Raw genomic sequence first — 72,089 nt, forward strand, 5'->3', positions numbered from 1 at the left:
ATCTGGGCTACCTTGGTGGGTGGTACAGCCAGCACCTGACACACCCAGCACCACTCACATTACAGCTCTCCAACAGCAAATGTGGTTTCAACACGTGAACATCAGCTGTTAGTATGTTTGGAAGTTCAAAAACGAATCATTGCTTCCTAACGGTCCTACCTCCTGAATGCTTCTACTCCACCTATTACCACATCATTTAAGCATCCTGGAATGGTAGTAGGAAACATCAATCTCTGGCCAAAAGAATTTGAAGTGCATTTTCTGGATGTAGCATTAAATTTCTTCCCAGCAATACTTAGTCTTGATGTCTGTCTTCCAGGTAAAGAAGAAAGAGATTGCCTTCTCCTGCCAAAAGGGGTAGAGCAATATTTGTCCTGATTTCAGATGGCAATTGTTGGCATGCTGTTTGGAGTGGCTGGTATGCTGATTATGCAAATTCTATTCAAGAAAGAAAACATGATACTGTGTGGAAAAATAATAATGTGAAAATTGATAGTGTTTCTGAAAGTCAAACAAGCATCTCTGACGTCACTGTGTCACCTGGCTAATGCTAAAAGCTAATGCTAAGCCTGATTTTCACAGGGTTAAACCCAAACCACAAGTAACCGCAAGTAACAGTGATAGCCACGGCTTGTTAGTAGGGACAAAAATTGGTTTGGGCTTCTCAAGAAGCAGCATGATTCTCCTACCCTGTGGTACTCAGCATGTACCCACAGGTGCTGTGAGCTGTGAGGTCTCAGTTGTGGGAATTCCTTCACCAGAGGAGCTCTCCTTGGCACAGGAAATTTTCCTTTTCTCCTCAGTTCCTGGTGTTTGAGGTCTTAATTTGTCAAGCCTTGCTTTTGAGCAGGAGAATAGCACAGTCCTTTGAGAGTGATGTGGGATGCCCATCCCTGTTGACAGGACTGGAGAGGGATCAGTAGGCCATTTCCCAATGCTTTTCAGATGCCCTCATTGAACAAGGGGGTGGTGGGGGGGACATCCTGGAGATTTCAGAAATGCCAACAGTAAAGGAAAGAAAGAATGAATGAAAGAGCACAGTTACATCTGCAGCTGATTTACCCATATAAATAAATAGTAGGTTTCTCTGGCATTGCCAGCACAAATAATTAAATGGTGTGTTTAGGTTCTAGGACACCAAAACACAGAGGGATATGAGAAAGAGTGACATGTATGTATTTCTCCCAAATCATATATTCATCTTTCTTTCCCCTCTATGCAATTAAAAGTTCATTAATAATCATATGTCTAAAATAAAAGCTGGGCAGCAGGGTTGGACTGGGCCATGCATCAGACAGCGTGCACAGGGAGCTGGGGGCTGCTGTGCCTGGACTGAGACCGGGGCTCTGGTTTTATTTAGGGCCACGCCTCAGCAGTTTTAAGACAACTCAATGCAATTACTCTGACCACAAAATGTTCTGCTAGAGCCTGATGGTCTCCAATGCCACCAGGAAGGGACGTACTGGGAGCAGGCCAGCCTTGCCAAAGCCTCTGCGATGGGGCTGTCAGCAGTCATCTCCCTTCTCAGACAGCCCCAAGAAGTTAAGGTCCACATATACCTGCCAGACCCAGGGATTAATTTCCTGTAGCTACCTGCTTTTTTCCTATGTGGGTGAACAGCTGAGGATGTGTGAGACAGATGCTGGCATCCAGGGCTTGAAAAATGTTCTTTCTTCCTCTTAAAAAATCTTTGCCAGTGCTGGGAATCTGCTGCCTTTGTTCAGGTGAAGTTCCCTTGGCATTTTTTCATAGAAGTAATGAAGACATCAAGCCTTATATGGATTTCATTATTATTTTGTTTTATTGCGTTGTCATTTTATGAGGGACTTGTAGCCCACAGAGAGCAGGAAGGCACTACCAACTAAACCAGGGTGGAGAGCAGAGGAGGCACGTCAAGGATGCCTGGTATCGGGGAATGATTTCATCCAGAGCCCTATTGTGGCAGGGAAACAATTCCCGTTTACCAACAAGCCCGCTATTGTGCTGCTGGTGCCAGAGGACATCTGTGGCTGAGCAGGGTTGCACAATTGCCAGTGTGGTCCCTGCCAGAGCCCTTGGCTCCATGGAGCTGGGACAGCAGGCAGGACTCAGCATGGCGTGTGGAACCGATAGACCTTGGTGAGGCAGCCTGAACCTGGCCATGCAGCCACAGGCTGTCAGAATTTTTCTGTGAGAGTCAGAGATCCACACTGATACACCCCCTCCTACTTGCTTCCCTGCCCTCTTACATCAGTTTGGGGGTCCTTGGGCCAATCAAATATGTGACCAAACAAGTAGTGTTGTAGCTACTGTGTGGGGTCCAAGCAAGAGAAGGGTGAGTCAGGTCACACAATCCTTTTATTATTTTTAAAGCTGGACTCCATGTAGGCAATGTTAACAGCAAACCAAAGTGGGATTTGTGAGTTAAGATGACAAGTGGTGTTGAAGTGTTTCAATCTCCTTATCTCTTTCCCAGACTTCTTCATCCAGAATTTAGATCATCTAAATGCAAACCCATGTGCCTCTGGCTTCCTCTTCTCCTTTCAGTTAATTTTCTTTTAAAATGGACATTGAATTTTTAGCCTGTCGAGTAGGTATGGAGCAGCTTTGAATGGAATGAAAGAGACACAGTGCTAATCTGATTTGCACATCCAAATTCCACTGCTAGCACCTCTGACCTGAACCTTCAAAACCCTCCAAGCCAGAAACACCGTATGTGTGGACAAGGAATCCACACTAAATCATTATCCATGAATGGGCACAAAGTCTCAGATAGTCAGAGAAGTTTGAAGGGTCAAAAGCTCCTTGGTGGCTTTCTAGACAGCACACAGCACAGCTACACATTGGCTGTGGGACTGTGGCAGCTCCTGAGAGGTCTAGACTGGGTTTTAAGGGATACGTAGGCATAGCTTTTAGGTTTACTGGTGTGTTCATGCTCACATGGGCACAGCTCATGTAGCTACATGAGCTAATTTTCATGAAGTGTTTTGGGGACTGCCAGAAATGCAGATTCTGCATAGAACAAGCTATGGCAGAGATCTAGGATTTATCTGCATCTCAGAAGGGTTTCATTGCATGCCCTGAGTTCCAACAGCTCTGCCTACCCAGGTTTGAAGCTACTGCAGGTCTGTCTCTGACTGTACAGCAGCAATATTCTCCAATTCCAGCGGCACACAGATCTGGTTGGTTGTTATGCTCCACCCTCTTCAACTAGCCTGTGTCCTCATGGGGGCACCCTTTGGGGTTATGATTATTGGTCCCACATCAAAAGTCAGTGCTGGAAGATAAGAAATTAGCAGATTTTTCACATCTCCTTTGAAAACTTGGAAACAGAGCTACACAAAAACTCAGCTGGGCTGCAGGAATGCTAACCAACCCCTTAGGAATGCTCTGCATGAAAAGAGACTGAGACAACACTGAGAGAATGAAAAAGTCAAAAGACGGTTTTAATTTACTTCCCTGTATGCCATGTGTTCACCAAGCAGGGACTGGGAGCAACCTTCAAGCCTAATTGTTGTTTCTCCATGAGGGCATTTATAGAAGCATCTGAGTGGAGGGACACATACTCCTGTGGTGTCATGTCAGAATTTCTACAAAACCATGTAATTTGTGCATGTGTGCAACCTTGTATTTTGTTTTTGGGTTGGATTTTTTTTTTATTTTCTGTCATAGGCTGCTGGCAGATAAAATACTACTCCCTCAGCCTGTTAGGAGTGTACACTGAGCAATTTCCAGCCAATTGGAGCTTTTCCACAAGATGGTACTTAGCCCAGTCTGTAATTGAAACAGGGCATGGATGCTCCTGGGGAGAACAAACATCAGCCAAAAAACCAGGCTGAGATAGTCAAAGATATTTAGTATACAAATAAGAAGATGTTTCATAAATATCTTATAAAAACTGTAATTTACTTCCCAATATTTCAGCAGATTATCTTAATGCAAACAGCAGATGTATTTTGGAATGAGACAAATGTTTAGCAAAATTGAAGTTATTCATGTGCAGTCACACAGGGGATATTTGCATGATATTTTACTAATTGCTCTAAAATCTGAATTGTAGCAAATAAACAAACAGGGGGAAAAAAAATAAACCAGCAGAAAGATTAGCCCCAGGCCTCTCTTTTTAAATTTTCTGAGTCTTACTTCAACAGCTCAACCTCTTTTCTCTGGTGTCCTGGGGTTCTTCCCCAGTCTCATCATTCTTCTCGGGCCTGTTACCTTTTTGCAGACTCTTGATTTTCCCTGATGGGATTTCTTCTGAGAGGGGCTTGATTTTCTTCTTCCCTCAGAGTCCAAGACCCTCCCCTAGTCTGCAGTTCTGCCTGCTCCTGTTTCTTATTGCTTGACTGGAGTCAACAAGGATAATTTCCAATGGTCAAATTTTCATTATCATTTTGGGGAAGTACTTTGCTGTTGTACTGAGCTCAGGGATTGCCCCAAATAGGATTAGCCATAGAGAAAAAACAACACAAAAGGAGTAGATGCTTTTATAGTGGCCAGGAATTTAGACTTTGGTTACTTTAACCTTCTCTTACAAGTTTCAAGTTACAGCAGCAAGGATCAAGTTGTAGTTTCTGATTGTTATGACATTATTTTTTGTCAGGTCTATTTATTTGCTCTCCCGGAAAAGAGAATGTATTTTGAGACGTCAAAATATTTTGTTCGCCTTCATTTGATTGTAAGAGGAGCTTTAAGCGAGGTAAGAAAAATGTATGTTTATCAAAATGTTGATGCACACTAGATGGTTACATGCTTGCATATGTTTAATCCACCCAAAGGAATGCTGAGGGTACAAAAACTCAAGCAGTAGGAATTTAGCAAAGGTCAGAATTGAAACTGCTATGTCTTACATAGAAATCACATTGACTGGAGCTGGAGCAAGTAGGCTGCAGTGTTGGAAACAGAAGTCCTTGGTTTCACACTACAGCTGTGTTTTACCCAAGGTGTTGCGGTTTCTTACAACAGTGTCTCTTATCACTCTTCTGTCCAGCCATGTAGGTGGGTAGGAAATGTACCTCTTACACATGACTTCTATGGCAAAGGGAATTTTTTTAGCATCTGAGTCTTTAAGATACAAAATCACTTTGTAAGTCATGTCCTTAGCACTGAAAATTCTCCCTGTTCCATTCTGGATTCTGGAGGTGAGTCTGGGAGCCTTGGAGGGAGTCCAGCCTGATGCAGGGTGGACACCTTCTCTTAGCTCACATAACAAGCATTTTCAGGACCCTGCTCTTCACACTGGCCAGTATTTTCATTTTAACCTTCATTTTCCTTACGGTTGTGAGGTGCAGGTGGATGGGGATGTTGAGCTAAATGTACTAGGTGCATTTTAGGTGCTAAAAAATAGTATAAATTGTACATCTCAGTTAGTTCTCTGAAGCTTTGTTAAAGTACTTCTGTAGGGTCAGTTGGTAATTCTCCTGTAAACTGAAAATTTATTTTTTTTAATTGGAAGAAGAAGATTAATACAAAAGTTGATGGGTATATTACCTGACTAAATAGGAAAAACAAAGGGGAGAACAGGGCATTACTGTCACTATTCTTTTTTCTTTAAGCGAGGAGGTTTCTATTCATGGAGTTTACACTTCGAACTCATTAAAGTCTTTCTTTAGCCTCTCTCATCCGCAGGTCATTGCAGGAATAAGTAAAAAGGAAGTGTTTTATTTTAACAGAGTCAAACAAAGTACATGAAACACACGTTTGCCACTGCATAACATTCCTGAAGTTAAATCACAGAACCAAGCAGAACTTTTTTTTCCTGCCTCTGTTTTTTACTTCATTGAAAAGAGCTCAAAATATAATATTCTTTCAGGAAGCCTAAATTGTATTACTGGAAGTAATAGCAATCTCCTAAGTAAAATCCAATGGGACTCAGGCCACTCTGCTTTCTGAAAAGCTGCATTCAACTACATGCAGTGTTGCCTCTTTCCTGAACACTACTCTTATGGTTATGTGCAGGGAGCTTAGTGTTCAGGAAGATTTAGATGATGCCAAAGCAGCTGGATATTTTTGCACTGGGGTCTTCCAGGTGTTTCAGGCTTTATGGCAGTCTGGGGTCTTGGGAGAAGCTGTGAGAGTCCTGCTCATCCATCCAACTTTGGTCCTGCTCCTCACTGTTTAATATGCATGTGTAACTTCCATGAATGTTATGTACATGCATAGAGAGGGAAATAGATGCATTTATCTTGGCTCAAGACAAGCAGCATCTCCCCAGGGATCTTCTTAGAGGTTACTGAGGAGACAACAGCAAAGTGGAGTGGGTTGCACCTTTCTACATATGTAGGTTGTAGAAATTATTGGTGTGTTGCTGATGCTTATGGTGAACAAATAGTTTATTTCTGGGCTAAGAAACATTCCAATGTAAATACTCAACTGGCAGCTAGCTGGAAGTTTGCCACTTGAAGTTAAAAGGCCCGTGACCAATGGTGTCAAATTAACATTTCCAAGTTGGACAATGTACAAATGGTGTTCTTGGATCGAAATAGAAATAGATGAAAGTGGTCTATTGCAGTGCAAATAACAAACTGGCAACCAGCTGGTCATTGGAAAGAGAATATACTATGGGAATATGTTTTCTGCAGAAATACTTTATTTTGGAGATAAGTATCAACAATAGGAAGATGAGGCTTGTTTAACAAGAACCATATGGTCTTATGCTGCTTTTATTTCACTGACTGGCAAAGCCCTGATTGTCTTTTGTAGGTGCAGAATAGGGATTATTTCTAATAAACAAGAAGTATAATAAGCTGTTGATCCATTGTTGCCCTTCAAGAGTTATAAACAGGTTATTTTTAATGCACACGCTGATATTTCAGGAGACTGAAAGGAAGCAGAATTGAAGGTGCTTGCTGAAAAACAAAATTTTCTTCTGAGAAAATAAGCCAAGACAAAGATCCATTCAAGACAAAGTTATCAAACAGTGTGAAACCAATACAGCAATATTTCCAAACTGATAAACGGAGAAGTAGTAGATGGGTTCATTCAAAAGAAAAAGCAGTTTGAATTTTTGAGGAGACAAAACAATAGCCTGTAAAAAGTAACTTATGAGCAAATGCAGAATAAGGCAGAGACTTTGCTGAGGTTTAAGTTAACTACACAATTTAGTCTGTTAGCAATGCAATTAAAGATAACAGAATTTAGCATTGCAGTTTTGGTATATTCAGGAAAGGAAAGGAAAGGAAAGGAAAGGAAAGGAAAGGAAAGGAAAGGAAAGGAAAGGAAAGGAAAGGAAAGGAAAGGAAAGGAAAGGAAAGGAAAGGAAAGGAAAGGAAAGGAAAGGAAAGGAAAGGAAAGGAAAGGAAAGGAAAGGAAAGGAAAGGAAAGGAAAGGAAAGGAAAGGAAAGGAAAGGAAAGGAAAGGAAAGGAAAGGAAAGGAAAGGAAAGGAAAGGAAAGGAAAGGAAAGGAAAGGAAAGGAAAGGAAAGGAAAAAGGAAAGGAAAACCCAAGGGAATTGCAGCCTCAGTGGAAAATCCTGTTTTGGGAACTTTTCAAGTATGTAAAACATTGTCTAGAATTGTTTACTTTTATGGGTAGGAAGTTAAAAAAAAGTCAAGAGTGGAAATGGCCTTCTTACCATAGCTAGAAGATCACAGTAAAATCAATAAAAGTCAACATTGCAAGCCCATTTTTTTAAACTGGCTGTGTTTTGTTACTGGTTTGTTTTTTTGGTTTGTTTGGGTTTTTTTGGTTTTTTTACAGTGGCCAAGGTTTTTTATTTTGGTCTCAAAATCATACCAAATAGGAAATTACTAATTATCAAGAAAATATCAAGATTTGCACATGAAAAATATGGATCATGCATGCTGAGATTCACATCTCTCTTTGGGCATAAGTACTCAATCCCATTGATTTACATGTGTCTGAATACAGATTATAACAATCAGGGATATCAAAATTTTGTTAGACTATATGTTGAAATACATCATATTACTAATTCTGCTGGTTTTGCTCACAAACTTCCTTTTTCTTCTCTTCTTTCTTTAAAGTATAGCAAATAGTGGAAGCATGAAGAAATAATACAGAACCTGAGGCATGTGAGGATTCAGTTGTTTGGTTTGACTGCCTTAGTTAATCTCCACTTTCAACTTTGACCACCCCTTCCCTAGGATCCCCTTGTCTTTACACTGATGTCAAAACAGCCATAAACCATTACTGTGGGTTTTTTGGGGCTCCTGATTCCCCTCTCAGCCCCTCCATCTGAGAAACATCAAATCCCCAGCACAAATTACTGGGGATTAGAAAGTACTTTCAAGGCACACCAATGATGAGGGTGATCCCACACTATCTGTTTGTGATGGAAGTACATGACAAGGGTGGTCCTCTTCCAAAGCTCTTGAAACGGTTGGGATGTTTCTCCTGCATGACTTGGCAAGTTGTTTACAGGTGGGCCCCGCTGGAACAGGACTTCAGATGCCAACACTTTCAGGATTCAGTTTTTCCAAGGTACCAGCAGCTCTCTAATAAATGGGAATGAAAGAGAATTTAGGTTCAGTGTCCATTTATAGGACCAGCAGTAACTTGGCAATGTTACCAACTAATAAACACCCATGCTTCCCTAAAGAGTGGGACTGTACCACCCCACTGTCCAACTCCCTAAAGCTGAGGAGGACCCTCTGATTTTATCTCTCCCTTGCTTTTCTTTTCCCCAGGCAGTGGGGATAGCTGAAGAAGCCTGTCATCATTTTATTGCTGTTTCTAATAAACACATATGGTGATGCCTATAACAAGAACAACAAGGAGCTGCTATTGTTCAGCACACAGCCATATGTGGGCTGTCCAGCGGCTCAGCAGCTGCATCGTGAGTGCTCAGGAATGTTGATAGCCCAGAGAGAAAGGAATGATTTTTAAGGGCTCTGAGCCTCACAAATAGTGTGTCTGCTTTACATACTGCTGTTGCTAAAACAACTTCTGACCATGGAGTGCCAAAAGCATAGATGTGGTGTTAGTCACTACGAAAGTTTATAAGGTGATTAAATTGTTAGTAATTGCAATGCAGACTGAGAAATTAGCTGGGAGCTAATTGAAGGGAGCTTTGCAAAACAAAAAGGCCCAAAGAAGCATTTATATAAATATTTTTGATGTATACACACACACACATTTTATATATATATATATGCATCCGTATGTGTGTATTTATACACTTAGCACCATTTTTTTATGTCAGAAACTCAGGCACTTGCATATCTAGTTCCTCACATAACAAAAACTTTGACCCCAGCACTAATCCATATTTCTTTTATCCCATTGGTTGAAAGGCATGCAATTTGCCAATAGTTTTTCTCCATTAACTACATTTCCTCTGGCCTCATCTGGCTTTGCTTAGGATGGATAATCAAAGCTTCTGTGATGCAGAGGCATCCCAAGCATGGTGGTTGGGATGTCTCATGTACAACTGTGTTTCTAACACTCTTATTTTCCTGATGCCATATCTAAACATCAACCTGATTGAAAATGAATAGCTCATCTGCACATCTTCATTTTTTCCATCAGTGTGCTTGAGGGGAGAGAGAGACTGCAACAAGAGAAAAGAGAAATAAGGCTCGATATCAGGCAACAATTTTTTCAAATTTGGACAAACACAATCAGGCAACCAGGGCTTAATTGAAGCCCTTGAATAATTTAACTGACTTTATGTGCATGTGTGTCTGTGTCTGTGAGAGGGAGAGAGAGAGAGAATGAGATGCCGAGTACCTACTGTAAATAAGAAGAGAGAGAGAAAATTGTAAAGTATCCAAAAATCAACTGCTTGCATATGTCTCCAACCAGGGATTTTAAAAGTCTGATTTAAATATCACAGTGCAAATTATTTTGGCCAGTATTTCTAACACATGGCAGGAAGTCTCAGTCTTGTACTTCTTTTGCATATGTACACACCATCTTTGTGGCACACAAATTTCCTCTATAATGGGACACGGTTTGAGTAACCCATAATGCTCCAGTAAGAACCACATCCAGGCATTCACAGAAACCATAGACCAACACAGACTGCCAAACTCCACAACCGTTTTTGCCCAGTAAATGAAACCACAAACATTTGCATGCTTAGATACCCCGACAAAAAGTAAATAATCTGGATGACGTACTTTTCAATATCATATACAGTGGCATGAAAAAAAAACAGAGGGTAAAAAATTAACTTCTGTTTGCTGTGTCTTAAAGAATTTTTTCCAATGGGTGAAGCTGAAATGCCCACACTGATTTCCCTTGAAATAACAAAGGGCCATATTTTCCCCCTGACAGGTGTATGTGGCTCTTGGCTCCTCCTGGGAGTAGTGGCAGAACTTAAAAACAAAACCCTGCACCAAGGCCAGATTTTCAGAGGTCCCCAGCATCCCTCAGTTCCTGTTGATTTGTAAGCAACATGCAGCTTGAGGTTTTGCTCATTCCTCAGCTGAAACTTTCAAAACTCGTGATTTCTCATGAGTCAGTGTTTTATGTAACCCCAGCTTGCATTTCTCCAAACCCCTCCCAAGCTGGGAGTGCTCCCACAGCCAACCTCAAATTCTTCATCTCTGCAGCTGACAACTTCAACCCTCTTTTGGCGGCACAACAGACCCCTCTGTGCTGCTCCTGGAGGGTTTTGAAGACTTAGTGGGGCTCTCCTGGTGCTGTGGGGACAGAGGCTGGGTTTGTTTAGCTGAATTTTTATTTTCAATTGCCTCAAACAGCATCAGTTTTATCTATGGCCTGGCCAGAAGAAAAGCCAAAAGAAAAAATTTCTCATGTAAAAGTGGTAGGAAGAGAAGGCACTGATTTGGTGAACCCCACTTGCTGTTTGCTTTCTGCAGGCACCTTGGATGGTGACTTCAGTTCACTCCCTGGTACACTGCTTCACCCTGAAAGCAGCATGGTGAAGTTAGGTGCCTAAACATGCTGGAGAGATGGCTTTTCACACCATAAGTTTTTTCAAATCATTATCTTTAGAGACACTAAAATATATAAAACCAAATGAAAAGAGTGGGAGACGGTGAAAAGCTAAATTACATTTTAATTCCTATTTTAGGTTGATTTTCCCTTGAGAGGTGGAAAATATCAACATGTGATTCTTCTCCTAGCAGATTCCCATTTTTGGGTGGAATTCATTGCTGGTGGGATAAACCTTTCCCAACCTCAGTGTCAGCACAGTTCTCCCATCTCTCAGGGCAGACAGGAACCCTCCTGCTACTCACAGGAAGAGGGATGCCTATTTTGGTTGGTCAGCCCACCCCTACCAAGCCAGACAGAAGTCTGTGAAAAGCTTTTATGTCCCTCATTCACAAATTCTTCCTCCTCAGTCTTGGAGGGGGAAAGCGCCAAATTCCATTTGGCCGACACCTACCTCCTCTCCCCCTAAACATAGCAGAAAGCACAAAATGGTGCTTTTTTCCTACAAAAACAAAGCCCCAGTTTACTGGAGTGGGGGCTTGTGGACACTGAGCTGGAGCCACTGCTTTATTGGAAATGTTTGAAGATGTGACAAAGTGTGAGGAAACCAGGCCACTCAATGCAGTACAGTGGGAAGCAGGTGGAAGGGCTGGAAAAGCTGTGGAGAGAGCTTGGGCTCCCCCCAGTATTTGAAGTGGAACCATTCATACCACAGTGTGTCCTTGCTTGCTGTTTGAAATGTACTCAGTGCATTCAAATGAATGAAACAAGGAACAGAGAAGCACATTTTGGTGTACCTGTCCAGGTACTGCTGGCTTCTTTTTTGTGCAAGTGATTGATTTGCATGTCATGTGGCAGGAGTACCTCAAATATAGGCCCTAGGAAAAAAAAATACATAAGAAAGAAAGAATATTTTCTAAAAATCAAAGCAGAACAAAATAAAGAGCAAAAAAAAAATCCTGAACAATTTCCTAAAATAAATGTTATTCTTTTGCCTTTCCATGTTTAATCCTATGACTGTGTGTACAAATATTCACAGGCAAAAATACTGCCTGGTGATAAAATAGTCCTACATAAGCAATTCTTTGCAATATTGAAAGAAACCATGGAGAAATGTGAAGATCAGGCGAGGGGGAACACGTGCCAGCTCGCTCCACTAACCTACTTAGATGCAGCTTGGTAACAGCAGAATAGCCAGCCATCTGATGCTTTGGATGCTGTGACTGTGTGCTGGCACTGAGCAGACCTCAGGTATTGAAACCCTCTCTAGAAAAAGGAGGGGATATTTCTTATCCTTGTTATTGCAGAAATTTTAAATACATGTCTCTAGGGTTGTGGCCAAGTTTTGCAGTTGCAGTGATTGTAGAGCATGAGGATCATGCACCACAATATTGGGATTTGTCTCTTATTCCTTGTCAACCCCACAACCCAGCACCTTTCCAAAGATGAGAGCATTTTCACCTACATTCCTCCAGGAAAGGGACACATTTTTATGCAAGTATGTTAGTTTGCCTTATAAAGGTTGTATTACCTCCATACATGTGTGTCTGGTCATACCAATGGGTTAACATTCCAGTGCTGGGGCCTACCTTGTGCTCAGGAAGGAGCTAATGGGATGACCATAGGTTTTCCTGGAAAACTTTGATTAAATCCTTTTGCAGCTTTCTATGCCTATAGCCTGCTTTTTTTTTTTTTTTTTTCATTGCAGACCTCAAAAGCAGTCCCCTTGGACATGGTTATATATATTTCACTGTAAGTGAATGAGAACAAAACAAATAAAAACACAATGAGGCTCTTTCTCCGTGCTGCTACTTTCTTCAAACTTTCTGCTGAGGATTTCCAACAGCATTTGTCATCACATGGTAAGGGCTCTGAATGAAATTATTGATGGTAGCTGGGGGAAAAAAAAAGGGAAAAAAATGAATGAAATCCCTTGAGACAAAAGGTATGTCATGAACTTCCCCAAGTTATTTGTAAATATTTCTGCCAGTATCAATAAATCCCTCAAATTTCAAGATAGGCTACATTAATTACAGGATGGCATTATGCATTTAAAGGTTGCTGAAAGTTATATCTGTGATCAGTCATGCTTGAATTGCACATTCACATGAAATATTTGTTTTTTAAATACATTGGCATGCAGGCTAGCAGCAATAGCCTCCACAATGTTTTAATAGGTTTTTATTAGTTTGTAGTTTCCTTGTTATCTTGTTTTACAGTATGTGCATTCAATGTGTTTGTGTCTGTGCTCTTCATGCACACATCGCAGGATGCCAGAACATCCTTCTGCTTCCTTGTTTCCAACCACTTAGTCAGGCACTTGAACGTCTTCCAAATCTTGTTAAAAACCAGCAATAGCACTATCACTTCTTCTTGTCAGAGTGCACAGAAAGGGAGTGATGGAGAAGGCAGTGGGAAGGTAAAGGAGGAGGCTGAAAGGTCAGGAACCCCCAGTGTGGGGGTCTTCATGGATATGAAGCCCAAGTAAAGCCTCGGTGCCGTGATGCCCAGACCTGATTTAGGGCTTTCCACTGCCTCACTGTGGGGTTTTGGTTTACTTGCCAGATGCAAAAGCACTGCAAAAATGCTCCTTACTTCTAAATTTAAAAGTTTACAAAGCAAAAATTCCCTGACTGAAAATAACTGAGTATTTTTCTGTGCTGATAAAGATTAATTATATTTCTATATTAAACTGTCTCCTTTTTTCCCCAGGAAAATTTAATGTAATATTCAAATAGAAGTGGGGTTTCTTCTGGGTAAAACAGATTTAAAAGTCAACTTTATTTTATTCACCAATTTTTCTGAAACTAAACTAACTAGACAAGTCCAAGCTAGATTAAATAAATGCTACAAATTTACACTTCTGGGGAGTTGAAAATTGCTCCTGAGAGTGTTCAAAATGTTTCAGTCAGGTGCAGCCTTGCTGGGTAACACTGGGATTATGCAATGCTGGTGGTCCTGGTATGACCATTAATGAACTTCATGCTCAGAAGTGGAGGGAGCAGGGAATGGTAGTTTCCCTTGGATTCCTTTTGCAGATGTGGATTCTCTGATGTCTAAAGATAGTTGAGTTCATCCCATTGCCACTGGTTGCCTTGGTTGCCTGTCTCCATGAGGGGGGAATATCTGACCAGTCTGACTGCAGTCACCCAATGAATTTAAGTGTGTGTTGATGAAGGTGCGTGCCCATGCACCCACACACTCAAGTGGATCGTGATGAGCGCCCAGCTCCAACAGCCTTTAGAAACCCAGATAAAAATAACATCACTTTAGGAAACCTTGCTGTGCGTGAGTGGGATAGCTGCAGGGCTCCCACTGCCTCCTGAGAGGGGCTGGGATTTCAGCTTCAACTAAGGAACTTGCCAAAATGTTGTGACATAGTCATTGCAGGCCGTCTACACTGCAGCCCACAGTTGTTCATGGTCAGCAAAAAAGCTGGTCAAATAACATTTATCACAGTGCCTAATATTTATCTCTTGGCCTATGCCCCACGTTCTGAAAAACTTATTTTACAGGTTCTTTTTTTTCCCCCAGACGACAGGCTAAATGCAGGGCTTACTGATATAATTCTCAAAAGCAGTCCTTTGTCACGTCTTGGGAGAAAGTCTGAAGTCAAGTACCAGGTTTCTCAGCAAAGTGTCTGTGGTCCCAACCAGGCATGTACTGCAGGAACACACAACCATGTGCCAAAACATCTGTTCACACTATCTCCTTGCAGACATGGGCTCCATCATGTCAGGTAAGAGATATCCAAAGGCCTGAGGTCATGTGTTGGATCTTCTTGCTCCTCCAAAAGGAAAGGACATGGGTGAGCCTCTCCTGTTAATCTACATGTGCTTGGTGCAGCAAGGATGGAGAATTATTAATGTGGGCTAACATAAAAATGCATTTTTCAAATGAGTAGTTGCTTCTTCAGAAGAATGGCCACCCTGGTGACCTCAAGGCTGATACACTCTTGGAAACTGAAATATTTATGGTAATAGTGATGGCAGAGAGAAGGAAATATCTTTTGTAAGAAAACACGGTGCATAAACACACAACATAGGTCAGGCCACATATTCATTTCACCCATAAGAAATTTGTGCAAGTGCAGACAAGTCCAGGTTTTTCTCCTGCCCCCCAAAGAAACATAATCCAGAGTTTATATCGGATAGTTTATGGGAGTTTATTGGAATATCCAACAGGGTTCATGTAATGTGTCATAAGGTAGAGCCTGTTCTTTGGTGATTTACAAGCAGTGTGTGCCGGTGTTACTGTAATTTATGGACCACAGATGGTCAGGGGTGCCCCTGCTGACTTGTAGCCAAATAAGAAGCTGAGCCCTGCATGTCATCTGCTGCAGGTACCTCTGGCTCACTTCTCCAGATTAGTGCTGGTCAAGATCTGCCTTCAAACCCAGAGGGTCCCAAGGCCTTTGCCTTGCAAGCTGAGGCTATTTCAGGAGGGGAGAGGATACAAATAATTAAGGCTGGGGGAAAAAGCCCTAAGCCTGTCAGAATGACACCAAAGCAAAATTGCTTTTACAATAATAACTTCCCTTTTCAAGCCTGTTAGTTCACTTGATGGCATATTGCCACCTGTTAAATGGAAAATGAAGAATGTCAGTCACCCCTTTCATGTACCAGTCTAAGAAAAACATCTCCTCTGCAAAATTTTCTATATATTCGTAAATCTCCCTTGTAATGAACCTTAGGATAGATCACATCTTCGTTCTCATCATTTTATCCTTTTAGGTAATTACTTTTCAACTATGTTTTACTATGACTTTCTTTCAAGCTTACCTAAGTCTTTTCTTCTTTAAGTCTTTTCAAATAACTATGTGTTTATTCTGGCACTTTTTTCTGATGCCCCAGGACTTTTCTCCCAGTGGGTGCATGAGGCAGAGGGAGGACAGGACTGGCTGCATTCTCACCCAAGCCTTTGGGAAATTTACTCTTCTTGGCCAGGGGATTGGTCCCCTTTTCACTTTTAAATTCTCTGCTTGACAAAGTTCATCACGTGACCTCATATTTCTCCCGGGCGTGTTTTTGTCCTTCTGCGTGTGGCCTGGTCCTGCCCGCAGAAACACCAAGGTGGTCTCTGTCAGGATGTGCAGGATCCAGGGACGTGCTGGATCCAGGGACGCCTGGCTCTTGGCTTGCCCGCTGCAGTGAGGTCACGCATTTTAATAGCACCACCAATCCCCTTTTTAAAGGGCATTGATTAGGTTTTGTTAAAATAGGCTTTGAACTCAGCTAACCCATTTGCCAGTAGGATGTTTCAGGGCATTTTTTCTGCCTGGGCCACACTTGACACCTGTTGGCAAGCACAGCTGCAAGTGCTGCTTAGAGAAACCTGCATCCAAGCCCAAAATTGAGTGGCTCAATTTTTTCCTTATAGTAAAGACATAAGAGAATTTGGTGGCTTCTCTTGTTAATAAGGAGAGGGAAAAAAAAAAACCAAATTTATTTTTCTTTATCGAGATGAAGGGAAAACACACCCTATAGACAAAAGAAGCAGAAGGAAAGCTGTAATGGAAAGAAAATTGACAGCCTCTCAAAACTCAGGTGGCACTTTCCTTTTCCAGTTAATTACAGTTTTAATTACATGGCTTCTTGTGACTCCTTGATACCTAATAAACTAGACTCTGTGGGGCGGCAAAGTTGAGTTTTGCTTGAACTGCAGGTGTAAGGCTCAGTATGAAACATAAATCAACTTCTTAAACATGTTCCCATGGTGTGTTCAGGCTTTTTCTTCCTATTTGCATGTAAAAATCACATCTTTTCACCATTGTTGGGTAAAAAAAAAAGAAAAATATTGAAGCTACAATGCAAAAAATATTACCTTTGTGTCTTTGGATATGAAATCCCCTTTTAGAAAGGGTGAAAAAAAATCTTTTATTATTTTAACCCCAGATATAATAAATTTTAAAGGAGTTATGCATTACCCACATACTGCCTCTCTCAGTAACCTTTTTTTTGCAGGGGATGTGGGTGCATAAGATAGAAAAGTTCTTTGGCAGAATGAAAGCAAGGGGAAATTGGTATGTGGAAATAAAGAAATAATCAGCCCATAGGAGCTGCCTCTCCTGAAGGTTTGGAAAACAGAGGGTGCCTGTTTATTCTTTGTGTATTATGCCATGGCAATGTGTTCTCCAGTCAGGTCCAAGCATGTGCCATATATTACCTCTGAGCGGGGTAACACACTGATGAACTGTAGCAGCAAAAAGCTGGAGACAAATATGGTCCAAAAATTCACACTGGTCTCATTCCCATGGGATATGACAGGTCACGAGTCTGTGGCAGGAAAATCTACTGTCAAGATGGTCAATGCAGATTTCAGTGGAAAATTGCCCATCTTCCCTCCGTCAAACCAAACAAAATTATTTTAAAGAAGCAGGGGAGGGGAAAAAGAGAGAGGAAAACAGACAGTAGAGCTTCACATATAGCATTTAGATGGTGCAAAACATGAGCAGCAAGCACGTGGCACGTGAATGTATCAACAAGTCCTTCTTAACCTGTGAGACTGGGAAGGGCTGGTTTTTTACTCTCTTATTAGTTTTAACTTCAGCTTGTGATTTGACTTTTGCACTCATTGGTTTTAAATGAGTTATTTGTTATGAGTGAAGAAAGAGAGCTCTGGGAAATAGGTGCCTGGGTAGCACTTTTTCATGCCCAGTAGGTGGAAGGGGTTGGAAGCAGGGGGGAGCGGGGAATCAGCACTATCCATGGCTGGAGCAAGTGTGCTGAAGTCAGCAGAAGGTCTTGCTTGCTCCTCCAAGGGCTTCATGCCCCTGATTTCCACCTGCCTTCCCCATGGCACATCCCAGCCTCAGACCCTGTTCTCTGAAAACCACTGACATCTCACTGACACCCACAGTATTCAGGGCCACCTGAGGCACAGTCAGAGGCAACTTCCTTTATAAAAATGGGATATGACTTGGACAAAGCAGGGAGATTTCAGCCTTAACTTCAATAAAAATCTTGCCTGAAAGACAGCCTTCCTGCAGACTAGACTTGTCTGGTGCCATTTCACCTTGATGTCCTGTTGATGAGTATTCTCGGTTGCTTGTTGTTGTTGGTAAAGATCATAATTTATTTTCCCCCCCACAGTCTGGCTATCTCCTTTTTTTTGCATATGGTGCTTACTTGAACAACTCCACCTGCAAATAACAGGTTTCTGTCAGATCAATATTGTGTTAAATCCCTTGGGCATAAATATCTTGTACTCTTGTGGTTTATTTGTGGGCAATGTTTGGGCAGTCCGAAGCAAAAATGTGGGGAGCTGGACCATGGTCTGCAATTTCTTTATGTTATGTAGTGTAAGTGAAATAACAACCCAACCCAACAGCCAAGAGAGAATTTTCAAGAAGAACTCCTCCTACCCTTCTCCCAAATAAAGTGTTCCATCATCTTTTTCAATTAGTATTGGCTTTATTTTTGAAACCACACAAAGAGGCAAGTATACTGTTCCATATAGCTTCATATACAGTTTTTCAGAGTGCAAAAGGCAAGGTAAAATTAAGGGAGCTAGAGAAAAGGAAGGAGAGTGGGGAAGGAGAAAAACAGGAGTTTAAAAAGTAAAGAAGTTTTAAAAAAATTTAACTCCAGAGGGCCTTTATTTAGAGCTGTGTCTCTCACTTCGTACTGGGATAGGTGAGTGAGGCCTCAGAGCAGCAGCAGGGGATGCAAGCTCATGTTGGGGAGAAGGCTCACATGCCTATGGCTCAGCAAGGGGATGGAATAAGTGGAGGAATGGTGATGGAAGAAGCAGCAGCATCATGAGTATCTGTCATCCTAGCACTCCAAATGGTGTGGAACATGAGAAGAAAGAGGAGAAAACATCAAATACGCTAAAAATCTTTTCAACAAATAAATAAAACTTTCCAGCTGAAGCAAAATAAGCATTTTGTTTAGTTCTAAATGCTTCCACTGGAGGTTTTTGAATGAGGAGGAAAAAAGAAACATGCATGGGGTGGGGATGAGGCCATCTGTTTCTGTACACATTATGTTGCCTGTACCTGGCTGGTTGGGAGCATAAATGGTGTGAGTGACTGGAGAAAGTGCAGAAACATGTGAAGAACCATCCTAAAGTGAATTTATCCCTGCAGGAAGACTGGCCTCATCATGGAAGGGGCGGGTGGTGATGCAGGAACAGCAGTGTTGCGTGCATTAAACCATATTCCACTAATCCATATGGCAATGTGGTCTGAAGTCTTTCAAGACAGTTCCAACTCAGAAAAGTCTTAAAAAGTTTTCAGATGGCATTTTTATGGTCTGCTGAAACACAAATGTCCATTTTTCTTTCCACAGAAAGAGTTTATCTGGAGGAAGGCGGGTGGGAGGCAGCCACCCTCAGACCCAGCCGCCCGGTTCCTGCTTCTGAGCTGGGCAAAGGAAGCATGGCAGAGTGGGGAGTGTATTTCTTCCCCAGTTTTTGGAAAGCTGTGCTTTAATAATGGCATAACAGTGTGTGAAGGAATACTGTATGCAAAAATGATCCCTTTGGGAAGGAAGCCTGGAAGAGGTTTTTCTGTCTAAACTTCAGAAGCCAGTGCACATCTGTCCAAACCTACCTGAGGACAGAAGAGTCCAGGTGATAGAGATCAGCCTCGCTTGAGGCACCACCACTGAGGTGGGGTAGACATAGATAGGGAGGGCTTTTTTTTCAGAGCTGAGCACCCCACACCATACTGGGATGGGGTGCATGAGGCATCGGTGCAGTAGCAAGGGATGCAGGCTCATGCTGGGGAGAAATCATGTACAGCCATGGCTTGGCACGGAGAGGGAAGGAATGGAGAAGCAGTGATGGAAGAAGCAGCAGCATCCTCATGGTGGCTACAAGAGCTGTTGACCATGCCTTAGCATAAACAGTCACCAGCACCCATTGCTCATGTCCTGGTGCTCCTACCCAGGGTAAACATTGCAAATCCAGCACTTTAGGAGATCTATTATTTTCTGGTTAAACAAGTCTATCTATTGTTTTAACCATCTCAGCTTTTTTTTAGCTAGTCCCTCATAAATTCAGTCCAAGCTCAGCTGAAAAATCCTGGTTTTCAACTTTAAGGAGGAACGTGACTTATGATTTACTAGATAGCTATGTTGTGCTTAACGTAATAAAAGTCCAACGTATGTAATATGTATGGGCTACTGTATTATAAATATTTAATAACTTTTACGGAAAAAAGAAAGTGTAGGGGTTACAGAAATCACATTAAAGCAACTAAGTAAATGTAAAGAAGGTTAAAGTGTCTAACTCTATATGGCATAAAGGCTAAAACAAACCAGATCTGTTTTCTAGATACTTTTTCCACGTACAGCTGTAACTGTAAATAAAGCAAGAAATAAAGCAAGTACTTAAAGACAGGCAAACTGAAAAAAAAAAAAAAGATCTAAAGCATTTGGTTGGCATTGATAGCAATCATTTCAAAAAGCCCTGGAACATTTGAAGAGAATTAGAAAGGATTTTGCTGGAATCAAAGGGAGAGCACTTTTCATGGCTGGATGTGTATTTGGGTATCTGCAAACTGATTAAATCAGAGTGAACAGAACAGCCTTGATCATCCAGGACTTTTAAAACAGAAGAAAGGGGTTTTCCTGTTTGGGCTCTTTTTTTCTCACTCACACATCTTACAGTTTTCGTTCTTCTGCCTACTTGATGGTAAAGTAACATTTATTTTGGCACAGAGACTCACAGAGAGCTTTGAAAGGCCCTGGAGGTTAAGCAGCTACAGAGTGCACCAAACCCACGGGGTGAGCAAACCTGGAAATATTTAGGCTTAGGGGTTTTAGGTTGTTTTTTTTTTTCCATCCTAACCTAAGTTTTGTTCTTAAAGAAGAAGTGGATATCTTCACATTTCCCTGCAATATCCATTAGGAAGCAGACAGGGCTCCTGCCTTGCCACCTCGCTATGTGCCATTCCGTTGGCAGTGCCAATTCCATAACCAGCTTTGCAGCTCTGCTGCACAAGCCAGAAAAGGCTTTCATGAGGACTTTGATGTTGCTGGTGATTCAACCTTTGTATCAGCCAAGTGTAGAGAGGGGGATCAAGCCTCCCTAAATTCCTGGCTTGCCTTTTCCTCCTTCACACCAGTGGTGTTGGTGGTCTTGGCTCTTTGTTCTGCCCCCCGCCCCGGCCATCTTGTGAGGGAGCTGGGATAATGCCTTGCTTAATCAGCATGTGACAGTTAAGTGTTTCTGTTTGTGGAAAGAGTACAGAGAGAAGTAAGGCAAAACATTAGAGTCAGCCTTGAGTCCTACTGATGCCAAAGAGTGCATCTTCTCCCCAACCTCCACCCTTCCCAGGTCCACTTTGGCTTGTGAAGTCTGCTGAAAAGAATTCTCTCTTTCTTATTTTTCCTTTTCCTTTTTTTTTTTTTTTTTAGCCTCCTCCTGGCCTAGGCAATGTACTTGGCTGGCAGGAAGTGTGGGAGGAGGGAAGAGGGGACTGTGGCAAAGGGGATGGGAGGGAGATCCTCCCCTTGTACAAGGGCTCACATTGGTGGGGCTGTTCCCATGTTCCCATCACCCCACTCCTCGCTCCTCCCACCCAGCTGTGGATAGAGGAGGGCAAGGCAGGGATGGGGTGAAATCAGCAGAATGATGAGAACTGGGTGTGGGGAGAGTTGGGGGTGGCAGGGTTAGGTGTTTTCCCCTTTGTCTCCCAACATGTGTGTGATAGAAACTTTAAAGCTACAAGTGTGGGATGGATGTACTGCAAATCCAATGCAAACAAACAAAACCGGCAAAGTGAAAATGAAATTACATTCATCCCGTGCTTTTCTACCATCTCTGTGTAGTCAAATTCAGTACACAAGCATACAGGGTAACCCAGCTCCCAATATAGGTGGCAAGAGCCTTTCCTTTCCATTTGATGGAAAGCGGAAGTTGTTTTTACATCAGGGAATGGATCTTCTTGTAATTTTCCCTAATGATATTTAGAAGTCATGCACAGTCTCCAACACCCAGGAACTGTTACATTTTTAAAACCTTGTGTGGATTCCCACTGGAACCCATAGAAGAGGAAACAATCCTGCATGGATCTTGCATGACCTGGAGCAGCATTTCCCAGCTCCTGCCTGGGGTATCAAGGGCACTTGGCCACACAGCTTCTTCCCTAAGTGTGACTCATCTCCAACCTGCCATCCAGCAGCCTGGTTTTATGGAAAATTAGGGGTAAGAAAACTCACTTCACACTGCTGACAAAAGCAAATAGCAGTGCAAAGATGGCTGATTCATCTATTAAAATAGGCACCTTTTTCTTTGCATATCACCCTTTTTTCTAATTTTTTGCAGTATTTTCCCTGCTACAACTAACATCCTAAATAACACTAACCCACCTCCCTGCTACAGAGAGCCTTTACAGTGTTACAGAGAACAATTCTGAAGGTACAAATCATTTGACCTAAAGACTGTCCCTGGAGTGACAGTGCTACATTTTCACTCTGCCAAACTCTTTATTTAGCACATGCTAAAGAACATTTAACATTTAAAGATCCCCCCTGTACATCCTCTAAATGTCTCCATTCTTTGCTTTTAGATTAATATGTCTTCTGTGAAAATGAGATAATTGATTACAGACTTGTATTATTTACAAATGAAGTGTTGTTCATGTATTGACCTTTCATTTCTATAGCTCAATACTAGTCCTTGTATAGCATTTTTAATTAGTGAAGTGCTTACAAGAATTACAAGAAAAGAGCTTCTGTAGATGCTTTTAATAAAAGGAAACTTTAAGATGGCCTGCACATTTGAAACTGCAAAATATAATATTTGATCAGGTTCAACATACCAAATCTCTGTTTGGAAAGAGAAAGAAATCTCCTGCTTCCAAAGGCACCACAAGTGTAATGCAGACTGCAGGGGATGATCAATAGAAACAAGTGAGTGTTTGCCCTTCACCCTTCTCTGGTAGTTCTTCTCCATCAGGGGATTAATTTCAGCCCAATCTTCTTGATGAGCAATGAGCAAAGCCCATCTGAGCATTTCAAGATTATAAAATCAGGGGATTTAGGCATATTCACAGAAGCAAAGCTTCCAAAATCAGTGGCTGTGGAACACCAAATGCTGTTGTGAAAGGTGCTAGAAATGCCAAAGAGGCAAAATGTAGTAAATTCACCCTCCTGAAGCAGGACAGGGCCATCTGACCTGTAGAGTCAGGTTGAATTAAGTAATGGTGCATGTGGTGGATAGAGTAGGCAGCCCCATCCCTGGCCATGGTGTTGCACTCAATAGCTATGAGCTCAGGATATCTCAAACCCAGCTGAAAGAGAGATAAAGGGAAGGAAGCAGCAAGAAATAATGTAATATGGCATAAATACAGTCCACAGGAATTTGGAGTTTAGAAAGAAATGTGTTCTGCTTGGGAAAGGGAGGACACCCTCTGAGGCACACCAACAGCCTTGGGGAAACTTTGATTTCAAGAATAACCAAGAAAAAACACTCCAGATGCGAGTTTGACTTATTCCTAGTATAAATGCTTTGGTTTGGTTTAGTTTGGTCTCTTAAATGAGTACTGTTCCTAGTGAAAGCAGGGATTTGGATGGGGAAGAAGTGTGCTGGAGGCAGGCAGCTCCACAGTGTGCTAGCCAAGCCACTCAAGGTGCTCATTTCAGGTGGCTGATCAAAGGAAGAGATGCATAAACCATTGCATAAACCATTACATATGCTCCCCAGGGAGTGTAAACCATTGCAGTGCTTAATTTCCACTAGTAGAGTCAGACAAACAACAACAAAAATTATCTAAATTTATCTGGAAAATGTGCTTCTAATAAATCTCCAAACAGGCAGAGCTCAGGTTGATTCCACCTTCCTTCTCCAGGAGGGTGAAGGAGGATTTTCCTCATGGAAAATATTGAATATATTCAGACTCATGAATAAAAATATATGAAACATAAAGCAAATAATTTAATTTCTCAGTAACAACGATGTTAGTTACAGCTATAAAACAAATCTTGTAACTGCAGAAGAGGGATTTTTAAAATCTTTTTATTAATTCAACAGAAGCATATTAGAAATGTCTGTCATTACAAGTCTGGAGAAAAGTATTAGGTTCGAATAAGGTCATTGAGGACAGATAAAGAAAGTAAAGGAGGGAAGGCTTAAGCACTTTTTCAGCATCCTGTGTATACAAATAGTACAAATCAGTTTTCAGAGTGTCTGTTTTGGGGAACCTTCACCCCAATACACATGGTCACATGTAACATCCACTGAACTGATGAGAAAAACCTCACATCATCATCTTTCAGCGCTCTTTGAGCTCTGTGAGCTGGCTGCTTTGACACTGGAATTGTTTGCAACATGTACTTTATCTAAGGCATCTCAGGTACCAATTTTTGTTGAGGGGCTTGTCATGTTCACCTCTATCTTCTGTCCTAGTGATGATCCCCTGTTCTTACTGAGCAGTCACTCCTATTCAAGGATATTACAAGAAACAAAATCAAGCATATATTCAAAGCAGCTGAAACAATTCTGCTGTTTATGTTCAGGTCTACCACACAAGGTAAATCATACATCTATGACACCAACCATGGTGTAATTTTGCAGAAGGTGGCAGCAGTTTTTGGGCAACCCCAGTTTGTGGCTCTCCCCAAAACCCCAGTTTGTGGCTGTCTGTGCAGAAAAGTCCCTAAACAGGGCCCATCCATCTCGCATGATCAAATTTTTAGCCTTCATCACATCTGAAAATAGCAGGGTGGGGGTGTGCTGCTTCTTGAACACAATATATCCCATACATCCAGATTTCTGGGCTAAGCAGGATGCAGGGACCTCTCAGATGTGGAGCCAATAGGGAGCACTCCGGCTACCTGGGATTTTATAAATCTTTCAGCTATCAGTCTTTCAGAGCTCCAAATGCAAAATCCAGCAGCCTGGGATATCATGTGGATTTATGACTTGGGATTTATGAACTGGTCTGGATAAAATAAGAACTGCCTGACTTTTCTTTTTTCTTTTTTTTTTAGTTTGAGAAAAAGAAATCATAAAAAATAAGACCTGATTCTTTTTTCCCTTTTCAAAGCTTGTTGTTTATACAAATGTGGATGTCTTGTATATATTCAATTATTTGGATTTTTCTTCTTATCTGTGTGCTTTCTGGGGCTGGAAGCAGAACAGAGAACAAGCAATGCTGCTCTCACAAGGTTTCCTGCCTGACAGGAATATCCTGAAGAATCATGCTTTTGGGGCACTCCCAGCCCTTCTCCTAAAGTTAGGAAAGGTGCTGATAAATGTTTAGGAAGGTTTCTGGGTGTTTCCCAGCAGTGGGGTAGCTCCTCACCGTACTGCTGCCTCAGCACTCACCCATTTTCATCACTTTCTCCCCTAAATAATTTTGCAGCTCACTTTAATTTTCATTTGATGCATGCTGAGTTTTTGTTATAGGTATATATGCATGCCCACATATATGTGCACAATCACATGCCTTCTACAGCTGCATAAACATACACACATGTATGTTTATGAGAGAGTATTATGGGTGATTTTTGTAAAGGTTGGAATAGATGGTCTTGGAGGTCTTTTCCAACCTTATGATTCTTTAATTCCATCATCCTATTAATTCTTTTTTTAAAAAACAGTAAAGACTATCTGGTTTTTGTTACTAGTGAACTGTATATATTTTGCATGAGAGCCCATCCCAAAGGAATTTCTAGTCTTTCCTCTAACTTGTGACATTCCTTTTAATATTTCTCATCTTACAAAAAAAAAAAAAGGAGATGGTATTTACCTTGGTCAGGAAGGTATATATTTGGTAATGTCAGATATATTTTTGTCCCCTTTTCTGATTGACCCTTTCATATCTCTGCTAGCAGTTTCTGAATAATTTTCTTCCTGCAATCCTTGAATTCTGCTCATTCTTTTATGGATCATGGTATCCCTTAGGAAAAAGCAACCTAATAAATAGCTCAAGTCTTTCAACCTCCCACCTTCCCCATCCCCATGGGCACAGTGTTCACATGCTAGCACTGCTAGACCATGCCAACACTTCCACCCCAGGCTGCTGAAATATTTGCACTCACTCTTCGTCTCCTCACACCTCAAGCTGGCACCACATAGATGCTGGTACTGCTGGGTTTAACCTCCGCATGAGACCTGCACACGCGGGTGAGCATCTCCTCAGCTTCTGAAAACCTCTCCAGAAGGGAAGGGGCCGTGCAGGGAGGGCACATGAGGAAGGGTGCTCTCACCACTTCTCCTGGTGGTGCCCCAGCCACAGAGGCAATGCCACACCAGCAGTAGTGGACTGGGGATGATGCTTCTGGAGCAGCTTAGTTTTGCTCTACCTGTGAAGGACAAGGTTTTACATCAACTTTGGTGCCTGAATAACCTAATGTGGGGGTGTTTATCACAGCAAGGAATTCAAGTCATCCAACCAAACCCTCTCCTATCCTGAGTGCCACAGCATGGAAATGCAACAGACTCAGTCTAAGAAATGTCAGCAACTTACTCTTTGTGGGTCTGAAGGAAAATGTGATGGTTTGTTTCTAATTACTGTGAATTCAGAGTGGAGCTTTTTTCAGCATGACTTGCAGCCCAGGAATAATTTGATTTGGAGATTTTTTTTAATAAAATAAAGGAGCCCAAGTCATGTCTCAGAGCTAGATATAAATTGCTGCTTAAAAAAAATCCAAAATTTTATTGGTTTTTATTTATCCAATGTGAATTTTCCAATTGCCATCTCTTTTTAAACTCAGAAGTTACATGGTGAGCAACCAGGTTTAGGATGGGGAGGCCAGGAGACTGCTCCCTGCCTTAGCACCTCCCTAACTTCAGCTTTAGTTACGAAAGTTTGCTGAAAATTTCATGTGAATTAATGAAATTTTATAAGCAGTGGGGTTGGTGGTGTTTAGAAGTATGTCTTTCCATTTTTCACCCCACTGAGCATCTGTATCCCTGGTATCTTGGGTATCTACTGCAGTTCCCATTCAGGCACTGGAGACATTTTGGGGGCAGAGTGGGGGGAACTTGGAAAATAATTTTTCTTCTCTGCTGGCTTTTTCTGTCTACCTTTCACATCACTGGAAGCTGGAGAAGAAGAGGTAGGTCTTATTGTGGCCTCTGGGATGTGGTAGCCACACCAGAGCAGCTGTGTGCAGGAGCTGGGGAGGACAGTGGAGCAGCAGTTGTCTCCTGGGGACATCTCAAGTCTCTCACCCCTCTCCCTATAGCACCCAACACTAAGAAAACCCACCAGACACTGATTGTGTGCCAAAAGCATCCTCATTTGGCTGCTTGGTCCTGGTACATGGCTCCTGCTCTCCCCCAGTCCCAGTACCATCTCTGGCATGGTCCATTAAAAATTATCTCTCCATCAGAGGGTGAGGGAGGGGGCTTGGGGCAGGCTCTGGTGAAAGGCACTAAGTGTCTGGACCCTGCTAAGTTCAAAGGCAGCCTCCCTCCCACCCCTAGGAGGGATGTAGCTGGCCGGAGGATGGCTGGAGGCCACACAGACGGGAAGGTATGTAACAATCCATTTATCACTTTGCAAATATTAGTGCTGCTTGCATTTGCTGCAGCAATATTTCTTCTTGGAAATTGGTGAAGTGAGTAATAACAATGTTATTTATTCTAAGACCTTGGAACTGAGAAGCAATAACAGGGGGACTGTTCCCTTGAAAGCTTCAGAGGTGCAGGAAATAAAGTGGGGGGGGGCAGGGAGAGAAGGACAGGAAATAGACCAACAAAGATCTGGAGGAGAGAAAGCCATTGAAATCTCATGTTTAATTTCTTTGCCCCAATGGTAATAAAATGCTTTTTGTAATGATTTATATATAAACAGGCAGGGTGGGAAGAAGGGTGAATATTTCAGATTTATCTCTGGCTGGAATGTCCTGCAAGGTAGCAGGGCATGCAGCTTGGATTCAGGGTCTGGCAAAGAACCTCATTCACCACAGAATCTCCTCATTCTCTTCGGGCATTTTTTTTTTGATTCCTGCACACCCCACCCCCACAACCTCCCCCTACCCCTTACATCCCTTATCTGAATATATAAGGCTGCCCTTTGCTCAGATTTATAGGTTGGGGCAGCACTGTGTGTATTTACAGTCTCCTGACCTGCAGACCTACAGCTGAACAAGAGCAGGAGGAAACCAGGGCCTGTTCCATAAACAGAGACAGATACATGGGGGAGGCAGCAGGAATTGTGAGCAGCACTTAACATTTTTAACTATTTGGCCAAGCCAAGGAATTAGTGATTAGATTAGGGGCAAAGAAAAATGAGAAGCAGGGTTAAAGATTTAGGAAAGGTGGGGAAAAAGGACAGCAACAACCAACAGAGGCCCCAGGTTTGGCATGGGAAGAAAATAAAAGTTATTGGGATGATATAAAATGTTTTCCAGGGCAAAAGGGAAGAAATGAAAGTGAACTTCCAAAGCATTTTAATCAAGTTGTGCTTTTCTTGGGTAGGACCAAACAGCGCTTTTCAAGTCTGATTATCTTTTGAGGAGGTAGATTATTTAGTCTGTATTTATTCAGGAACTAATTGCCTCAGATTAAGTAAAAAAAAAAAAAAACAACTTTACTCAATGATAATAAATATTTCTGAGGTCCGTACCTATCAGTTGCTTTGTCAGTAGAAATTCAGTGCAGATGAGAAAATATTTGAAAGGGGCCAGAGGATTTACTCAACTTCTCAGAGGCAAAGGCAGCAAAAGTGGCAACAACCTGGAAAATAAATATATGAAATGCAATGTATGTAAGGGTCACAATATAGCATAAGTATATCAACATGATGAACAGCTTTGATGAAAATGGTAAACAAAACCACCCTCTCTTCCTGTGGCTTGTTTTACATTGCAATAAACCACTGACTCTATAACCTATCAGAACATGCTGAGATTTTATGCATCATTTCCAACTACTATTTGAACATTTGGTTTAGAGTAGTCATGAACCATAATTAATGGGATTTTTTTGTGTGTGTGTCCTGATAAAAACCAAGCTTTATTGTATTTTATTACCTGTTGGTCCAAAGCTCCATATAGATGATGTAAATTCATTGTAGGTTTTAGGCTGGGGAAATAGAGGAGATGGGGGCTTGCACATGACTATGATGAATTAACATTTACATTTTCTAATCAAACCCAGAAATTTAGGTTGAGATGCCCTGTCTAAATTTTCGTTTCTCCTATGAGTGAGTTGGTAGCAATGGGACACAGAGATTTTGGCCCAGCTCAGCCTACCAGGAGGAAAGGGGGAAAAAAAAAAAGCCCCAACAACCCAGGCACCACAAAGACCATGGAGATGAATGGCTCTATTTTATGAGCCATAAAAGTTTTATTCATCTTGACACCGAAACAGGTTTAGGCAGCGAGTTGACACGCCTTAAATAAATAAGTGGAATTAATTCCCCAGCTCTTGAAACAATAGCAGAGTGCCCGTAACACTGAGAGCTGCCCCGTTGTTTCCCGTTGCTGCTCGATATTGATATTATTTGTGGGTTGTTTTTTTTTCTCCTCTGGGGCCTGGTTGCTCCACTTCAGATTCTTCCCCTGTTTTATTAGAGGTTGAAAAAGGTTCAAGACCTGGTTGTACCACTGCTCCCACCGACAGCTAAAGAACCAGTTTGGCGTCTGGTTTGTCTGTTGTTTTACTGCTGACCTTCAAATCAACTTTCCCCCCTGACCCCAGGAGGCATCTATCATGACAAGAGGCTGTTTAACACAAATGGTGCCCATTTATAGGGGAAGAGAGTCAGAAGATTTCCTTGGTTGTTGGCTTTTTTCTTTTCTTTTTCTTTTTTTAAATGAAGAATTTGGTTTTTTCACCCCTCTTTTCTCAGTCACCACAGGTGAAATCCCTCCTAGCAGCTGGCTTATGAAATAATGTGAGGGGAGGCCTTAATGAGCTGAAAGCACCCTCAGCTGGAGATAAATATATGCAAATGAGATGCACAAACAAAGGAGCCCGGACAGAGAAATATCTGCAATTCCAGCAAAATGCTGCCTGCAGCTAGAAGATGAACAGCTTTGATAAAATGGTAACAAAAAGCACCTTTTTCTCCTCCAGCTTGTTTTACATTGCAATAGAGCATTGTTATTGTAACCCATTGGAGCATGCAGAGGTTTTCTGCTGCTTCAAAAAAAAAAAAGAAAACCTGTTTAAACATTTGTTTTTAAGGCATTCATGGGCTATGAGCAATGTGATAGCTCGGAGTTTTTTGGTGGCTTGTGGTGGGTTTTTTGGGGGTGTCGGTTTGGTCATGGTGGGTGTTTTGGGTGTGTCTTTTTTTAAGCTACTTTTTAATATATATATATTTAGTATATATATTACCTGTTGGTCTGTCTCTGACTTGGGTTGCTGGTGATTTTGGTTGTGGTATTTTGCAAGGGGGAAGGCAGGGTGGGGATGGCTGTTGCTACTCAAAAAAGAAAAAAATAATAACCCAAGTTTTGCTTTCAAATTTGGAGGGAAAATCCAAGTTGACAAGTAGTAAAAAGCAGCCAGGGGGGATGTGGGAAAAGAGGGGGAAAAAATCCAGACTTGAACATTCACCAAGCAGCACCCAAACAGGCAGCTTTAATGAAAGCAATCAAGCCTCGGAGCTAATTCAAAGACAGACATCTAACATGCTGATTTTAATAAGCTTTTAAAAGGCAATCTCTAACTTTAAAAAGTTGCTCTTTTTAATTTAATTTTGGGGGGGGGGGGGCGGGTGTTGGTTTATATATTGCCAAAACAAACACAGTCACTAAAGTATATTTTCAATATGTATAATTAGCATATCTAGAAAATGTCTTCAATTAGCCCTGTATTTTGAGTGAAGGGGGAGAGGGTGGAGGAAGGAAAGAAAGACACTTACTTGGGATGAGTCAAAGACGTTTTCCAGGGGTCATCATGTCAAAATAATACCTTTATGTTCCTGTCCTTGCCTTTATGAATCCTCCTGTGTGAACATATGGAGGCCTCTTTACCTATAGGCTTCTTCTTCAGAAAACAACTCTGACCAATCGTCCCTTGAAGATAGGCAAACCTGCCTTTCTAAAAGGCAGAGGAGAAAAAGACAGAGAAAATACAGTGCTGTTTAACTTTTAACCTTATGATATCATTAAATAGATAATTATGGAATTACAAATGAAGGGTAAACACTATAAAGTTTAAAGGGCCCTTTACTCCAGGCACTAACCACAATTTTTATATCTGGCAAGAAGAAGAAAAATAGACTTACCTTTAAGGAAAAAAATCCCCCTCTTTCTTTGGCACTTACAGATATTAGAGCAGACAAGTGTCGGATTTCCTGATGTCAAGAAGATTTCCTAATTTTTCATAGCCTTCTCCTGTTGCATTTTTGGCCCGATGTGGGAATCATCAATTTAATTTGTGGGGCTGCGCACTGGAAATCAAGATATACGTGTACGTGTGCTTTAATGAACCCTAAAACCTGACAGGCAGCTGTCTGCTTGCAGTTGCCCCAAGCTCAGGATTTCAAGAGTTAATAAAACTTGGTTCTATTAGGACAGCTTTCTCTTTGCAGCCCAGGTTTGTAGCAGCATAATTATGTTCAACTGCTGCTGTTTGAAAAGGGCAAACAGCATCTTAGGCGCAGAACAATGAAATTACAGCTGAGATTTAGGTTAGCAAAAGCCGTCTTCTGCAGGCTTTTATGATTCATTATTTCCCATTAAATACAGTATTAGAAGTGTACACCAGATAGCTCATGGTTGCTGCGCTCAGAGCACATTATCTATATTACACAGGTCTGGGGAGCAGAATTAGAAAACTTTGGGGGAATGAGCAATATGTGTTTGCTGATAGAAGTACCATATGGCTCATCTTCCTCAATTGCTTTCATTGCGACTCTGATGCTGGAGAAATTAAAGTTTTATTTGATGTGGCACAGCTTAATGAACTGTCTTCTGTTAGGAAAATTGAATATGTTTCCTGTTATTTGAGCACAGAGCCCTCATGGTTTTGGCTGATGAGGGATGCATTATGTATTGTTTATTTAGCATTTTGAAAACAAAAGCAGATATTGGAGGTAAAATTGATTACTGCAGGATGTGTTATATAATCACATTTTTCTCTCTTTAAATTATGGCCTTGCCTATTGTTTTTATGGAAGCATTTTTTGAGGGGGGGGGGCAGGGTGTCCCCAATAAAAAAAAAGTAGAGGTTGTCGAGGCAAAGTATATAATCACTGCTTTGTTTAAAAGCAGCGTTAGAGCTTTTTAAGTTTAGACAAGGACATGGAAAAAAAAAGAAATGCACTTACAGATGTATTAACCTGCAGACCCAGTGGCTGCCATGCCATTGGTCTGGGGATGCTTGAGGACTGTGTGTGCACTGGGGCTGTGTCATTAGAAGAAGACTCATTTGTTCATCCTAAGTGGAGGACACAGAGAGGGGAACATCCAAAATTCAGGAACCAAATATCCTGAATTTCCCATTTCTTAGTATATCGGACAGAGTTAATTGCAAAATGTTAATACCTGCCAGGGTGGGGGTGAATATCCAGAAGGGAGGATACAGAAAATTGCAGTGCCTGTGTTACCAGGCACTGCAATATCAGTCATTTATTTGGGACAAGAAACAAGATATTGATGGAAAGATGGCTCAGATTAAAAGCAATGTGTGGTTTTGGCTTTGTTTGTAGTGTAAACAGACATGCACACACCAAGGACTATATACACCCTACTATAGACCCATGTCATTGGGGTGGCTGGCAGCAATAAGCCCAGTGATAGGCAAGAGCTGTGGGTGCTAACCCTACTTCTCTCCAAGGGAGCAGAAAACTGTACTTCAGCTCTGAAACTTACAGGCAAAAATATATTAATGCCACTGTAGAATGTTATTCTTATTAATTCCACTTCTACTTGTTTGAAATCCTGCCCCATGACACCCTCTGACTTTTGCTGTTATTGATCTCCCAGGAAAAGAGAGGTGCAGATCAGGGAGCAGTGAGTGGAAGGCAAAAAATGCCTGTGATAGCTCAGTGCTTCTCTCCTGCCCTCATGCTGCTTTGACAAAAAGACAATTTGTCTTGTGTGCCCCACAATGTTTGAGGACTCTGGAAACCGTGCCTGTTAAACAAGCACCACACAGAATCTAAATACCATCCATTAAAAGAGAGTCCAAATGTGTTTATAGCAGCAGGCCAAGGCGCTCAGCCCTCGCCCCGGAAAATCTCCCATTGACGTCAGCAGGGCTTGTGCTTATGCAAAGAGTGCAGGATGCTGCCCTGCACCTTTAGAAAGAAAAAGAAAAAAAAAAAAAAAAAAAAAGAGTGGTACTGAAATGAGGATGTTGCTCTTGAAAACGTCTTGGAGTAAAGTGGTTAAAGCAAAGCCTGTATAAACAGTGACTATAAATATTTTCCATTCTGTATCACTCTTCAAACAGCTCCCTGCCGTAATTTCAGGTGAGTAGAAAAATAAATAAACTATAGCATGAGAGGAAGAAGAAAAAACGAGAAATGAAAAAAAAAAATACATTGCAACCATGGCTGCAACCACATAAGCTTAACTCCTTTTATCCAGATCTATCTCCCAGAGAAGAAACTGGTGGGTTTTTATGAAAGGCTGCTCCATGACAGGAGCCTCCTTTGAGGAAGACCATTATGCATTGTTATCAGCATGGCGTAATTTGACTGTTGACAAAGTATCTGTGGCAGTGAGAATGAAAGCAGTTAGAAGTGTGTCGGGTTGTAATCAAGAAGATGCTTAGCTGTGCAACGCTGCATCTTGAGCAGATTTGAATCAACATTGCCTTGAGGGGACACACACACACACAGACACAAGCACACACACACACACACTCCCCAAAGAAAAGTCCATTAATTTTTAGTGGGAAAATTAGAATGGCACTTGATGAAGTGAAATTTGACATGCGTTAATTGCTCTGCAGCTCTCCTAATTAGAGATTTTCAAATTCTTTTACTGCTGTCAGCCTGATGCCCCATTGTCTTGCTGGACAAATAGTAAAATTGCAAATTGGGTTGATAAAGAAGTTGGACTTGAAGATATTGGTATTTAGCTTGTTTGCTGCTGATCATCATTCTCGTAAGAGAGTTAGGGTGTTGTGGCTTATGAAGGGCATTTGGGGAGAGAAAAAGTGCAGTAAAATTCTTCTTCTTGATAAATAGAGAATCAATGATTTAACAGAGCTCGTTTAAAAAAGATTAAAGCATGCAAGAAGTGGACAATAAAGCAATGGAGTTGTAAATAACTTTTAATCTTTGTTAAATCTATGTCTTGCATGAGATTTCAAATATCATTCACTTTTTAATAAAACCGTTAAATTCAGTTTATTTTTCGATGCACGTCATTCACAGTGTGGCAGATGGAGGCAAGGGGTGGGGTTCAGGTTCCTGCATGCCTTTTGCCCTAACCTGAAAAGCAGCATAGCAAGAACATGTTCTATATCAGAAACTAGTTATAAGGTTGTATGAACACATATTGGGGCTGGTTCTGAAAGCATGATTTTGTATCTTTTGTTTTCTTCCTTCCCCTCATTCTGGATCATGCCTCCCCTCCCTTAGCCTTTGAACCCCTCTTAATTCATTAACATATTGAATTTTTTCAATTTTCCATTTTCTTGCAATAACAATATTAATGCCAAGGCCAAGGCCTGATTGGAGCTAAATTACTTGTTACCTGCTGGCATTTATTTATATGGCATTGAATTATAAAGCTTTGCTATTGTCATGCCTTGGGCGAATTGTTTATGACACCAGTAATAGGAGTAATTGTTATTGTTGAAATTACCTGTCAGCTACCCATAGCAGTGGCCCTTGTCCCACTGACAAATAGTGACAGGGGAGAGGGATCCTCCGCACGTCCTCCTGATGACTTCTCCTCTGATAATAAGGAGTGCAGGGCCTCTGATAATTTGCCTGTCACTGTTGAGTGCAGCTCAGAGAGAGTTGGCCAAATTGTTGTCATTCACTTTGACAAAGACAGCAAAACGCTGTGGAGCAGGAGGAGGATTATCTAAATAAATGAAAGCCCTCACACGTCCTTTGTTTTGGGTTTTTTTGGGGGTTGGGTTTTTTCCCTCCCCATTGCCACTCGCCTGCTTTTATGCCAGAGTTGTAAAAATGGGCATAGGTTCCTCAGCAGTGTAACTTAAGAGTCAGCACAGGGTAGCGGGGAACGACACAAGGGCTTGTGCAATTTGCGTGCTGTTTGCCTGAAACATTTTGGTTTCTAAATATAAATTAAATTCTTTATGGATTTTTGAGGGGTTTGATTTGGTTTTTTTTTTTTTTTTTGGTCTAAGGCTGTCTGTGTTTTGGCAATTAGCAACTGTCATTGCAAGAGAAAAGATGGTGTTTCTCTTGCATGGATTTGATTCTATTTGATTATTTATTCTCTTATTTTTCACAGTCAGCAGCATTTCTTTCAGCTCTCCTCTTGCTCTCGTGCCTGGCCCTCTGAAACATGCCCAATGCAGCAATCAGTGTTGCCCTGTGCCCAGGGCTGCTGGAAACAGCTCTGCTCTGCTCTGCAGCTTTTTGCCCTCCTGAGCTATTGCAATATCAGCTGAATTATCTTCACCAAAAATATTATTTCCTTTAGGGAAGGAGGTTCTGTCACTGATAAACCCAGCAGAGGTCTGTTAGCTGCTGCGAAGGAGCTTTGTGAAGAGGCGGTGTTATTTGTCAGAGCCTATCTATTTATAAAAAAAAATAAAATAAATTACAAAAACTCCCCCTTCATGTCCTGTGACTGGTGTGCACGGGAGGACGCCCACGCTCGGTGCAGACTTGCTGCCAATCACACCCCGACACTGCTGGAAAAGGGAGATATTTTACACCATCACAGCAGCCAGGCTGCATCAGGGATGCTCAAAGTGCAGGTTTGGGATGAGCACATTACACCCTGTCTAATCCAGAGTTGTCCACCCTGCATCCTTCACATCTAATCCTATAATAGCAATAATTTCCCCTTTACTGGTCTTTACACTCAGGTAATGACTACCTGGGGTACAAAGGACCTCAGGGGCTGCTTTAGGCCCTTTGCCCCCAGTAGCCAGTCCCTAATTGATCAGTAAAACTTCCCACCGAGTCACTGATGCATCATGTTATTTGCTGTAACAATGAGGTTTGGTCCACATAAATACCTGTGGGCACCACCTCACCCCTCGATTTGCTCCCTGAAGGAGGAGGTCTAAATTCCTGCTACCAAGGATTTTCATCAGTGGCAAATAAATCTGCTGAATTCAACTCTTTCATTTGTAACCATTGGGCTCAAACGCATAATTTAGCCAAATTATCAGCTGCCTCCATCTTCCCAGGGAACGAGTGCAAACAACGTTTTAGGAACAGACATCTAAATTTAGTAGGGTTTTGAATAATTGATAGGCTGGTGTGACAGAAGATAGAAACTTATGTTTCTAATCATCCCAAAGCATTTCTCCTTCCTCCCACCCCCCAAAAAGAAGTTGCTTTTTTTTGCAGTTAAATATAGGGAAGATGTCCACTTAACAAGTATAAAATTGTGATAGCATTAAGAGGTTATCCGTGGTAATAAAAAGCATGGAACATGCCTGAGAATGTGATCTGTAAGGCAGATAATTTTTAAAGATGGAACTTGTCCTTGCTTTGTCTGGGGAGAGGCATGTTAGTGATCCCAGAAGGGGAGGGTAAAAAATATAACACACATTTCTAACTGAAGATATTTAAAATGTATAATGTATTTCGGTATGTTACTGTAAGCTGCTGTTTGATGTTTTTTCCTATAAAGCTTAAATCAAGCATCCCAGATATGGTTGTGAATCTCCTGCTCCTAGCTGCGTCAAAAAACAAAATACATTTTAAATGGCTGTATTACCAATATCCTGATAGTCTTTAACATATAAGCATAATCATCTTCTCTCTATTTTCTCTCTCCATTCCTAAATACAGTCCCAGCAACAAAAAGCCCACCTTTACATTTCAAGCTCATTTGAAATGTAAACTTTTAGCAAATAAGTGATGGCTTATGGAGCTGCATCGCCGCTGTGGCTGGCAGCAAATTCCTTTTTCTCCCTCCTCTCAGTGTAAGGGGTTTGAAATACCCATCAGTGTCAAAAGAAACTGCGCAGATCACTGCTGCTCTAAATAAGGCAGAGCAATGTTGAGAAAAAAACTGCCCCCCCCGAAAAGAAAACAAAAAAAATCACTCAATACATTAAAATGACATTTCTGTCCCATGTCAGTCCAAATGACTAAGTATCATGTTTTGCATCATTTCAGAAAGATATTCTTCAAACAAATTCATCATATAAACAGGCAACAGGCTTTTGTTTGAAACATTTCAGATCAAAAGTTAAGGGAAGGACAATTAATATTGCCTATTAAAATCCCTGTTATTGTTAGAGATATATTTTGTGGTTACTGACTATAAATAAAAGCAAAGGAACAGAGCCACGGTTTCTCGCCACTACAGATAGAAAAAGGCAATTTCCAGCTTTTTCTGTTTTGTTTTTTTTTTCCTCAAAGTTGCTCTTAAATGTGTTTGCTGAATAAACAGGATTAACTGTATTTAAAACAAGAGATAAAGAACAGCTTTTTACTACACTGAACAGTCTGCAGGGTTTCCAGACTCCTCTGAATGCACTTCATGCCTGGAACATAATGTTCATATTTTACCTTTTTAATGACACCGTATAGAAGAAGCAAAATATTTTTGTAATAATACAAATATGGAATCGATAGGGAATGGTAAAAAAAGAGCATTTTTACCATTTCTGCTTCTGGCCAAATGCCCGAGTGGTGGGGTTTTTTTTTTCTTTCTTTCTTTTTGCTTTTGTTTTTGTTTTTGTTTGCAGTTTTGCAGCAGGATGAGAAAGCAGGGAGGAAAGTATTCCTGCTGCTGAAGGGGCTTTCCCTTTTCCTCTGCCTGCAAAAACTCACCGGGTGCTGTTAAAACAAAACTAATGGCGAGAGCGCGATCCGGAGAGCCAGCCTGCTATCAGCTGCATTTCAATGGAGGCTTTCTCAAAAAATAGGTACAAAGAAAAGAATTTAGACAAATTTGCCTCTTAACCTTTAAAGATTTCCTGCCTATTTCAGTATGTCCCTTATTACATTAATTTTTTATTTAAATTACACCATTAACTGGATATGAATTTATCAAGAATACATATATTGATTTATAAAACAGTATCATTAATTATTATAATAGCTAGATGTAGCTGATATTACAAAGCCATTTAAAGGTTTTTAATATAACTTGGACATACATAGATAGATAGACATTATGGACAAGACTACAATTTAAACTGGCTACCAGCAGTTAATGAAATCCTTGATTTATCTTCTCATTTAGAGATTGATTATGTTGTTGCTTTGTAAAACTATTTATTTTATGCCATTTTTCAAAGGATGTCTCAATAAAAGTAAAAGATAAATAAAACATCCAGCCAAGTCTCAAAGCATATTTGGTTTTATATTTTCTTTTTTAATGCTGCAGCTGTTAATGCATTACTAGTTTGGAGAGTTGTCACGTTTAAAGTGAATTGGCTTTCATGATAGCAGCTATGTTTGCACATGCACAATTTTCTATGTTTGGATTGAAAAAAAAATAACAAAAAGAAGAAAAAAAAAAAGATGATGTCTTCCCCACAACATTATGCTTATTTCCTAAACCAAAACCCAGCAAAATGCCTTTCTGGCATAGATTTCTTAGGCATAGTTTTTGTTTAAGCTGTGGAAAAATGGGACTTACCCTAGTGCTGCAAAGCAGTCAGTCATGGAGAACATTTTGATTTAAAATGCAATCTGAAGAGAAGAAAAAAGAGAGGGGGGAAAAAAAAAAAGAGAAGGAATGATATAAACAAACAGAACACCACTTTCAAATTCCTCCTAAAATGTTCCTAGCTTAACTAATACATTGGAAGTTTAAATCTTTACACATTATTCTTGAGGGGCTATGTCTCTGGACTCTTTATTTATATCACTTATTCTTGTCTGGCAACATATGTTACCGATTTATTATAGTATTTTTTACTGTTAGCCAGACAAATGTAAGGGCTAGCTGAGGAAGGGTAGTTGCATCTGATGAGTTTAACAATTGCAGGGCATCCTTTAGGGGTAGCCAATGGGCTCTTTTGAAGCTATAATACTCACCATTAACCATTTTCATGCTGACATATTTTCATTGTCAAAGTTGGGGCTTTCCCTCATATCAGCTTCTTTTGTATTCAGTGGCTTCACAGGCAAACCAAGCAGTGTGGCTGAGTTGGTCTTCAAGCCAAGATGTCTCAAACGACCCTCTTATATCTTGCCATCTAAATCTGCATGGCATGCCCCCCACAACTGAACAAAGAAAAATACATGCAGAAAATAATACTTAAAAAAAAATCTTATTCTATCCATGACAAATAATAATATAATCCATGACAAATGCAAACAAATCCTAAGCACAGGCAGTCAGATTTCTCAGGGCCATTACTGACACCAAAAGGTAACAGAGAGGAAGACTTTTCCCACCAAAGCAATCTCCTCCAAATTCCCATTTTAAATGGATGCACCAGCATCAGAGGGAGAAATTGCAAGGACAGGTGGTGAGGTGCATGTCACATTTTGCACATGGTGTTTTTAGGTCACCTATTCTGGAGCAAGATCTTGAACTCTCCCCAACTTTTCCTTCCTACACATTCTCTGTCCTGTCTCCTTGTTCAATGGCAACGTCTTCCTCCAGCTCCTCTGAAAACTGTACCCCTGTGTCTTGTTTCACTCTTAGAGCCCCATCTTGAGCTTCTGGGAGCCAAAAGGTTTGTGCAAACTGGGGGGACATAATTCCTAATATCTCCACAATTTCAAGCCCTTTGGTACCAGATCAGACCATTACACCTGCCAGCAAATCCTACCGTGTATGAGATACCCAGCATGGGATGCTCAAGAGCCCTCCTCCCCAAGGATCACTGAATAGATGGTAGGGCATACTCTGAAATTTCTGCTCTTTAGAATTCAGTCAGAATTTTAGGATTTTTTAGCTCCAAAAAGTCAAGTCTAATTTCCCTTGCATCTTCAGGGAATGTGGGAAGAGACTGTGTAAGCTAACGTGAGACCACAGGAGTGATGATCCTGAGGAGTGGTGATCTACGGGGAAAAAAAGTACAGCCAGCAGCATTTTGGGGGGGAAATGAGGTGTTCCAGGTAGAATAAATACAGAAATTGCAATTAAATTCGTTGGGCTCCCTTGAAGGGAGAGATTGAAAGTGGATCAGCATGTCTCCTGATAGCACTAGGGGGTCCTTGACAAATGCCACAGAAAATAGTTTTAGCTGGGAGGAGAGCAAGTGCTCTTATGGGTTTTTTTATTTTGACTTATTGACAGTTCAGCTGTTGTGGGCTAATTTCTTTTATTTTTACTTTTTTTTTAATTTAATTTTTAATTTTTTTTTAATAATCAAATTTCCCTCTACTTATTTTAGGGGGTTTTGAGGACTTTCTAACTTAGGTCTGAGTTCAGCAGTATGCACAAAACTTGCATGGAAATAAAGACTTTCCTTTCTCATTTTTCTATCAAGAAGCTAGCATAACTTTTACTTTGGGTTGGGTTTTTTTTGAAATTGCAATTAAATTATACTTTTGATGCCCTCCTAAAACAATTTGCAACCCCCAAATGAACCTTTGGAGACAAGTCTCGTCCTTCTTAATTCCAAGGGCACCGTGAAAAAGGCTGCGGATTAAATGGTCACACCAGGACTCCAAGATTTAAGAATTTGAAGTCTTGGCTTTTCCTATTTCTCCAGAAAGGTTTTACTTAGACAGATGTCATCAGTGTCCTGGGCAAATATTTGGTGGCAATACCAAAGCTTGGAGCATACAGATTAATATTTATTTAATTTTGTATTTTAAGGACATTGACAGCAACTTCATAATTAGGCTAATAACCTTCCCTAAGTTTGTTTATTCCACTCAAACACATATTTTTTTGGCTGGGGAGGGAGGAACAGGAAGCGTGACTTGGTCTCTCAATCACTCTTTCTGTTTTGTCCATCACCTTGGTTTCTTTCCCCTGTTTTTGACCTGCACTTTTTCTGGATCAGACACTGGCAGGTTGAGAGGTAATAAGAACCAGATGGACATAGTACAGAAATTGCCCAAATGGGTACGAGAATGTGGGGAGCTGTCAGGCATGGAGAGAAGCTGGAATTTTTCAGCAATAAAATGGGATTTATCGCCACTCTACCACAGTCATTGCCGACAACCGTTTACCTTGACAGAAACCCCATTCCAATAGGCCATACCGATGCAGATTTTTTTTTACTTTTTTTTTTCCCCTAAGAGTGATGATTGGTATTTGTTCTAAGGCTCAAATGGCCTGCACTAAAGGTGAAGCATTAGGCCAAAGTCCTGTATTCCCTACTGAGGCAAATGAACCTGCTAAAATAAGTTCCTTCCACAATAGCTGTGTAATTGAAACCAGAAAGTGAGAGAATTTGATAAATTGCTTGACCCTGAAGGAATGTTAAGGTCATAAATTTTCATTGCATTTTTTTTACTTCTTTTTTAGGAAAAAAATCTCTTTTATATATTTGCAGGTAGGTAGATATATTATGTTTAGTATTTGTCTCTGAATTCAAGCTAACTTCCGGATCATTAGTTGTTACTTTGCCATCCTCTCCCCATAGAAAACTACTAGAGGGTTCAGAGCATTCCTGCCTACAACTTCCTAGGAGGGTTGAAGGACACAAAACACTCACAAATGGCAGTGCTGTTAAGGAGTCAGCCACATAAAGAATAAACAACCCAAAATTGTGAGGTTAGCAAGTGCAATCCCTTTAGAAAGACAAAATAAACAACATCAAAAACACAAACATACTGTACTTGAAGAGTGCTGGAGTAAAAAAAAATCTGTAAATCATTTACAGGCTATCAAACATTTACTGCTACTTTCAGCTTTTTTTTTAACTTAGAAGTGGTATTACCATTTACTTGAATCATCAGAGTTTTCTTGAATAATATGTACAGTATTGAATTATATGTCTACAATAAGATGTCCCTTCAAGCTCAGAAAGACACAAGCAAAGCCCAGATCCCATGGTATCTTATTGTGGTAATCTGCATCTTGAGAATAAGTAAAAGACAAGAAAATTTTAAAAACATGAAAATTAAGGCAAACAAAAAGAAAGTATGAGAACAATTAGGAGAATAAACAGCAAGGTAAAACATCCAGCCATGCTCCCTGTTCTGTGCTTGCACACATCAATAAATACAGTCATATTAAAATAGCTTCCAAGAAGAAGCAGAGAAGAAACTCAGAAGTATTTTGGTTTTGTGTACGGTTGTTTAAGTTTTGGTTTTTTTCCTGCAGTAGCAAAATTTACTTCTATAACTGTAGCAGCTTCTGCTTCTCAGCTGCTTGAAATTTGCCATCATATACTAACTGTTTTTTATAATCTGGCTGCTTTCCTCCCTGTGCTTTGAATATAACATTTCCGAGGCAAAATTGTCTCACTTCAATAAGGCACTGCACTTTGCATAGCCATACACACTTAACCCTACATGAAGCAAGTTAAATAATCATTAGCACAGTAACCCATTGCTATCAAAAACTTATTGGTCCTCTAAATTTTAAATTAATGGCCTGTCTCCCTTGTTCTGTGTATCTGTATGTATCTGGTTTTCAGACACTACAGTGGAAAGTCATAGACATTTTATAAGCACATAGATGATTTGCATTATTGATATTTCAATTTAAAAGTAAAATAATTTAAAAAAAGTGCAGGGAAAAATAGTTCTGCTGAGTTGATTCATCCCTAGACCACTGCTTCTTCAGTAACCCTTCAGAGTGTAAATTAGTTGCCAATATTTCAGAAACCAGTAAAGAAATGCACTCTGTTCCTATCTGGCCAGGTTGTTCTAGCTCAAATAAGTTTCCTTAAGAAAGCACGTAAAAGAGAAGCTAAAGGGAAAAAAAGAAAAAATAATTGAAACAATGTTGCCATAAAATTATAGCCAAAAAACCCTCACTAATTTATACTCACTTTTTCTTTTTGGAGACATTAAATAAAACTGTTGTGGAATGGGGTTTCCTTGCTTTGTGAGGGATGTTTTTTTCCCCCACACACTTTCTGGCACAAATCCCTTCTTTCCTTTTTATTTCTTTGAGTCCCAAAGTAACTGCTAGTCATTTTGAGACAGTTACTTATCCGGAGAATGAAGGAGTATCATCTGTGTTTCAATTAGAGAAGGAAAAAAAAGATAAAGACTTGGAACGTAATCGAAAAATGCAAAGAGACATATTAGGATGAGAATTTTCATCTGTTGCTGTATAAATATTTTAATAAAAGTTCTAAAATAATGTGTCTGCCTCCTGCTCTATAAAAGGGAGGAGATTATGAAGTGCAAATGATGCAGCTTAGATGTATAGATCCTACTGGGATTTTTCACCATTTAAGAGTCTCTTCATGCTTCTCCTCCAGAAGTTTGTTTTAGAGCCATTTCAGACCCCGAGAAGTATAAATTTCACAAGTATAAATAAAAGATGACCAGCAAGTGGCTTCAATCACTAATATTTTTTGCAAACTAATGTTCAGCTGATGCAACTTGATTTTGTTTTGCATCACATTAGTGTCACGGCGGCAATGACTGGCTTTTATTCACCAACCCTTTGAGTCAGCACTTCAAGACATCTTTCAAATTAGGTCATACTGCAAATTTGCCGCTGATACAAAGGTTGATTAAGAGAGCTTCACAATTTTAAAGGGATGTCTTGTGAGGAGAATTAAGGTCTGGTTGATAGTTCCAGGAAATGTGAGGCCCCATTACTACATGAAAATAATGTATAGGCTCTACGGGGAAAGAACATATTTCCTTGGAGCACTTGAAGAAATACTCATTTAGAATTTAACCAAGTTCTCCTCCCCACACTCCCCCCCCATCCAGTTACAGGAGAAATTGTGCAATGGGTCTCTGAACAAGCCTTAAATTACAGCACAGAGGCAGTGAGATGAGCCCTGCTCTCCTCTTGCTGAAAATCAGTCCCCCTCTCTTGCCTCCTTTGATCTTCTTTGGAAAGACCTATTTCTCCCCCCTCCCACTGAAGCATCTTGGTTTCTGCTTTCCCCCATAAAACAATCCAGCATCGCAACGGGACCCTTTATCTGTAATGTAGCAACTCCATGCTGAAGCTGAATTGCTTGTGTAAACCTCCCTGAAGAACTGGAGGGAATGATGAGAAGTGACAACCAATCATGGTGGCCAGAACTAGGATTGTAAATTACTTCTTAGCCCAATTTAGGCATCTTAATGAAGTGGCCAAAATTTTTCCCCTCTGCAGTACAGAAGGGACAGTAGCTCTTCTTGCTCCAGGGTCTGAGCATGCACGAGAAAAATCTCAAAGGGAGCTGCTGGCTGCCGAGTGGTTCTGGAAATTGGGCCACTTCATTTTTGATAGCTGAGTAGCAAGCAACATGAATGATCTCTTTGAAGGGAATCAGACCCAAATCTAACATTTCTGTGGCACTCGGGGATTTTAGACTTCCCAAACTCTCTCTCTTTGCAGGGAATAAATACACATGAAGAGCCGAGAGTTCCCTTAATTTGATGTAAGTGGATAAAAGTCAACTGCCAGCTTCATTTTGATTTAACTCTTTGGCCCACCTGGCAAGGCAAGAAGTTGCTGTTAATGTTGTCTTTGCCTAATGAATCAGTGCTCAGGATGCAAGGAAAAAAAGGCAGGATTTTGGCTGCAGCTTTATTGAAAGCAGTGGTTAATTCTCCTGTTGCTGAAACTAGAGTCCCCAGAGTTATCTTTTCTATGCTCAGGAATATTACCATGATTTAAGGCTATAGCATCTGTGAAAAAACACAAACAATTTAAAACCAGAGCCCAAAGAGAGGTTTTTTGCCATACAAATAGCCATGAAAGCCAGAAAAATGTTTCTTATTCCCACTTGTATTTTCCTTAATTTCTTTGCAGCAGAGTCCCTGAACTTGCATTTCTACTATGGCAGCTGACTTCATTTCATGTTTTTGATGTTACGATCAGCCACAGACCTTTCCATTCTCCATATGTTTCTGGATTCAGTCACTTCACCCGCAGCCCTCCCCTACAGTATAACACCTCAAATCCCCCCACATGGCAAAGTCTATTTTATTCCCAGTCACTTTCAATTTGCCTCCTGTGTTTCTCTGAAGGATTTAGTTGAATGTGATTTCTAGAACCAAAAGAAGAGGAGGGGGAGAGTGGTAGGCTACAAATGAGAAGATGGCCTGTGCCACAGCCAGGAGTTGCTGGAAGTGAGAGTTTTGAAAAGCACTGAAATAGGACCACAACAAGATTGATTTTAATATTTTGAGCTACACTTACACTTCCAGTTCCTTTAACCCTCTACCAGGTTATTAGATTAAAATGGATATAAGCCCTAAAAATATAAGTAATAACAAGATTTAAAGACAGGAACAGCAGCAACAAAAGGTGTATATCTACCCTATTAGCTCCAAATTCCCCTGCAGACCTAATTTGGTTGTGTCACCCCACTTCCTGCCCTGTGGAGGTTGCTGCTGCTGCTTCTGCTACTGCTGCCCTTCTCCAGTCTCCATGAATCAGGCTAGAAAGGATATGAACTCATGCTAGAGTGACTTAAACCAATCGTGGGAAAACAAACTGGGGGTTCCTTAAAAAAAAAAAAAATTCATACTGCCTTTTGAGTCTTTGTGAAGACACTGAGAACATGCTTCCAAACTCTTTTGTTCTGCCCTAAGGGATGGAAGGCTGCTCTTAATACAAGAAAACAAAGCCTTCCATTGCCACTACCAACAAAAAAAAAAAAAAAAAAAAAAAAAAAAAAAAAAGAGAAAAAAGCAAGCTGAAATGCTTATGAACACTTTGCTCCAGGCTCTGTGGCAGTAAGGAAAAATCATTGCAACCATCACAAGACTTGGCAACACCAGGGCCATGCCAGCAGAGTGCTCTTCCCCATTACTGTAAATCACAGGCTGAGCCCAGTTTATTGTGAAACATCCAATTGTGGCTCCTTGAATACAATAAATAAAACCACCATCCCTCAGTGCACTTGACTAGTATCTGTGGAAAATTCACACTTCTGCCTAGGGACAGGACAGAGGCAGCTGATGCTTCAGCGTAGCTTAGTGGAGACAAATCACAAAAGAGAAGCTGCAATTAAATATAGGATTTTCTGTGCCTCTATCCTCTTTTTCACCATTGCTACTGCTGAGAAAATCACTTCATTCATTTTAGGCATTGCAGTATCAAGTATTTTGAGAGACTAGATTTGGGCTCATTTTGGTTGGGTTTAGGTCCACACTTAGATCAAAACTGAACACACACAATGGAATAAAAGCTGAAATGGTCCCTGGGAATAAGGCAAACTGCAGGGGGTAACATTCACCTTTAGCCAAGGAGCCACGAGCCCATATTACAGCTACCAGCCCTCAAACGCGTGCCATCAATGCTGCAGGGCCCTGCTTCAGCCCAGCGAGGATGGTATTGCTCAAGCCTTTCCTCTGGGAATATGTCAACAGGCACATTTAAAACTCAGCTTCTGCAAGCTATCAGCCACTGGCCCTCATGCCAGGAAAACACAGAGGCACTAATGGAAACAGTACACAACCAGGGAGCAGAGCTGCACGGGGTTAGATCAAACTATGCCCATATTTCATAGGATTGCTCCTGCCCCACCATTGCTTTAGTATAATTTTCCACCATGCACAGACCCAACGGAAGGATGTTGTGATGGAGCCAGAGACAGAACAGCCCTGTAAATAAGGCCAGCTCTGAAACCTGCCAAGCAATCCTAAGATATAACAGGCAGTACTACTGCAGGACTCATTCCCTACGGGACATGGACAGAAAATATCCAAAAATAATGGATTCAAAGCCCTCTTCTTTCTCAGAGCTTGTCTCTTTTTGTGCATCCTGGGTCAGCTGAATATTTATAGAAGAGACTGGAGGTCAGACTGCTTCACTCACTGCCCCAGCCCCCTTGCCCAGCTTTTGCACAGCCAAGTCGCCAGCTGGCGGGTAGCACCTCTCCCTGCTGCGCCGGGAGCGCAGCCTCCTCTGAGCACCAGCTGGCTCCCAGGGACACCGGCGGGGACAGACCCACTGTAAACCAAGTTGCTCCAACCTCCTGGGTAACTGACATTAGAATGGGCCCTCACACTGTGACATTTAAGGCAGAACTTTATTTTGCACAGGGTAAAACTTGTAATTTAGGTTCTTTTCTTTACCCCCATCTTTCTTCTGTTCCCAACAGTTTCACAGCTCAAAGTCCCCCTTGATGTAAGATACAGATATATAGATTACCCACCAAGCCATACAGGACAGAATCCCACATACAAATCTGCTTAAACCCTGCAACTTCATCAATAGATGTCTGCGAGAAATAAACTTCAAGAAATGAAAGAGCCAAGTTCTTAGGGCCAGCCGGTTTGCTCCACCAGCTCCATTGAGCAGATGAGAAAAAGCACCTAATTAGCCAAATTTATTAATATGCTGCTTTTTTTTCTTCAAAGAGGATACAACTACATTATAGAGGTGAAACATGACTTTTGATGATCAAGCTAGCAGTGATTAAATAAGGTTAATCCTCATTTTATATGCTAATAGGATATTTATAATCTCAACTGCATATCCAATTTAGCTATTTTATTTTCTGTTGTTAAGAAAGTATTTCTTATTAGTGAAAGAGAATACCCCTACGTTCACTGCAGATGCTATTTTAATTGGGCTCAAGTGCATTGTGTGTAATTAGTCCACTTCTCTAATATTTCATCTATAATTACACCCTGAACAATGTGCTTAAATTTCAGAAGGGCTGCCAGTTTAAATTCTTTTTTAAATAAAACTGCTAATTAATTGGTGACCCTTCCCACAGACAAATGATTCACATTGTAGCCTAGCCCCAGAGCTCTCAAAGGATTGTCTTTTCAGAAGTTTGAACACCTTGTTTTGACATATACCTCTGATCTGAGAATCATAAAGGCACCCATGCCATCCACCTAGTTTTACCAGGACTGCCACTCCAAACTTCCTCCCAAGGCACGGCAGCATGGGCATGGCTTTAGTAGCAATTTTTGACAATGCTGGCTATAGAGAATGACCAAAGAAAATAACTGGATGTCATTAATCCCATTCACCTCATAAATTGTCTCAATAAGTTAAGAGAAGACAGTGATGTGGCGAATAGGGGAGGGTTCCCATTTATCCACTACCGTGGCCCAGATCTGTAGTGGAGCAAAATAGAAAGAAATAACCCCAAACATGGTGATGTGAATATTCTGTGATCCTATCAACAGGACTGAAATGTCAGCTCTGAAATACGTCTTGTGCAAATGTCAGGACAAGGTACTGCTCGGAGCTGGTGATCAAACTGAGCTCTCTCAGAGGAAGGCCACAGTGTAAGATACTGCATGGGGTAAATATTTCCCACTGTAAAATACCTGCATTCATTCCACTGGCTGCACACTGTGCTACCAAGTCTGGTGTATTTTATGGAAGATCAGAGGATACAGCACTAGGGCACAAGGGTGGTCCTCAAAGCAGAACCTCCTAAGCCCTTTTGCCCTTTTCCTTCCTCTAAATGGCAGCAAACTACTGGGTAACAAACATACCTGTGCATATTTAGATATATAGATATAGATGATATAGATATAATCATACTGAGCATGGAGGATCTTCATCTCATACTTCTCAGACAACCATTTTGTAAACACCACTTTGCAGCTTTGCTCAGACTTCCCTGCTGGAGGGGCAGCTCCACCTCAAGTCAGCCAGATCCAGCTCAGGACAAGTGCAACAACCTTGTTGGTTTCCTGTCCCACTGGTGTCCCAGCAAGCTGCCACCACTGGCCAAGTCTCCTCTTGGTTAGTCCACTGTGGGACTTGCAGTCAAGGGGGTCTTGTTATTCCCACTGTCCAAGGATTTGTGATAACCACATTGAGAGTCCCAGAAGAAACAGGGGACACACACGATGAATCTTCCTAGTTTTGCTTTCTTAAAAACACCCTCAGTTCAGGGAGAAAGTAAATCTTTTAATCACATGGGATACCCTTGCCCAAGAGGACATAAACCTCCCTCATTCCTCATGGTTCTCATCCCAGACTGGGCAGGGGAATAGGTTACTAAGTTGGCAGGATAGTCAGGATAAGGGCAGTGGTCTTTACTCTTCCAAAAGCCTTTCAGCATGAGGATGAAGGTTGTGGACCAGCAAGTGTCCAGCAGAAGACAGGGGTGAGGAAGAGACAAAGTCACACCCCTGGAGATGGAGAAAGAGATGCCCTTTGGGGGCACATTGCAGGGCTATTACCATGCCCTCTTCCCAAAGCACCCCTTTAAAGAGCTACCACTTTGGTTTCAGGCTTTTCTTCTCCCTAGGGGATGTGAAATGCTAGGTGCTATTTAAGGAAGGGTGACATCTTCCTCCCTACCCACCCCCGAAAACCCAAAAGCCTGACCTATTCCCATCTGCTGGGGAGAGCCAAATTGCTACCAATCTGCCTCTGATGTGAACTAGCTCTTTCTACCCAGAAGTTTATTTTTCAAAACAAGTGGGCCTGCAAAACAGTGTTTATTTAAAACACAGTATGAATGCCAGTAAACCAACATGCTCAGGGAATAGCACCCGGAGGTCTCCCGCTTAGTGTTTGAGAGCTATTAAGTAAATCAGGGGAAAATTCCCCAGGAAATGATGGGGTTAAGCCTGATGGGCATCTCTGTGTGATTAAATGCAACTTAATGAGGTCACAGGTAACAGATTTGGGTGCAGAAGTGTTTAAACAGCATGCAAAAAAAAAAAAAAAACAAACAAGAAGCCTTCATAGCACACAGGGGATGGGAATTGAGGCTGGTTGTGGTGTGTCTAAAACCACATGGATAAAAGGGTGGCCTTCTAGCACACACAAGCTTTTCACAGCCTTCCTTAACGACTTATGCCATTGAGCAAACATTGCAGAGCTCTCAGCTACGAATGATCTGGCCAGTGTCATGAGTCAAGGATGGCCAGCATCACTTTGATTTCTTAGGGGTTAGGGAGGAGGATTTAGGTCACAACGCTTGATTTCCACCCACCTCCCCAACATCTCTAATAGAAAATGGTTGTCTTGATCGAAGGAGCTAAATTCTGCTGTCATTCTGCAGGACTGCAGGATAATTTCATTGACTTCATCTGAGCACTTTGGTTTTGCTGATACATCTGTCAAGGACAGGAGGAGATTCTCAGTGTCTCACAGTCCCTGGAACATTTGTTCAAGTACCCTTCAACATTCACACAAGAGGGTCTTCTTACACAACCCATGGTTGAATCCCTAGGAAAAGAGGCCCCTGGCTGACATCCCACCAGCAATGGGGCATCTTTGTGGAAAGATAAAACAAAATTTTTGGTTTTTTCAGCCATAAGGCTAAAAAAGATTTTTTTGTCCATTGTTGGCCTGGAGCAAGTGACTCTTCCTTTCAAAATGATAAATGTATACCTACAGGTCTTCATGTGTGGTAAACCATGATGCAATATATTCTCCCAGCTGGCCACACCTCCTCTTCTCTGTTTAGCATACCAGTTCACCTGATAGAGTGACTTGCATTCACATGTGAACAATGAAGATTTTACCAGTTAACTATTAAAAAACCCAAAAAAAATCCAAAACCCAACAAAACCTAGAACCCATATTAGGTGGAAAGTGAAAGGCCAAAGGGAAATTATTGCTCATTTAGACAGCAGCATAAATTTTCTTCCTATTTTTAACCTAGCTTTTAATTTAATAAATTTTATGACCCTTATATTAAGTACATATGTTTTACAAGACATTGTGTCCCTTGAGTCACCCTGAATTTACTCTATTATAGCACAGTTAAATGAATGAATACTGTGTTTCTGATTTCAGCTTACCCCTTATTTGATCCTTATATAGTCAATAAACCTTCCTAGAAGCATGAAGCAACTGAATCAAGCAGGGTGCCAAAGCTGTGTTTGGGGACTCTGTTAGTCTTTAAAAAGGAATTAGTAAATTGCTGTTCTCTTATTCAGATCCTGCTACACCACTGCCAGGTTTCCCATGCTGTTTACAAGGAATAAATGGTGATACTGATAAGACTCTTGAATTTATATATTACCAATTTAATTTTCATATGATAATTTAAAAGGAAGGTCAAGTTCTCCTTTGCCTCCTAGCCACTTCCAAACCTCCTAGCCCCTTAAACCCAACTATTTTTTTTTCTACTTCTCTCTGTAAATTTGGAAGAGCAAGAAGAATTTAAATCAGCCCTGTACACATCATGGATTATTCACATACAAATGCAGTTTTGGGAGGAAGATGGGAGATCTTTCAGAAGCCTTTGAACAAAATCCAACTCTGCTTTCCTTCCACCTAAATTGTTGTGTATAGGCTATTAGGTGACAGCAGAATAATGCAAAAAAAAAGTAATGCCAGCTGCAAATCAAGGATGAAAAAATTGGAAGATGAATCTAATTACCTGGAGTAGATCCCTTTACAAAACTAAGATGTTTTGATACTCAGTGCCTGCAAAAAAATAAGCATGTACAGAGATTAATCTTGTTTGGGTGCATTTACACTGTTTATTTAAGTAATACATGAGGGCAGCTTTTCACAACAGGTTTGCAATGGTGACAAAACACAAAGATTATAAAGGGATAGTTGATATTTGCTGAACAGTGGGAAGCATGAGTTATTGATTGGCTTTGTATCAACCTAGAGTTTCTTTTTAATACAATAAAATTAGTTTAGAAGGGTGTTTTATAAATCGGGCGGTTCTTATTTGATTTGAGTACTGACTCTTAGTGACTTGCCAAAGTTCAGTAAATATGCAGAGTATAGTATATGCACTTTATCTTTGTGTATTAGCTATGACATAAACACAGAGGGGAAAAGTCAAATTTTATACATCAGAAAATGGGTTAGTTGCCAGACATTCTAATGTCGTGTATTTAATTTCACTGATGTATGTTAAAACGGGAAACCAAATTCAATGAGCTGTTTGTTTCTTTCTACAAACATGCTTACATCAATGACCTCTGAGGACATGACCCCAAAATGTAACTAGATGTTTAAAAGAATCTTGAAGATCTATATAAGACATTAACATTTGTGTCAGAGGGTAGTATACAATCGTGTATATACTCAGCTGTCTATATGTCGACTGCTATATTTTTATTGCTACAGGAAACCAGCCAAAGTCCCAAACAGGAAAATTATCAGCTCCTTTTTATTCTTGGCATGGTCCTGTTTAAGACTAAAGACATGACCTTAAGTTAGAACATATTTTAGCCCTATTCAGTAACCATTTTGTCACCTTCTGTGTGGGGTTTTAAATGCTATCCTGTCTTGGGGAGCACAAGGCTCCGAAAATGGTTAGGCGCAGTACATGGATGTGTGCAGCCCTGAGTGTGAGGATTCAAGAAGACTCCTAAAAAAAAGAAAAAATTACCATTTTAGTGGGCATGAGGAACTCCTGGTCACCTCTCCAGGGACAAACTGATGTCAAGTTCTGCTGTCTGTCAGGATTAAGGGCCTGTTTGCTTTCTCACTAACATGTGGTTTGAGAACAAAGCAGCTCAAATCTCCTTCGTTCTTTACAAAGCATCTCAAATTGCTGAGTAAAATTCCTTAATCCTCCCATCTTAATCTGAAAACATCAACGCCACATGGTAACACTGAGGTCTCTTTTTGTCTGTTATGGAGCACCATTGACATCACTGTTTGATTTGGAGCTAACTTTTCCTGGAGCCACCCATTTTCCTGGAGCCATCAGAGGGAAACCTCAGGTGCTTTGTTCTCAGAGCAGTTGTAAATGCTCTTTCCTAAAGTTTCCACTATCAGTAAGAAACTAATTACAAAGCAAGAAGAGAATAAACTGGCATAGTTTCTCATCTCCATAAACATGTGTGGTAAAATGTAACATGAGCTTTTCCATCATGAGAACCATGAGGAAGGATGCAGCAGCTGCTTGCCTGAGTGGTCCAGAGGTTGGGCTAGGAGAAACAATCTTCAACATCCCCATCAGTACAAGCAAGCAAACTTAGTCTAGAAAGCAAGAAAGCAAAACACCTGATATGAAGAAGGTTGAGAAGTTGTAACGTGGCACAATAAAGTCTAAACACCAGATGATTTGATCTCAGTGTTTATGCGTAGTCATCATTCTGACATAAAACTCAGCTGTCATCCCAAGCAGTATTTTCCTGAAATCATTTATCCAATAACAACAAAAATCAACTCCTAATTTCAGCTAGAAAAAGTATAGAAATCACTATGTTCTCACTCTGCATTCCTCCTACTACCGCTCTCCTACCACTTTTGTCCTGTGTTAGTTTTACTTTCCTTGCCCCAGCTTCAGACAGTGGTACAAACCTACTTTGACCTATATTTGCTAAAAATTATTTTGTATCTCATTCGCCTCCATTTCTGACTTCAGCAATGTGCGTGCCTTGGTTCAAGCTTTGCTTCCCCCTCTAATCAGGGCCAGGTCAGCCCCAGAGACAGGACTTTTATCCTAAAATCCATAAGGGCTCCATAAGGAGCAGCAAGAAACTCCCTGTGAGAAAACTTCTAACATGTTTTGTTCCTCCCATCATCAAGTAAGACACCGAGAGCAGCTTCAGAAAGTCTGGCCATGAAAAATAACTCCAGGTTTATAATCAGCAATAGTCAGCTGGAACACATAACTCACTGCTGAGCTGTTTATGCACAGCTGGAGCAAACTGGTGTGGAACAGAGTGTGCAGGGCAGGTGGGCACAAGGATGCACAGCATTCAGTTCTCTATACCCTGCTGGTTGGCTGCAGAAGGGATCATCAGGGTTACACCCTTCAAGATGCCAAGGCCAAAGGCTGAAATATATCAAAACCAGCACTATCTGGGCTATAGTGTTTAGGAAAACAACAGGTAGAACTTCACAGCCCCATGCTGCAAAGCTTTGTCATGTAAAAGGTTTTCTAAGCATAAGAGATGGCTCTTGAGACTGGAGATCCTGAAGCTGAAGAATATTTTCTTCATCTATCACATCTGTAAAAAATATTTCTTAAACTATCTCAAGAGGCTTCCAGCTATTTGCTGGATACAGAAAGCTGAAAAAATGGATATCTATATCCAGAAAGGATGCTAGAAAGTTCCCTACAGTTCTCTTGGTAAGGATAAAGCTTTGAGAATCTGATTTATTGAATTAAATTATAACAGTGAGTTAGCAAACAGACAAAGATTCCGGGACAGGCTTTTCCACAGAAAACTCACAAATGGGGAGTTACAGAGTAACAACATCTCTGAGACTACCCTGAACAAATAAAGCTTTTAAGGTTAAAAAGCAAGGAGCAAGGTGCATCCGCACAGATGGAGCTCAGGGACTGGAACGGATGGGAGCCAGCAGAGCCTGCAGAGGACCGAAGATCCTTTAGTACAGACAGGGATGACTGATCTCACACAGAGTGAGCACAGGTCAAAGCCTTGGAAAAAAAACCAGATTATTAGGAAACAGAATCCTTCAGAAATTTTTCCACATTATTCCTGCAGGCAGTGAGACCGCACATTTGAACAATGAGCTGACGGCAGGACTTTAATCAAACCATTCCCACAGAAATGCTCAGACACTTGAAACACAACTCATTGGCCAAAATTCCTCCACACAAAGGTGACAAATGAGCCTTGAAAGACATGCCCACAAAGCAGACATTTCTCAGCTGATGACGAACAGGCAGCCGTCACTGCTGCATGCTGCTCTTATCCCAAGTGGTAATAGCTACTGGCCTCAAGAACTAGTTAGCTCTCATTTATATCACTGGAAAGCAGTGTCTCCACTGAAGTCAATATAGTTTCACTGGGCTAAGTGTGATCAAATTAGGCTTGATGTCCACAGACCTGAGTGTATTGCTAGCCTTAGGGCAGGGGAGCAAGAACAAAGGGCTCATATATTGGTATCTGTGTTTGGTCTGTAAAGGATTGCTCTCTCCTGCCCACCACATCTTTCAACAATGGGCTATGTGGAGTCATACAATTAAAAAGTCATTTGTGTTCAAGATTCCCACATCTCTGACGTATGCCTTGTCACAGCACAGGAGTTTAGCTCTAGTTCAGAGAGATTCGAGCACCATGAAAAGCTGGCTGCCAGCAAAAATCATTCTGAGAGGAAACAGAAGAGGAACAAAGAAAGAGACATACACAGAGCAACCTGGAGATGCTACAGGACTCCACCAGAGCTGACTCTGGGTACAAGCAAAGCAGGCAGCTGCCCAAAACCTCAGGGAGACGAAGGAACAGGAGCATTTTCCTTGATGTCCTTCTTCCTGCACGGCAGCAGATCCTGACTGATGGCCCTATTGGTGGCAACTGGAATCAGGAGTATGAAGTGTCAACCTTCAAGGCCACCTCCAGAATTCATGCTGGCAATCACAAACATCAAAGGTTTGTCTGCAGTGTTCCAACATGAAGTCTAAAACATCCCATGTTGTGCTGGTGATGTAGGCAGAGCCTTGAGAAGCTGCTGGTGATCTTGAAAGGGGACAACCACCCCTCACAGGGGCCTTGGCACACAATCCTGGAAAAAGCTCACCTGCCACTGGAGCAGGATGGTTACCCATTTTTATTTTCCCACATTCTGCCTTGTGCATGGTTATCACCACACCATCCCCACCAGCTCTGGAACAAAGCACACAGGTGAACTTGCAGCTAGAAACACACACATGTACAAACATGCTCCCCTTTTGTCAGCCATAGTATTTTACAGCCCATGGGGGAGTAATAAGCCTGGGCTCTATATCTGCTTCATGGTATAGCATAACTTTCAATCATGTTAATTAAATTAATATGGGCCATGCTAATGAAAACCACAAAATACTATTTTGGTGTCTATGAGCACATACATTTTGATAATATCAACTTGTCATTCTGATGTTCCTTTCTACACCAAATACCAGCAATGTAAATATCTAACAACACTTTCATCATAACAAAGGAAATTCTTCATCAGCACCAGACTGAACGCAGACAGACTTGTGTAAGCAGCAAGCACCAGAAATATCCAGACATACGAGGGCTCACCAAGTGTTCAACAAACGCTCCTCCTATCTAATCTTTTAATCTACTTTTGAGGTATATTTTTGGCTTGTATTTTGTTTTAGGTTAGGGGGTTTTTTTATTATTATTATTCTTTCCCTGCATGATTAGCCATCCAGGAAATGTTTAAATTACAAAATCATAAGGTTTAAAAGATTTATAGATCAAATTATATTAACCTAATGCAATAGGCCAGCCATACGGAAATTAGAAGTCTTTATATTTTATTTTGGTTATTAAATTGCTCCCCTTATACTGTTTAGTTTGTTTGTAACAGCAAGGTTTTGCTGTCTGATGTTAAAACTCACAGTGTAAACCAAGCAAAAATAAATGACTTAGTCCTTGGTTCAAAGAAATAATAGGTTACTAGCATAATTAATTTTATGTTTAATTACTGCAGAATGAAACAATTCAACAATATCCAATCAATCCTCAGAATGACAGAACAGAAGGTCAGCAGTTGCTAAGTCAATTGTTTTGAAAGAGAAATTTATGTCAGGTTCTCTTTTATGTGCTAGAGAATGAAATTGGATAAAAGTGGTCAAGCAAATGTTAATTAATTGTATAAATGTAATCCTGTTGTCATGCAAAAATCACAGAGACTCCAGGCACAGCGTACAAAGCACTGGATATGCATCAGTCAAGAACATCTAGAAATTACATCTTTGAGTTAAAACAATAATAATGGAAGAAAGGAGAGCAAGCAGGAATGTTTGAAAGCCAGACTAGTTTTCAAACTGGCATTCAGAAGCACATTTGTACAAGCTGACTGGTTCAGCCCAGTGGCTACAGAATCAGGTCCACACCATCATGAAATCTGACCCTGCTTCACTCCTTGGGAGCAAATCTGACAGGTGGCTGCTTTTGCCCTCCCTGTCTTTCTTCAGATTAGGAAGTTAACTGGGTTCAAAATTTCCAACTCCTATGATTATTTTTTCACCCAAGCCTCCAGGTATTCAGTGAGGTGTTATTTTCCTCTGACACTAGCCTTTAGTTACATGACTACACATTCCCATCCTGTCTCAAAATACCTGCTCCTGCCTCCACACTCCCAGGAAAGTTTGGTGTTTTAAGAGGCCTCACCTGCAGTTTCCAACAGTTTCCATCATTTCCCAAGGTTGTTGATCAGGTGTTTCCAAGACCAAAATTGTATAGTAGGCTCAGCAATCCTCTGGCCTAAAGTTTCATTCTTTTCTTCACTACTCTTCTGTTCAAGCCTTGCTCTTGTCACCAGCACCCGCTGTCTATCACAAGCTGCTTCTTCCTTTAAAAGCGTCTTGTGAAAAATCTTTAACCAGTCTATTCTATTATTTTATGCTCTCACAATCACCTTCAACTGGAGGTTGATGAGGAGAGACCTGGTGGCCCAATCACCAGTGTCATAACTGGACCTGGCAATGAGGTCCATGAAAATTTACTGTGTTGGCTCTGAAGTCTTGTTGAGGCAAGGACAAACACTGGGCACTCCTTACCTCAGCTCTTGCTGCTCTAATGGTACGATCCCAGCCTTTTGAAAAGTAGGGCAACAGAAGTATTAGAAATCATTGATCTAATTATCACCATCCCAGCCTCTTTTAATCCATTTTTGTACAAAATCCAGCTGAGTAATTGATTGCATGCAGAGCACAGACACACCAGGATCTCTGACTGCAGAAGACTTCCTTCAGTCAAGGATAAGTTACCTCTGCCAGCCCGGAAATGGCTGTCCTTTATCATTGAGTGGGAAAACTGAGATGCAATTTTGCATGTAAACCAAACCAAGCTGTGTTATGAACCAGTTTTGTCACCTGTGGCAGGCTGTGACCCCAGGGAATGCTTGACCAGCCTTGAGCTCTCCAGAACACAAAACACATTCTAATGTCCAAGCCATGCATTATGAAGATGAACCTTGCAGCAGCTCTGCCATGCTTTAGGACCTTCTCTCTGATCCACTTAGCTGGTACCAAAAAGGGGGCAGAGAAAATTAAAATGACCACTTTGTTCCACGGCTCAAGCCATTCCATGATGGGAAACCAGGCAGATAGAGAAGGAGGAGTGAATGACGAACTCCACAGCATCGCACCGGCATGCCTAAGACTCATACAGGGTTTAGCTCTTATTTTTCCATGGCACATGCCAAAACATTTGCAGTTTAAGCAAATATACAGCTGTATACTTGTTTTAAATGTATATATTATAGGAGGATCTAAAAGATGGCAACAAGTAGGAAGAGTACACCATCCAAGAGCCCTGGCATGGACCCTTGTGATGTTACTATGGTTATGCGTGGTAAACAACACCATGGAAAAAGTTACTGAGCTTGAGCAGGGACTGATTTTTAAGTCTTAGTTGGGCATCCAGTTAAAACTTGAGACACAAATGTTTTAATGCTGCCATGAAAATATGAGGGCCAACACAATTTCTTTCTTTCAACTATAACTTTTGAACAGAAACTGAATGCCATTGCTTTGGATGTAGAAGGATGCTTAACACAAAAAGCAAAGGCACTGAAAACAATTGTTTCAAAACACAATCCTAGAGAGGTTATTTCATGGTTTTGCTATTTTTAAGTGTGGGCTGATGATGCCAGCATTACTAATCCTTGAAATGAGGGGTTTACATTGGGAGTGTTGACATAACCTTAGCTACAGCAAGAAGAAAGGGTACGAGAAGATGGAAATGTATATTTTTGGAAATAGATTTCTTTCTGACAACCCTATAACAAACAAGTGAAATTTTAATACTGTGCTTTGATGAAAAATGAGCTGCTGAATAAACACAAGAGTAATTCATAAAGAGCAAACTCAGCCTGTTTAATATTTCTTGAACTGTCCCAAAAATTCCATTGATCACTAGTGATGCTGTAAATAGAAAATTCCTACCATTTTCAAAGGAGCCAGGAGAATCTCACTGGGGTTTGCCTATCAAACTTTTAGACACTTTTGAAGCTCCCAGGCTAAAACATAATAAATCAAATATGAAACTGTATAGTGTTGAGCTGAACTGGAACCTAGGATTTTGTGGTCTATTCCTGGGATTGTTTTAATTTTTTTTGTGAAGTATTTGGTTTCTACTTGATTACTCTGTCCTCTACAAAAAATTAAAAGATCCCTCCCTTGATCAATCAGCTATTTAGTTAGTAATGCACAAATACTTCAAATATTACCTATTTGATCATTTTGCAGTTTAATATTGAGGTATGATAGTGCATTTTCTTCCTGGAAAACAAAATCCATGTCATGCCCAATATTAAAATAAAATATCATGATCTTGGGGTTGAATCCTCCATCCCTGTCCCCTGCTATTCTTTTCAGGGCAGAGTTACAAAAACATCAAGATATCAAATATACTGCATCAAATAAATTCTAAGGCTTAAGATACAATGGATTCAACAAGAATTTTTATAAGCCTGAAAGTTGAGAATCCTTCACTGTATTTTTTTTAATTTGGGGGTTTCTTTTGTCAAAGAAATCCTTTACCCTTGAATATTTTCAAGGTGGCAATTTCTGCCTGTTTTCCCTCGTGTTAACCCTATTCCCTTCCTAGACAAGGAGTGCTCAGAATATCCCCCCCCCACAAAAAAAAATCAAAAAAACAAACTAGGATAAGATCAAGAGCTCCATGGGCCAAGCACCAAAAATGAACAGTACATTGCCTATTTTGAATGAAAGCACTCTAATTTCTTATGACCAGTAACCCTGCCCCCCACAACTGACTTTGCTGTCACAGGCCACCAGGCGATTTTGGACCTGCAGTTTACTGGTCAGGGTACTGGCACCTCAAGTCCAAGCTGGTGGGGAAGTTTGGGATAATTTCACGTTAGGCAGAGTTAAAACCCAGGCTGTCCAGTTGCAGTGCTATTTTAACACAAACTAGCATCTTTCCCACACTCCTCCCTTGTAGCACAGACTGACAAACTCTCCCTTGTTACAATTTTTTATTCCTGTCCTTTCATTTGTCCTCCTTTTCCCAGAAAACACTCTAGGACATAACATCCGCCCTTTCTGCCCCCCAACCCCTATTTTTTTAAAGGGAAAATATATCATTTTCTAGTGGCCCAGAAGCTGATGTTCTTTGCTTACCTCCATTCTTTCCCCTACTCTCACACTCAAATACTAAAAGCATCCTTTTACACCTTTGAAAAATGAAGAAGGAAAAGAGTGGATGATATAGATGTCTGAAGCAGACTTGCATACAAAAACAATACACTTGCCATGCTACTTTAAGCCAACTTTTTGCACTGAGAAAAACAAAGCTGTGACTTAGCCTGCTGCAGCACAGGTTTTCTCATTTTTAAATATTGCCTCTTGGAAGCACTCAAAACTTTTCCTTCTTTCTCCACAGGCAAATAAGGATGAATCTCTTAAGATAAATATAAAAAAGATCTGCATATTTACAGTTCAGAGCTGTTCTGTTGATTCCTTTCCAATGCATGCATAGAAAGGCCCCCTCACACCCCCCACCAGCTGCCCCCAAAACCAGCCAGCCTGTGCTGCCTATCGCTTACCCAACAGCCTTGCCCTGAACCCCTGTAAGAGCTGATGTAAGCGTAATTTATACTACTTCAGAGCTGGATCTGTCTGCTCAGGAACATGTAGATCAAATTCTTTCACTCGCCTACTGCAATTCAAAAAGTTTTGCGTAGGTCAGGGCATGAATCTTTTTGTTAACACGTTTTTTTCTATATACTCACATAGTAGAAAACTCAATAAGTGTGTGTATATACACACATGAATGTCAATTTTCTCAGATGCATAACGCAGCTCATGCAGAAGATTTTTTCCATCCTTTTCCTTTAAAAGAATGAGGAAAGTTTGTTTTAACACAGGTCTCTCATCTTCAGCACCACTTAAGAGAGAGAGATCGGTTTGCATGCCTCAGTTTAAGTTTATGAACTGCCAGCCCACATTCAATGACAAAAGAAAATGTAACCTCGGCTGGTTTGCAACCACTGATTGTCAGATCCCATGTTCAATATGTCATATGAGGTACACTTCATTAAGGACTGAATTACTCTGCTTGTAACATGAGCTAAATGAAAGTCAACGTTGGGCTGCATAAATCACCAATTCAAATGTATCACTAAGTGAAACAGTCATCATCACCCTGTGCCCTAACACAACCCAAAAATCTGGGCTTCATGTCTATATATTGTAAGGAGGACTGATAGGAGATTTTTTTTGTTCTTTGCTTGGACTCACAATTTTACTGTCAGAAACTACTGAACTTTTAAGGGATAGCAATGGCCCTGTGACACCTTTCATCAGACAACGTATTTCACAGTGCCATGAATTCTCCACTCACAAGGAGCAGACTCATACCATCCATCAGACTACCACAGGAGTCTTATAGTGACAGAGTGGAAATTTGGTATCCATCCTGTTTAAGCAAGGGTATGGGAAGGGATAATCCTGGGAACACTTGAACAGTGACCAGGACAGTCCCCCTTGGGTGAGCCCCTGGATGACATGACTGAAGTCTATGGGGTATCATAGGATTCAGACAGACAGTTTCCCACAAATATATTTTTCTATTACAAGAGGTGGGAAGAGCTATGTGAAAAGGAAATAGTTGGTAAAAAAAAAATAAAATACACCAGTGCCTCATCTGTGAAAACACAGGACATAACTATGTACTCTTGCAGCAGTTTCATTCCAGTGCAGCCCTATTGGGTAAGGAATCACTTTTTCTCTGCACAGAGCTGAGAACAGATTTAAGCCTCCTAGATCCACTGAAACTTTAGGGAAGGCACTGGCTGGCCAGAGCTATGAAAGATGTTTCAATATGACAATGGGTGGCAGAAATAATTAGCATGAAGGGCCAATTCCTTATGCCCATTGCCCAAGTCAGAAAAATGCCTCTGACGTCTGAGAAAATCAGTGTAAGACTAGTGAACAAAGTAAAGAATTAGAATCTAAATTGCTTCTTCATATTTATTCCAGCTGTTGAACACTGTACTAACTTCTGTTAAATACATAAACTAAATTTACTTATTAAAAAGTAAATAAGACTTGTCTGTTCTTTTCAATAGATCTTTCATGTGTTTTAACTTGAGAGGAAGATGAGAAATGAAATAGTAAAGAGGCCCTTTTTTGCTGGTCTGCTTGCCATCTGGATCTCTCTAGGCCCTGGCATCTGCAGGAGAGGAAGGAAAAAATCAAAGTATTCCTGGAAGGAAGAAGAACTGCTACCTAGTAGACAAATGGGAGAGAGAAACCCGGAACTGAAGGGAAGGAAGAAGGGGAAATATGAAACTCATTTATTTAGCCTCCCAGTGCAGATTTCTTAGCATGCCCCTTAACTTTCTGATCTCTTTGTTTTCTTGAGTATGATGATTTTCATGCCTTCTATTCTTTTTTCCTCACATTTTAGTTTGATGTTCTTTCTCCACAAGCTTCCTGCATATGTCAGCATGAAACAATAGGCTCTCATTACACTTGGCTTCTTTCATCTCCTTCAGACACTGACCTACATTTGTTCTGTTTTTGTCAGTGTGGAAACGTTTTCCCGTATTGGTTCCTTAAAAAAATAAATCACATGTTCCATATTACTAACCATGTTCTGTTGTCCAGAAGTATTTATTCTGGATGGTCTTGCAAAACAATTTCAATTTAATTGAGAAGTCCTGTGGTATTCAGATACCTGGTTGAAGTGTTACCAGAGCACAGGAAATCATAGCATGGTGAACATCAATTCATGAGCTGACATTGCAGCATTAGCCAAAAAAACCCATGCATCAGTAGTGAAGTGAGAGCAAGACATCACAACAAGCACATCATAACCAAGCCTGTGACAAGCTACAGGGAAAATCTCTTCCACTCCTCTCCTTTATGCACTCCTTTCACGCTGATGGATTTTTCATGTGTTGGTCTGGTAACAGCTCGACTTGGGTCATTCTTATCTTCCTGCAGAGAACTAAGGCAACTTTCTTAAAGAGAGTAGTGATGGTTTGGCTCCAGTCTGCCAAGCCCAGAGTAGGAGGAAGGCAAGAAACATGGAATCAGTGTTAAGAGGGTGGTAGATATTCTCTGCCTAGCAACTTGGGGAAGTCCAAACAACATTGGTGCATATTCTAAATTTGGCTCCATTTGTTCAGTCCTGTTAGGGATTACCCCTTCCACAGTACATTGCAGAAGCTGCTGAATAAGTAGGGAGCATTTCTGTCTGTATTTAAAGAAGATGCAGTTATAAGTAGTTTTCTCAACATAACTACTCCCAACTTCTGGTGCCTGTGCTCTAGCACGGGGATCTTAAGGATTCACAGCACCTGTGACTTAACTGTTGACTTTGGAGGAGTGATCCCACCCATGCACCATCAAAAACAGAGCCAGGATCAAGGTGTCTTTTCCACAAGCCCCTCATGGATGCCTACACAAATATTGCAACCCTCTTTTGCTGAGAAAAGGGTATAAAACTCAACAAAATGAAAACAAAACATGAGAGCAGCTGCACAAAAGCCAGCATCCAGTCATACCAACTGCATATTTTATTACACTCAACACACAAAGCAGCAGAGGCAGCAGGTTTCATTCTGGCACTTTTAAACAAGATAAATAAGTTCAGTGCTGATGCACAAAGAACTAGAATTTTGGTAACATGGTTTGGCAAAGCAATCCTGACAATCCATCATCTGGGACCATGTCACTTTTGACCTTTGCCTCATAAACCAAAGGCTAAGCCTTCTTCAGCCCATCTTAGTTTGTAGGAGTGCCTATGCCTAAGTATATTGCACTGCTCTCCTGAAGACAATAATTTTTAATTTTTTTTTTTTCCTCATTGGTGCAAGGAAAGAAGCACCATGAGTATTTATAGACTGGCAAAACCAAAGTAGCTACAACTTGAACTTTCAGACTGCCTCAACTGATGGGTAGGCATGTATATAACTTTTAAAAATGCCAAACCAACATCATTTGCTCAAATACATAGTTTCAGGACCACACACTTGGGAATGTGAGTCATACTCTGCATCTCCAAGACGTAGCAGAGCTGTGCTTTTGGCTGTAACCAGTGTGAAAGCTGGTACCACATGGGTGCAACCATTCTTGACACATGGCATGTTCAACCTGACACATTGCCAAAACAGGGCTCCCAACTCATGGTGTCTTTGCAAAAAGGGCCCTAGGCTGAAAGGTGAAGACAGCTAAATAAACCCTACCAGCCCACAGCTCCCAAGAACACACAGACAGGCGGAAAAAAAAAAAAGAAGCAGTGGAAAGGAGCTGCAAGACATAGATGACCTTCTGGATCTGAACCACAGCATGGAACACCATGTTCCAAAGGTCAAGGCTGCTGCTGACCCTAAGGAGCACTGGCTCTGGAGGCACTAAGGCGCTAGGCACTGTCCCCTGCTGCCTGGCATGCTCTCTGTAATAAGGCATTTTCAGTCCCACCATGTCACATGGACTTCGGAGCTCCATCAGGACAGGAACAAACATAATCACACTGGACATAAACATCTATCACTCTGAGATGGAAAGAGATTGCTTGGTTAATAAATCGTCACAGCAATTGGGCATTTAGAAAAAAGGTGTATGGTCCCCTTTGATTACAGAATGCACCTCATGAGCCCCATTCTGGCATTTCCTGATCTAATCTCATATTAAAAACTGCCTGAAAAGTGACCATGTAAGCTTTCCAGCCTCAGTCAAAAGTATATTCTTTGGAGACACTTCAACTTCTTTTCCATTTAAGTGCACAGAGAGATGGCATACTTACTCATGAGTGATGATTGGCCAAAGGGGTCTTTAAATACCTAAATACCCAGACATAACAAATTAAGTTTTAATACTAACTTAGCTGGAGCGTGGAAGATAGAGTAGCTTGTTCCTCACTGCAAAAGCTTTGCTCTACCAGCCAAGAGCCATGAAGAAACTTCAGCAGGCAAAGTCAGGATTTACCTCACATGGGAAGACCTCAGCCACTGTGGGAAGACTGCCTTTGGAAAAATACATAACACCCTGAATATCCCTTCTGCAGCCTTATGAATGCCAAATCACACATACCATTGAACTCACATAAGAAGTGGCATGCAGGGAGACTTCTGGCATACTGAAGGAGCCAGGTATTTTGGAAAACACAAAACTGTCCCCACAAAACAGTAGACCCCTGACATATACTCTTCCTTTTGTAACAGTGATAAACCCAGAATACCAGCCATCTTTCAAATTCAAATCCCCATTCCTTCACCCCAAACATAGGAAAGATTGGGTCCCAGAGAGGACTTTCTTACTCTGGCTTGTCTCCATGTGCAACAGATTTAGTGCCTCAGCCAGAAACCACAACTCTCAATGCTATTGCCCCACACTGAACTCCTGACAAGTACTGTGGACTTTTTATAACTGATTAGGAGATTATTTTGGCTGGCCTTGCACTTGCATAGGTGATTTTTAATGAATGCACAGTGCTTTGGTATATGATGCCAGTTACAAGCTCTTTATTAACATTTATTGGTATTAGGTAACATTTCGAATTGACGGAACAAATCATTCCTAACCCCAAAAGACCCTTGCAAGCTTTATAAAATATTTATGCAGAGGAAGGACTGTTCTGAAGTTCAAAATAATGTCTTTCCATGTCCTAAGCAGGTGAAAGGCAACACTGAACATACACATGTATGTTATGTAAAAATGATTTGCAAAAATAAACTGAAGTAAGTAATGACAACTTGATGGGTTTCATGGAGGAAACTACATGGTTGTTAAAAATGTGCAGTGAGGTCAGAGGACCCTCTTAGCCACATCAATGTGGTGGTCACAAGGAGGGGGTTGCCTGTATATGAGAAAGGACCAGATGCAAATACAAATGGCAGTGATGAGAAGCATCATCACCACCAGAGAATTGCAGTCTCCAAGGCCAAGCTGGCTCAAAGACAAGCTAGCCCACAGCTAGGATGAGCTGATATTTGCTTTATGACCAGCTCTGCTAGAACAACGCTTCCAAGCTTTTGGGAGATTGCATTACCAAGAGGTGCTTTACAACTCAAATCTTCAGTGAATGGCAAGCAATTTTGCAGAGCATCCTGCCATCTCTGCTGCTGGTACTCAGCCATATATCATCGCCTGCAGATATTAAAAGATGTGCCAGCCCAGCCACCTGAGGGGAAGAAAACAAGAAGCATGCCTGTCAGTGCAGCTCTGCTCTAGGTAAGGATATACAGATTATCAGATTCTATTGAACCCCTCAGCAGCAACTGAGATGTAAACCTCAATTCCTATTAATAGTCACTCTAGGTCTCTCTCTTCTATCTTCCATTTTCTCTCCTCTTAACCTCCTGCCTAATAAAGGTCAAGCTTGTTCAGCCATGGAAAAATCCTCTCTTGCAAGTCCTTGATGGGAGGTAAGCTAAGACAACAGCCCAGGTAGAGAGTGGTACAATGGAACAGGGTATACATGTGCTGAGCATTTGGTCTGATTCCTTTAAAGCCCACAACAAGCAAAAATATCACCCACTGATTTTGCAGCAAGTGACCTGCAATCATCAGAAACTGACTTTTCTTGTCTATCATGGTTTTTAGTTTCCCTCTTCTCCTGCTTTCCTACTTGTGTATATTTATGGTTTTATTCCTCTGGCCTAAACAACAAACAGGATTTGACTTCAACAATAAAGCTTCAGTCCTGCTACCTAGAATCAACACCTTCTTTCACAGAAAGGTCATTTAGTATCATCTGAGAAAGTGACAAGCAGCATATTTTATTTTTTCTTCCTCCTTTAAAGGATCCTACAACTAAAGCAGAATAAAGAAAAAAGGACCAAAGTAAAGACGCTGTTCAGTATTAACACCTCAACCACAATGTTCCTTCCTCTGGTTGTGTTAAAGATAAACTCCAATGTGCTGGGTATTCAGGTACACAAAAATTATGCATAGATTTCTACACTTTGTTCTGCTGGATCACAGAAATCTGAAGGCTTGGAAGCTCAGGACTTCGCTGCACCCTGGAACAGAGAAGCCCAATTCCAAGAGGTTTCCAAGAGGGAATGAAGCATGTGTGCTGCACCAATACCATGCTGGGACATCAGAGGGTCATGGTTCTTCCCAAACTCAGCCCCTCCAACGTGGGGGTTCTATGCCCACCAAGCAGATTCTGTACAAATCAGTGAAGAGCACTCTGCCAGCCCAGTTCCCAGCCTGGAGTCTTAAAGCCACCACATGTGTTTTGCTTCCTGTTCATTCTGTAGCTACACACTCAACCTTCTCGGCAAGGACCATCAGACATGTGCTGCTAGAGCTTCAACCCACCAGCTCATCATCCCTCTCCTGGATGGAAGTGGAATAGGGCAAATGATGCTCATTTCTCTAAGTGGAAACATCTACTTGGCCAGAGTCACCATGGAAATACACATTTTTCCCAGAAGGTGCTGCTCCATCTCAAACTGAATGCAAAGCAGCCAAGGACTTCCATTTCTACACTATTATCCAAAAAGTTAGTGAGTTTTTAAAATTACACAGAAAGAACAGACCAGCCCAGACCTCAGGGGCCAGTCCCCCAGCTGGTGTGAATTAGTCAAGCTCCTTCAATACAATTAGAGTCATTTACTCCCACTGAAAAACTACTTTAGAAAAATGGAAGACTAAAAAGCCAGTATCAGGGTCCAGATTTCAAATCCTCTGCCCAGTCAGACTTCCAGATGGTATCAATTGCCTGGACAACCCAGAAAGTCTAAACAGATCTCTCGAGACTCCCATTTCAATGCTTTTGGATGGTGGTGCAGCACAGGGAAAATCCTGACCTCTCTAGTTGTAATCAGGTGGAGAAGAAAATAAAAGAGGCCAAGGCATTTTGCTATTGCCATAGTTTCAAGACAGTGACCAAGATTAAAACAGTATCTAATTTTAATTAATGGGCTCCTGTCATCAGCCCTTTCTTCTCTCCTCCTCTAAGATAGCGGAGTCAGAAGAAAATTGCCAAATCTAGTGCAAAGGCTGACAACCTTCACAAAAAGGTCTTTGTATGCAAAGCTTAAGAGGAAGCACAACTCAGAACTCACCAAAAAAAAAAAAAAAAGGAAAAAAAAGACATCTGCATGTTTTTCCAAGTGTTGTGCTTGGTCTGAATGGGTTTATTTTTCCTGCAGTGCTGTGAGTGTGGTGCTGACTGTCTCGCAGCGAGAGCCCAGCTAGGGCAACTGCCAGCATGTCAAAGAAATCAGGTAACAGGGGGAACGGGTCCATGAAGCAGGAGAGCTCATCCATCTTCAGCTGAAAACTCCCTTCAAGACCAGTCCTTTCGGTGACTCCCAGCTACTTAATTTATCCAAATGCCCTTTTTTCTCAACAGACAAGACCACACAGGGTCTAACCTGCAGATCGTATTGTCTCAACAGAGGCCAACACCAGATGTTTTTGAAGATAATGCAGACAAACAAACAGGAAAAACCCTATGATGGCAAGATAGGGAATAATCGAATCTCTCCCAAACAGTTCTTCACCTTAACCCCAAAATTCACCTTCAGTTTTAAAAGCTGGTTTACTCCAGGTCAGTGATTCTTCTCAAGAAAAATGACTGTGTAGACATCATGCAAAAACAGCAATAACAACCTTGAAGGGACAGAAACACTTGAAGATGCTTGATGCTTAACTTCACCAGCACTGCTCTAAAGTTATTTGCACCAGTTTTAAAAAATGTGTTGAATTTCTACTATCTAGTGAAGCAGTTTATTCAGCCAAGAAGTTTCTTTGGTCTCCTCCTTTAGTAAACCTGCTGCTTCCAGTTCTAAAAACTCAAGACAGTAGCCATCACATTCACTGTCAGAATCCCTGAAGCCAAGTGGATCAAAGGTACAGCACACAAAGTTACAGCCCTAATATTAAGTCATGCAAAATGTTAGTCACTACATCTCTTCCATACAAGTCTCTTTAGACAAACCACAGAGCTTCATTATAGAGCACAAACCTATTTACATATTTTAAAGCACATTGGGAGGTCGTTTCCTGACAAAACAAAGACATTTTAAGGTATATTTACTGTCTGTGTTTCCGCATGTTAAGAAAAAATTTTGATTACAAGCGGTGATTAATTGATCACATACAGCGCGCGTGCTTTGGAATTGCTGTGAATAGAATTGCATTGAAAACATCCTAACAAGGACATACCCAAATATTTGAAAACAGACAGAGCTGCAAAATGAATGCTGAATGTCATTCAAAGCTGATAATAACCATCAGTCACTGCCAATAAACAAACAAACAAAACCTTTTGGGTTAACAATTATTGAAAGAGTTTTAAATTGCTGATTACTATTGTAATATCTGAGATGGAGAACAGCTGAATTTCTGCATGCTAAGAAGAGCTTGCTCAAGTAGCAAGGATCATTTTGTATATGAGCCATTTTCACTCCTTTGTAGTAGATTAATACATATACCTAAGGAAGAAATCAAAACTATATGCCCATATCTAATAGGAAAAATAAAAGCAAGGGACTACCAATGTTGCAAACTTTTCTCTTTTTCCAGTAGACAAGGAAATAAGCCCATCTTTCTCTATGTCATTTTTCTAAAATGTTGATATTCCAGTTCATATTAACTTAACAGAAAATTCCCAAAGGTAAATGGAAATGAACTCTCTCTGAAACAAACTAAAAACCAAATAACCCCAAAATAAAGAAACCCACAGAGGTAACATGGGAACAATGAGGGATGCTGCTGGGCAGCTGGCAACCAAAACAGCCACTTTAAATATCCGTAACTCTCTCCCAAGAGCTGGAAGAAGATTTATGCTCACATTAGAGTGGAGAGCCTAGTTCCCAGGCCTCCTTTGCCACTGGCACACTTTCCATTGGGGAGAGCTGTGGGACATCAGGCATAGGCCACAAGGGGATCTGTTCAGTGAAGATAAAATGGCCGTAAAACCCCAGAAGTGGCAGGAAAACACTTGGATATTGGCCTTCCTGAGAATTTAAGGGCACCAAGACCCCAGATTCCTACCCCTGATGGAAGGAAAGAGAAGGGCATAGAAAAGTTCTACTAGATGTGAAGAGAAGAAGCAAGGCACAGGGAATAGTAACTCCACAGCCTTTTACTCCTAAGGGGCAGCTTTGTGCTGTCTCAGGGTGTCATTTGCAAGCTTAGTCCCTGTCAGGACTGCAAGGCAGGGTACATATGGTAAAGGGTCAGAACTGCAGACAAAGGCACAATTTATTGACAGCATCTGGGAGCAGTTGTACCCCTGGCTCCTAGTGCCCAGGTGTTTGGGGAGAAGGACTTACACCTTCCTTGTAACAGGTACCAAGATCCATTTCATCCACGCTGTTACCCAGCATGATATTTAGATGTCATTCTTTGGCAGAAAATGACAGAAATTAAAGGATTAAATAAAGCCTCACTTGCAGCCCTCCTATCCAGCAAGATTTCTGCAAAGCCAGCAAAATAGTAACATAGGAAGGAAAAATTGCTGATTAATTCCCTGTGTTTTCCAGTCTGCTTTGCATCACTTTGTGTTGGGATCAACCATAATTCAGGGCTCAAAACAAATAATTTTAGAAGCAAATAGGTAAACTCCCAGTCTGAAGTCATAGTAGAATAAGCTCACAGAAATTTTGAATAAGTTAGATGCTTCCAGCTCTTGTGGTCTTCATGAAAATCACCTCTGGTAATTAAGGAACTAGTTGTGCCATCTCTCAAATGCTAATCTAAGGCCTTGTGGAAGGCAAGAGGAGGTCTTTTAGGATCATTTTCCTCCGTCCTTTTTTTTTATTATTCTTTTATTTTGTTTTAATTTTTAAAGAGATGGTGTGCTCCAGACCAGTAATTTAGCCTGCTAGGAAAAAAATCTGGAACAACTACACCATCCAAAAACAACCTAGATGACAATAAGGGAATGTGAACTTGCCAACACAGATTTCTTGCAAGAACAAATACTATCAGACCAATAGAGGATACTCTTATGTCCAGAAAGAGTGATATAACTTCAGTAAACTGTTATGACATTCTCATAAGCAAGTCAAGAAAACATGGTCATGATAGAACTATTTTGGGTTCAGGTGTAAGACTATTTCTTAAAGCCATTTCCAGAAAGGTGTTGTCTTCAAGACCTGGTTGCAATGGCAGAAGCATTCTCCAGGAGTAGTCCCAGCCCTGGAATTTATTTACATTAGTGTTCAAACTACTGGGATAGAATACATTAAAATTGCAAAGAGACAAGACTGAGAGGGACTTTATGGATAGGACTAGAACTCAAAGCTGCAGAAGCAGATTGAAGGTGGTACAATGAAATTCAGTGAGGACAAATCACAGAATATTCTAAGTTGGAAGGAACCCAAAAGATTCATCAAGTTAAGACTTAAGTGAATGGCCTGTACAGGGAACCAATCCATTACCAAAATGAAAGGCTCTGCATTTTGGTGGGATGACCAACTGCAATAAGGATGGAACAGTAAGACCCTCTCCAGGCAAATCCTCTGATTTTAACCCTGTTGTTTCACAAGAAATTACTTAGTTCAGGCCATTTTGAAGGAGGGATTCACATCCCACTCCCAGCAATTATTTAGGGACTGCCCAGTAAGCAAAGCAAACCAAAAAAGCCCCTACTTCTCAATTACAATGATATGGAGCAAGAAGGGGAATGCTAATGGATTGATGGGGAAAAAAAAAATAAGCTCCTACTCTATTCCCATTGTTTTCAATCATCTGGTGTCTGCTAATTCCCACTCAACTGGCTGGTCTTATGGAGTGCCATGGTCTCCCTGTGTCACAAGGGCTCTGAAATTCTCCTGGCAGCAGTGCTTGTTGGTGTCGTCCTCCCTCCCTCTCCACTGAGGGCCGGAGGAGCTTGCTGTTCACCAGCAATGACAGCTTATTGCTACACCCTGGGATTTAAGCATGTTTATTATGCATGTAGGCTCCGCTCCGTGCTTCCTGGTAGATGGAGACATACCCCAGCCCCTTCGGATAGGTTTCCTTTGCAGAGCAGGCAAGAGGTAGACTTGTGGCAAATAACATTACTTGTAAGTAATTTTCCCTTACTTTATATAAGCAAATGCCTTTGATATACAACAATCCCCGACATGTTCAGGTTACATGCTTATTTTAAGATCTTTTGTTTACTTTATGATCTTCATAGGTCATTGACATCCCATTTAGCTCTGGTGACCCTGTTTATACAATTGCAATATACATTCAAAAGCGTTCCTTTGGATAACATTAACATTCTTGATCTTAATCCATCACATGGGCTAACAATAGCTCCAGCTCAAATGTGTACGTAGCTGTTAAAAGCTTTAATGTAAAATCCAATACACATATCGAGTGGGAGAGGCCTGATCAAACAGATTGGCTTTCTTTTTTCCATTCTAAGTGGTAGAGGATCCTGAACTATGTAAACTCTCACAAAATGCACTGCAGGACCCCTC

General features: G+C 41.0%; 2 long non-coding RNA genes across 3 annotated transcripts; one reads left to right on the forward strand and one right to left on the reverse strand.

Moving 5' to 3' along the window:
- The first annotated feature begins 14,480 nt into the window (after window positions 1-14,480).
- Window positions 14,481-37,831, forward strand: LOC143693616 (uncharacterized). The gene is made up of 3 exons (XR_013181507.1): window positions 14,481-14,581; window positions 29,597-29,794; window positions 37,564-37,831. It is a non-coding gene; the product is annotated as an uncharacterized LOC143693616 (long non-coding RNA).
- Window positions 23,802-39,117, reverse strand: LOC143693614 (uncharacterized). 2 transcript variants are annotated; one of them, XR_013181505.1, is made up of 5 exons: window positions 38,864-39,117; window positions 38,463-38,515; window positions 30,617-30,795; window positions 28,370-28,479; window positions 23,802-26,099 (listed from the first exon to the last, which is right to left on the reverse strand). It is a non-coding gene; the product is annotated as an uncharacterized LOC143693614 (long non-coding RNA). The 2 variants fall into 2 exon arrangements; XR_013181506.1 differs by lacking the exons at window positions 38,463-38,515; window positions 38,864-39,117 and adding an exon at window positions 30,983-31,391.
- Window positions 39,118-72,089: the final 32,972 nt, after the last annotated feature.

The sequence above is a fragment of the Agelaius phoeniceus genome, chromosome 3 (assembly GCF_051311805.1).
Source record: "Agelaius phoeniceus isolate bAgePho1 chromosome 3, bAgePho1.hap1, whole genome shotgun sequence".
NCBI lineage: Eukaryota > Metazoa > Chordata > Aves > Passeriformes > Icteridae > Agelaius > Agelaius phoeniceus.